We start from the raw sequence: 72,089 nt of genomic DNA on the forward strand, positions 1-72,089 counted from the left end.
CAAGGCAGCTTGAGAACTCGCATCTGAAGAACGCTTCCGCTCCTCAGCCAATTGAGAAAGAAGCGAAGTCTCAATGCCGGCAAGTCGGAGAATCTCCGCCCCGGCATCCTCCGACGACTTCTCCGCCTTCTCCTTTGCAGTCTTGGCCGTCTCAAGCTCCTCCTTTAACTTGGTCGCATCAGCCTGAGCCTGCCGAAGCTTCTTCTCCAACAAACCCACTTGGGCCATCATAGGCTCAGCCTTCCGAACAACCACAGCAGAACGGAGAAGGGCACGGTAAACCGACTTAGCCTGGCCAGCAACGTTGATGAGCGGATAATTTATACACTTTTTGGCATTGTTTTTAGTATGATTTTGGTAGTTTTAGTTTAGTTTTTATTATATTTTTATTAGTTTTTAGTTAAAATTCACTTTTCTGGACTTTACTATGAGTTTGTGTGTTTTTCTGTGATTTCAGGTATTTTCTGGCTGAAATTGAGGGACCTGAGCAAAAATCTGATTCAGAGACTGAAAAGGACTGCAGATGCTGTTGGATTCTGACCTCCCTGCACTCGAAGTGGATTTTCTGGAGCTACAGAAGCCCAATTGGCGCGCTCTCAACGGCTTTGGAAAGTATACATCCTGGGCTTTCCAGCAATATATGATAGTCCATACTTTGCCCAAGATTTGATGGCCCAAACCGGCGTTCAAAGTCACCTACAGAAATCCCAGCGTTAAACGCCGGAACTGGCACCTAAATGGGAGTTAAACGCCAAGAAGAGTCTCTACACGAAAATTACTTCATTGCTCAGCCCAAGCACACACCAAGTGGGCCCGGAAGTGGATTTTTATGTCATTTACTTATCTTTGTAAACCTTAGGCTACTAGTTTTCTATAAGTAGGACCTTTTACTATTGTATTTTCATCTTCGGACATCTAGTTCTTAGATCATTGGGAGGCTGGCCTCACGGCCATGCCTAGACCTTGTTCTTATGTATTTTCAACGGTGGAGTTTCTACACACCATAGATTAAGGTGTGGAGCTCTGCTGTACCTCGAGTATTAATGCAATTACTATTGTTCTTCTATTCAATTCCGCTTGTTCTTTGTCCAAGATATCACTTGTTCTTCAACATGATGAAGGTGATGATTGACGCCCATCACCATTCTCACCCATGAACAAGGTGACTGACAACCATTCTTGCTCTACAAGCATCTGAGGCTTAGTGAATATCTCTTGGATTCCTGATTGCACGATGCATGGTTGATCGCCTGACAACCGAGTGCTCGCCTGACAAACGAGCCAACCATTCCGTGAGATCAGAGTCTTCGTGGTATAGGCAGGACCTGATGGCGGCATTCAAGAGAATCCGGAAGGTCTAAACCTTGTCTGTGGTATTCTGAGTAGGATTCAATGACTGAATGACTGCGACGTGCTTCAAACTCCTGAGGGCGGGGCGTTAGTGACAGACGCCAAAAGAATCAATGGATTCTATTCCGGTCTGATTGAGAACCGACAGATGAATTCCGCTATGCTGTGACGGAGCATATGCAATCGCTTTCACTGAGAGGATGGGAGGTAGCTGCTGACAACAGTGAAACCCTACACGAGCTTGCCATGGAAAGGAGTAAGAAGGATTGGATGAAGACAGTAGGAAAGCAGAGAGACGGAAGGGAAGGCATCTTCATACGCTTGTCTGAAGCTCTTACACCAATGATATACATAAGTATCTCTATCTTTATCTTTTATGTTATTTTCGTTCATCACCATATCCATTCGAGTCTGCCTGACTGAGATTTACAAGGTGACCATAGCTTGCTTCATACCACCAATCTCCGTGGGATCGACCCTTACTCGCGTAAGGTTTATTACTTGGACGACCCAGTGCACTTGCTGGTTAGTTGTGCGAAGTTGTGTAATGCCATGGAATTGAACCACCAAGTTTTTGGAGTTCATTACCGGGGATTATGAGAGTTGTGAAAAGTATTGTTCACAATTTCGCGCACCAAGTTTTTGGCGCCGTTGCCGGGGATTGTTCTTGTGTATGGACAACTGACGGTTCATCTTGTTGCTTAGATTAGGTATTTATTTTTTTCAGAGTTCTTGAGAATGAATTCTAGTGTTTCAAGGTGATGTTCTTATCATCACCAAAGCTGATTGATCATCATCAATTTAGCTCTTGAATGCAATGTCTTGCTGAAGCTTAGCTAGCTATGTCTAATTCCTTTAGACTAAAGCTTTAGACTAACATTGCATGATTCCTGGAATTCTCATTAAGAATTTTGATACCTTTATTTTCTTTTCCACTTTATTTTCGAAAAAGCACAAAAAAATTACAAAATCATAAAAACCAAAAATATTTTATGTTTCTTGTTTGAGTCTAGAGTCTCATGTTAAGTTTGGTGTCAATTGCATGTTTCTGTTCTTCTTGCATTTTTCGAATTTATGCATGTGTCTTCATTAATCTTCAAGTTGTTCTTGATGATTTCCTTGTTTTGATCTTTGAATTCTATTGACTTGAGTGTTTTGTTGTTTCTCATATGCATTCTCATCTTGTTAGTGTCAGTAGTATACAAACTGCTAAGTTTGGTGTCTTTCATGCATTGATTTTTTTTTATTGCATTTTTGATTATTCCTCATTATTAAAAATCCAAAAATATTTTTAATTTGTGTCTTTTCAAGTCAATAATACAGAGAATTGAAGATTCAGAACATACTGCAGAGGAATCACACAGAAAAAGCTGGGCATTCAAAAATGCCCAGTGAAGAAGACAGACTGGCGTTTAAACGCCAGCCAGGGTGCCTGGCTGGGCGTTTAACGCCCAAAAGGGTATAGTTTTGGGCGTTAAACGCCAGAATGTGCACCATTCTGGGCGTTTAACGCCAGGATGGCAAAGGGGGAAGATTTTGTTTTCAAAATCAATTTTTTTCAAGTTTTCAAAGTTTTTCAAAATCAAATCTTTTTCAAATCATATCTTTTCAATCAAATGTTTTCAAAATCAATTTCTTTCCTTTTTCAAAGATACTTACTAACAATTAATGATTTGATTGAACATTTTTTGCCTTTTCTGTTGAGGAAGGTTTTATGTTTGAATCATATCTTTTCTTGTTAGGCAAGTCATTAATTTTTAAAATTAAATCTTTTTTTTTATTGTTTTCAAATCATACCTTTTTAAAATTGTTTTCAAATCATATCTTTTCAATCACATCTTTTTAAAACCAATCATATCTTCTTAACCACATCTATTTCAAAATAGTTTTCAATCAAATCTTTTTGATTTCTAATTTCAAAATCTTTTTCAAAAAATCACTTGATTTCTTTTCCACTTCTATTTTCGAAAATCAATTAGTGTTTTTCAAAAATGTTTTCAAAATCTTTTACTTAATTTTCGAAAACTACTTCCCTTCTTCTCACATCCTTCTATTTCTGAACTAACTCTACTCCTTAATGCAAAATTCGAACTCCATCTTCTTTGATAAGTTCGAATTTTCTACCTCTGTCTTCCATCTTTCTTCCTCTGACACCTCAAGGAATCTCTATACTGTGACATAGAGGATTCCACATTCTCTTGTTCTTTTCTCTTTCATATGAGCAGGAACAAAGACAAAGGCATTCTTGTTGAAGCTGACCCTGAACCTGAGAGGACCTTGAAGCGAAAGCTAAGAGAAGCTAAGGCACAACTCTCTGAAGAAGACCTGACCGAATTCTTCAAAGAAGAAGACATGGCAGCCGAAAACAACAACAATGCCAACAATGCAAGGAAGGTGCTGGGTGACTTTACTGCACCTACTCCTGATTTCTATGGGAGAAGCATCTCTATCCCTGCCATTGGAGCAAACAACTTTGAGCTTAAGCCTCAATTAGTTTCTCTAATGCAACAGAATTGCAAGTTTCATGGACTTCCAATGGAAGATCCTCATCAGTTCTTAGCTGAATTCTTGCAAATCTGTGACACAGTCAAGACTAATGGGGTTGACCCTGAGGTCTATAGACTGATGCTATTCCCTTTTGCTGTAAGAGACAGAGCTAGAATATGGTTGGACTCTCAACCTAAAGAAAGCCTGGATTCTTGGGAAAAGCTAGTCAATGCCTTCTTGGCAAAATTCTTTCCACCACAAAGATGGAGTAAGCTTAGAGTGGAAGTCCAAACCTTCAGACAGAAGGATGGTGAATCCCTCTATGAAGCTTGGGAAAGATACAAACAATTGATCAGAAAATGTCCTTCTGACATGCTTTCTGAATGGAGCATCATAGGTATCTTCTATGATGGTCTCTCTGAACTGTCCAAGATGTCTTTGGATAGCTCTGCTGGAGGATCTCTTCATCTGAAGAAGACGCCTACAGAGGCTCAAGAGCTAATTGAGATGGTTGCAAATAACCAATTCATGTACACTTCTGAAAGGAATCCTGTGAACAATGGGACTAGTCAGAAGAAAGGAGTTCTTGAGATTGACACTCTGAACGCCATTTTGGCTCAGAATAAAATATTGACTCAACAAGTCAATTTGATTTCTCAAAGTCTGTCTGGAATGCAAAATGCACCAAACAGTACTAAGGAGGCTTCATCTGAGGAAGAAGCCTATGATCCTGAGAACCCTTCAATGGAAGAGGTGAATTACCTAGGAGAACCCTATGGTAACACCTATAATTCTTCATGGAGAAATCACCCAAATCTCTCATGGAAGAATCAAGAGAGACCTCAACAAGGTTTCAATAATAATGGTGGAAGAAACAGGTTTAGCAATGGCAAACCTTATCCATCATCTTCTCAGCAACAGACAGAGAATCCTAAGCAGAACCCCTCTGACTTAGCAACCATGGTCTCTGATCTAATCAAAACCACTCAAAGTTTCATGACTGAAACAAGGTCCTCCATTAGAAATTTGGAAGGACAAGTGGGACAGCTGAGCAAGAAAGTTACTGAGCTCCCTCCTAGTACTCTCCCAAGTAATACAGAAGAAAATCCAAAAGGAGAGTGCAAAGCCATAACCATGGCCGAATATGGAGAGGAAAGAGAGGAGGTGGACGCCACTGAGGAAGACCTCAATGGGCGTGCACCAACCTCCTTTGAGTTTCCCAATGAGGAACCATGGGAATCTGAGGCTCAAACTGAGACCATAGAGATCCCATTGGATTTACTTCTGCCTTTCATGAGCTCTGATGAGTATTCTTCCTCTGAAGAGGATGAGTATGTCACTGAAGAGCAAGTTGCTAAATACCTTGGAGCAATCATGAAGCTAAATGACAAGTTGTTTGGAAATGAGACTTGGGAGGATGAACCTCCTTTGCTCACCAAAGAGCTGGATGACTTGTCTAGGCAGAAATTACCTCAAAAGAGACAAGATCCTGGGAAGTTTTCTATACCTTGTACCATAGGCACCATGACCTTCAAGAAAGCTCTGTGTGACTTAGGGTCAAGTGTAAACCTCATGCCTCTCTCAGTAATGGAGAAGCTAAGGATCTTTGAGGTACAAGCTGCAAAAATCTCACTAGAGATGGCAGACAACTCAAGAAAACAAGCTCATGGACTTGTAGAGAATGTTTTGGTAAAGGTTGAAGACCATTACATTCCTACTGATTTCATAGTCCTAGAGACTGGGAAGTGCATGGATGAATCCATCATCCTTGGCAGACCCTTCCTAGCCACAGCAAAGGCTGTGATTGATGTTGATGGAGGTGAACTAATCATTCAAGTGAATGAAGAATCCTTTGTGTTTAAGGCTCAAGGATATCCCTCTGTCACCATGGAGATGAAGCTTGAAGAGCTTCTCTCAAATCAGAGTCAAGAAGAGCCCCCACATTCAAACTCTAAGTTTGGTGTTGGGAGGCCACAACCAAACTCTAAGTTTGGTGTTGAACCCCCACATTCAAACTCTAAGTTTGGTGTTGGGAGGCCCCAACATTGCTCTGAGTATCTGTGAGGCTCCATGAGAGCCCTCTGTCAAGCTACTGACATTAAAAAAGCGCTTGTTGGGAGGCAACCCAATGATTATATTTTATATATTTTCTTTTGTCATTTTATGTTTTTTGTAGGTTGATGATCATAAGAAGTCACAAAATCCATTGAAAAAGCAAAAACAGAATGAAAAACAGGAAGAAAATCAGCACACCCTGGAGGAAGAAGTCACTGGCGTTTAAACGCCAGTGAGGGTAGCAGTTGGGCGTTTAACGCCCAGTCTGGCACCATTCTGGGCGTTTAACGCCAGAAAGGGGCACCAGACTGGCGTTAAACGCCAGGAAAGGGCTAGAACCTGGCGTTAAACGCCAGAAATGGGCACCAGCCCGGCGTTTAACGCCAGAATTGGCTCAAAACGTGTTTTTGAGCCCCATTTGGTGCAGGGATGACTTTTCCTTGACACCTAAGGATCTGTGGACCCCACAGGATCCCCACAAACCCCTCACCTATCAAATCCCATCTTTCTCTTCACCACTCACCTCCATAAAACCCCACTTACCTCACCATCCAAATTCAAACCACTACTTCTTCCCCTTTTGGCCGAACCACAAGGCCATCTCCCTCTCCTCCATTTCTTCTTCTTCTACTCTCTTCCTTCTTCTTTTGCTCGAGGACGAGCAAACCTTTTAAGTTTGGTGTGGTAAAAGCATTGCTTTTTGTTTTTCCATAACCATTTATGGCATCCAAAGCCGGTTCAACTGAGAAGGCATGACCTCAAGCCCATCACTAAGAAGAAGATGGAGCAAACAAGAGACCCCTCTCATCATGAGATCCCTGAGATACCTCAAGGGATGCACTTTCCTCCACAAAGACTATTGGGAGCAACTGAACACCTCCCTAGGAGAATTGAGTTCCAACATGGGACAACTAAGGGTGGAGCACCAAGAACATGCCATCCTCCTCCATGAAATTAGAAGAAGATCAAAGAATCATGAGAGATGAGCAACAAAGACAAGGAAGAGACATTGAGGAGCTCAAGAACTCCATAAGACCTTCAAAGAGGAAGAACAAGCCGCCATCACTAAGGTGGACCCGTTCTTTAATCTCCTTGTTCTTTATTTTCTGTTTTTCGAAATTTTCATGCTTATGTTATCTATGTTTGTGTCTTATGATCATTAGTGTCTTAGTGTCTATGCCTTAAAGTTATGAATATCCTATGAAATCCATCACCTTTCTTAAAAGAAAACTGTTTTTATTACAAAAGAACAAGAAGTACAGGATTTCGAATTCATCTTTAAAACTAGCTTAATTAGTTTGATGTGGTGGCAATACTTTTTGTTTTCTGAATGTATGCTTGAACAGTGCATATGTATTTTTGAATTTGTGGTTCATGAATGTTAAAATTGTTGGCTCTTGAAAGATTGATGAAAAAGGAGACATGTTACTGAGGATCTGAAAAATCATAAAAATGATTCTTGAAGCAAGAAAAAGCAGTGAATACAAAAAAAAAAGAAGGAGAAAAACGAAAAAAAAAGGAAAAAGAAAGAAAAAGAAAAGAAAAAGAAAGAAATAAAGTTGTGATCCAAGGCAATAAGAGTGTGCTTAAGAACCCTGGACACCTCTAATTGGGGACTTTAGCAAAGCTGAGTCACAATCTGAAAAGGTTCACCCAATTATGTGTCTGTGGCATGTATGTATCCGGTGGTAATACTGGAAGACAGAGTGCTTTGGGCCACGGCCAAGACTCAATAAGTAGCTGTGTTCAAGAATCATCATACTTAACTAGGAGAATCAATAACACTATCTGGATTCTGAGTTCCTAAAGAAGCCAATCATTCTGAACCTCAGAGGATAAAGTGAGATGCCAAAACTGTTTGGAGGCAAAAAGCTACTAGTCCCGCTCATCTAATTTGGAGCTACGTTTCATTGATAGTTTGGAGTCTATAGTATATTCTCTTCTTTTTATCTTATTTGATTTTCAGTTGCTTGAGGACAAGCAACAATTTAAGTTTGGTGTTGTGATGAGCGGATAATTTATACACTTTTTGGCATTGTTTTTAGTATGATTTTGGTAGTTTTAGTTTAGTTTTTATTATATTTTTATTAGTTTTTAGTTAAAATTCACTTTTCTGGACTTTACTATGAGTTTGTGTGTTTTTCTGTGATTTCTGGTATTTTCTGGCTGAAATTGAGGGACCTGAGCAAAAATCTGATTCAGAGACTGAAAAGGACTGCAGATGCTGTTGGATTCTGACCTCCCTGCACTCGAAGTGGATTTTCTGGAGCTACAGAAGCCCAATTGGCGCGCTCTCAACGGCTTTGGAAAGTAGACATCCTGGGCTTTCCAGCAATATATGATAGTCCATACTTTGCCCAAGATTTGATGGCCCAAACCGGCGTTCAAAGTCACCTACAGAAATCCCAGCGTTAAACGCCGGAACTGGCACCTAAATGGGAGTTAAACGCCAAGAAGAGTCTCTACACGAAAATTACTTCATTGCTCAGCCCAAGCACACACCAAGTGGGCCCGGAAGTGGATTTTTATGTCATTTACTTATCTTTGTAAACCTTAGGCTACTAGTTTTCTATAAGTAGGACCTTTTACTATTGTATTTTCATCTTCGGACATCTAGTTCTTAGATCATTGGGAGGCTGGCCTCACGGCCATGCCTAGACCTTGTTCTTATGTATTTTCAACGGTGGAGTTTCTACACACCATAGATTAAGGTGTGGAGCTCTGCTGTACCTCGAGTATTAATGCAATTACTATTGTTCTTCTATTCAATTCCGCTTGTTCTTTGTCCAAGATATCACTTGTTCTTCAACATGATGAAGGTGATGATTGACGCCCATCACCATTCTCACCCATGAACAAGGTGACTGACAACCATTCTTGTTCTACAAGCATCTGAGGCTTAGTGAATATCTCTTGGATTCCTGATTGCACGATGCATGGTTGATCGCCTGACAACCGAGTGCTCGCCTGACAAACGAGCCAACCTTTCCGTGAGATCAGAGTCTTCGTGGTATAGGCAGGACCTGATGGCGGCATTCAAGAGAATCCGGAAGGTCTAAACCTTGTCTGTGGTATTCTGAGTAGGATTCAATGACTGAATGACTGCGACGTGCTTCAAACTCCTGAGGGCGGGGCGTTAGTGACAGACGCCAAAAGAATCAATGGATTCTATTCCGGTCTGATTGAGAACCGACAGATGAATTCCGCTATGCTGTGACGGAGCATATGCAATCGCTTTCACTGAGAGGATGGGAGGTAGCTGCTGACAACAGTGAAACCCTACACGAGCTTGCCATGGAAAGGAGTAAGAAGGATTGGATGAAGACAGTAGGAAAGCAGAGAGACGGAAGGGAAGGCATCTTCATACGCTTGTCTGAAGCTCTTACACCAATGATATACATAAGTATCTCTATCTTTATCTTTTATGTTATTTTCGTTCATCACCATATCCATTTGAGTCTGCCTGACTGAGATTTACAAGGTGACCATAGCTTGCTTCATACCACCAATCTCCGTGGGATCGACCCTTACTCGCGTAAGGTTTATTACTTGGACGACCCAGTGCACTTGCTGGTTAGTTGTGCGAAGTTGTGTAATGCCATGGAATTGAACCACCAAGTTTTTGGAGTTCATTACCGGGGATTATGAGAGTTGTGAAAAGTATTGTTCACAATTTCGCGCACCAAACGTCACAACCATCAAAGAACGACTCTGTCCCAGCCATTAAGTGCTGATCAATAAAGCCCGTAGCGTCGAAACGACGGTCCATCACACTAGGAACCAAGCCCTCCTCCTCAAAGGTCTCACTACCCAGCTCCTCAGTCCTACTCCTCTTCCGAGAAGCCTCGGCAGCCGACATCATGACAACCTCAGGCGAGCCGGGAGGAACCTCAACGCCAGTAGGCGCCCCCGAAGGGACTACCTCCTGAGGAATAGCCTGAGAATCCACGGCCGGGCCCGAAACAGGAGTCGAAGGAGACGACGACCCTTCCTCCCGAACCAACGCGGCCTTCAACCTCGCCAAAGTAGTTAGCCCGCCCGCCATCTCAACTGAAAGAAAAAATAAGAGGAGTCAAAAAAAAAAAAAAGAGGATACACACCAATATATGTCCGACAAGCCTCGGGATCCCCCATAACGTCTCGAGGATTCAACGGACGTTCGCCAAACAAGCGCCACAAAACGCTGGCGACATCCTTATCCTCCCGAGACAAATCGTCATAAGAAACTTTAGTCAGAACCGACGGCCCGGCGCCAAAATTCCAGTACGTCGGAAACCGGCGCTCGCCTTCCAGGGTAAGCCAAAACGGGCGGTGCCCCTCAACAGGAAGCACCTTAAAATACTCCCACTTAAACCCGTGAAAGGAATCCTCAAACAACCCAAAAATCCGACGATGAGGCTGAGCCCGGAAAGACATATACCCTTTCTTATGCTTCCCCTCCTTAGTCGGAAGAGTGCACAAGAAAAGGAAAAGAAAAACGGGAACCGAAGCCGGAAGATCGAGATACTGGCACACCAACTCAAAACACCGAACGGCTACCCAGCTATTCGGGTGAAGCTGAGACGGTGCCACGGAATACCAACTAAGTAAACCCTGAACAAACGAAGAGAAGGGGAACCGCACCCCGAGCCGAGTAAACATGGATTCGTAGACCCACATCCAGTCTGGCACGGTGGGAGAACGGAGGTTTAGATAGCAGACGCGCTCATCCGCATCAGGGAGCACGAGCTCGTATCGCCCCTCCTCTTCACCGCCACCACAAATTGCCCCTTGATCGCGGAGCCGTTGGAGATCACCCTCCGTCATCCGCGACGGAACGCTCCACACATCGCTGGTCACCCAACCATAGCGATTGGGAACGCCCCTGGAAGGGGCAATGGGGGCACCCACACCCTCATTTCTCCGACGCTGCATACCTAAAATAGGGAGGAGCACCACCATCAGCCTACCAACTCGACACAATTACGAAAAACAAAAAACCTAAACACCACTACAAAGCAAAGCAGAAAAAATGGCGGTGCTCAGCCCCTTCCCCAAACTCAAACACCAAACACAGCAAAACAAAAAGGGAAGCAGGCAGAACAAAACATGGCAAAAACAGAAACAGGCACACAAACAAACGCATGGAAGAAATAGCAGAAAAGAAAAAACCAACCTGGTAAAGATAGAAGAAAACTTGAAGAAATACAGGGAAATGAGGAGAAGCAGAAACAACACCAGAAAGCAAAATCCACTAAGCAGTTTTTCTCTCAGGAAATGAAGAAGTTCTCTTTCAAAAGAAAAAAATGGACGAGGGAAATAAAAGCCAAAACGAAACGGTTTCAAAAAGACGAAAGGACACAACTGACCCTGGACGTAATAAAAACTGGTGGGGGCAAAAAAGAGAAAACACCTCCTCAATAAATGCCCCCCTCGGAAAAGCAAACTAATCAATTACACCTCAAAAGACGCGACGGGTGCAGCAGGCACGGAAGGGTCACGTCAAAAGACCCAAAATACGGTCAAGACGAGTCCTTTACCAAACGAGACCGACAAACCGACTTCCCCATCACAAACAAAACGATCGACCCGACACCGGATGCACGACAGGAAACGCCTTAAAAACTTCTAGCGACAAACCGACCACAGTCGCTCTCCCGCTACGGGGGGCAACTGTTACGGACCCAACTCATGGGCCCCGGGTCCGCAACCGACCCCGAATCCGGGCAAAGCGGGCCAACCCGACTCGCTAACTAACTTTCAAATTCAAACATCACCCTTATCTTAGCCAGATAAGATAAAGATAAGATAAATCACCAGACACCTATAAATAAAGGACCCAAGTCCTTCCAGGTATTCATTCATTCCTCACACCTTATACCTCTTAGATCCATTCTGACTTGAGCGTCGGAGTGTCTTTGCAGGTACCTCCCCTCCTCTCCATCCGGACGATTCAACACCCGACTCAACCCGCAGGTTCCCGATCCTCCTCCTAGATCGTACTAGAGACATTCTGTACAACCACCAAAATAACAAATACCTGAGTCCAATATGAAGAAGGGACTAAAAAGAAAACAGAGCCATCTCCAATTAAGCTCTTATACCCCATCTAAATGGTGAAATTTTATTGGACTAAATATCTATAATAGTCTTTGAGATTCACGATTTTTACATTTTAATCCTTTAAATTTGACACCATATTGATTCTTGGACTTTTTTCAGCATTGGGTTAATGAACAAAATAATGTGCTAATTTTGACTTGCCTTGATAAACACATGGCTAAATGACATTGTTTCGTTTTAGAACATAAACAAGACAAAAATGCGGTCATTTTGGAGAATACTAAGAAATAAAACGGTTCGTACATTATATAAACTCTTCTTCGTCTTCTTGTTTTTGCTTTATTTAAGTCACAAAATGAAATGATGTCGCTCAGCCATGTGTTTAGCGTGGCAAGTTAGAGTTGATTCAATACTTTATTTGCCAACTCAGTACTAAAAAGAGTCCAAAGATCAATATGGAGCTCAGAGCTAAACCTCAAAGACCAATATAGTAAATTTTAAATTTGAGTAAGTAAACTGGTAAAATCTATAAAGAGTCAAGGCATCTCACTAGGGTTCTAAATACTGAACTAATAATCAAACCAATACAACTAGAAGTTTAAAAATTTAAAGATTCAATCGGTATTAAACCGGATATAATGAAATAATATTTATATATAAAATATATAATTTTTTAGAAAAATTAACTTTTTTGTATTTTGTTATTTTAAATTAGTTAATTGATGAAAAAAAAACAAATCGGTTCAACCAATTAACTAATTGTTTGACCAGTTTATTATGGATAGGTTTTTACCATGAATCGAACCAATTTGATGGCCAATTTTAGATTAATATAGTCAAACCGGCCAATTCAGTCCGGTTCTTAGAACAGTGCACTCAAGAAAATGATAGATCCTCTTAATCAATCCTGCTAAACATCATCCTAATTTCTAAACAAGAGAATGTTTTCTATATATTGAATGCATTTGAATTCTTACTCTATTTTGGAATTTTGGGGATTGTTGGGCATGCTATTAAAAACCTTCTCACTAATACTCACTCAATACTGGCTCAAAACCATTAAATGATTGCAGTGGACTTCTCTTGCCTAACACATGAGAAAACCAGAAGATAGCAAAGCTCTAATTTCTAATTCTGTTAGACATGTGCTTCTAATCATTTCATCCACAACCACACTATTCCACTTACAATCATCTACCAAACCATGTTTTGGAATTCGCCTTTAAGTAAACTTATAATATTCTGAGAACCTTCTTTCCAAAATTCTCCATTTTCAGATTCCACCCTGTCTATCTCTTCGTCACTTTACCAGCAACTCGCAGCAATGATCAAAATTCACTCTCTTTAGAAAAAACCCCAAAAAGAAGTGATAAATAAATGGCTCTACAATAATCACCAATCTGGTTAACAGTGTATAGCATAAGCGAAAAAAAATACAATCAGAACTAACAGAAATACCTACAACTTTCTTCTGAATGAGGTCGATAGTTACATGGAAAGCAATACATTCCGAGAACAGATATGCAGTATGCCACTAAAAATTTATGTGAAAATATACTTACTGTATTCCAGTAAACAGATGAAATGTAAATTGGTGCAGTAATTGGTACACCTAAATGGTAAATTCATGTAACTATGGAATGAACTTCAATGACAAAGTAGATTGAAAAGATAACCCCCTAAATCATCGAAACGAGTTTATATCCTTGCTTTCGAGCTCTAATTGAACACAGAAAAAGAACTAGGATTTTGCCGAAAAAATATTAAAAATAAAATAAAATAAAATTGAACAAGTAAAATAATAGATAAATCATTCATTGAAATTTTCAATGGAGCTTTTCTGTTAATCACTACAGACACCGCCATTAACAACATCCCTACTTTCCATCCTTATTGAACAAAAGATTCAAGGTGGTAGCATGAAACTACTGTAGTTCAGTTAAAAGTATGTTAAAAATAGTTAATTAACTAAACAACACACAGAATATCTTGAAATTTCAGAAATTCTCACACTTGAATTTTTTTTCAATTGTAACCTCTCCTCTATTGAAACCAATCATTTTACCTTACAATATTCAGGGAAGAAATAAATAAAAAAAAAGGGGGGGGGGGGGGGGAAGAAAATCAAACTTTGAGGACTCAATTGCAATCAAATTCTGGTATAACCCGTTCTGAGATGCTGTTGGGTACCAACGACAGAGAGCAACCCGCCTGCTGCCGCATTCTCTTCGTCAAGAAACAAATCCTCAGTAACCCTAAACGCCGCGTGGATCCCAACCACCACAACCACAACAATGAGCGCCACCAACACGTTGGTCCCAACGTGAGTGGACACAAGCATCACAACCGTCACAAGCGCGAGGGTGCAGAGAACTGTTGTATCGTCAAGAACGGTGCCGAGTACAGAGAGCGGTCTGTCACGAGAGAAGTAGAGGAAGTACCAGGCGACAAGGAGGAGGAGAAGGACGATCATGGAGAAAGGGTGCCATAGGAGGCTGAGGAAGAGAACCAGGAGCATCACTGCGGTGTAGTTGACGCGGAAGTGGGAGAGGTTGCGACGAACGCGGAGCATCGCGTCGGAGTAAGAGTAAGGTCGGGAGAGTGCGGAAGGGTCTAGAAGCTCCCGCCATGGGCGCGTCGTTGCGGCGGTGTTGGAGATTGTCGCTGTCGCGGCGGCGGCGGTGGCGAGGGTTGGGTTTATGGTGGTGGCTTCCTTGGCGCGTGAAATGAACGTGAGGTTGGAGGGACCGGAGGAGGGTTGAGTAGGAGTGAGTGTGGTTGTAGCACCGTAACTGGCGGTGGTTTTGAAAGACATTTATGGGATTGTTTTATAGATCTGAACTCCGAAGGAGTGATAATTGGGAATGTCGGATTTTGTGTAATGTAGGGTTCCAACTTTAGAAAGAGGGGATTTTTATTGTTTTTTTTTTTTGTAGGAAAAAAAAAAGTGAGGTAATAGTTTAATATTCAATTTGGTCTCTAAATTTGTACATGAGTTTAATTAGTCTATAGAATTTTAATTGTCTTTATTTAATTTTCAAACTTTACAAATTTGATTGATGTTAGTAGGACAATTTTCAAACGTTACAACAACAACAACAAAGTCTTCTTCCACTAGGTGGGGTTGGCTACATGAATCAAACGATGGCATTGTGCTCTGTCATGTATTATGTCTACAGAGAGATCGTTTATATGCAGATCTCGTTTGACCACCTTATGGATGGTCTTCTTAGGTCTTCCTCTGCCTTTCGCTCATTGTTCATCTTCTATCTCATCCACCCTCCTGACTGGGTGTTCTATCGATCTTCTTCTCACATGTCCAAACCACTTGAGATGCGATTCAACCATCTTTTCCACAATGGGTGCTACTCCAACTCTCTCCCTTATATCTTCGTTTCTTATTTTATCCAGTCGCGTATGACCCCTCATCCATCTCAACATCTTCATCTCTGCCACACTCAGCTTGTTCGTACTCCCCTTTAGCCGTCCAACACTCCGTATCATAAAGCATAGCCAGTCTTATAGCGGTGCGATAAAATTTATCTTTAAGTTTTAAAGGCACTTTTTTGTTGCATATAAAACCAGATGCACTTCACCATTTTAACCAACCTGCTTGGATCCTACAATTTACATCCTATTCAATCTCTCCATTATCTTGTATGATGCACCCAAGATACTTAAAACTTTCAACTTCTCGTAGGATGTTTTCTCCAATCATCACCTCTATATTAGGGTTTTTCCTTCTCAGACTGAACTTACATTCCATATATTCCGTCTTGCTACGGCTTATGTGCAAACTATACCCTTCTAGAGCTTCTCTCCATAAGTTCAACTTCTTATTTAGGTATTCCCTTGACTCTCCCCAAAAGGACGATATCATCGGCAAAAAGCATGCACCATGTCACAGGCTCTTGGATGTACTTTGTGAGTACTTCCAAGACTAATGTGAAAAGGTATGGACTTAAGGATGATCCCTAATATAATCCTATACCAATAGAAAATTCATCTGTCACACCACCTTGAGTCTTCACACTAGTTGTGGCCCCATCATACATGTCATTAATTGCATGAATATATGCGCTCCTTACTCTCCTCTTTTCTAAAACCTTCCATAAGACCTCCCTTGACACCCTATCATATGCTTTTTCCAAATCAATAAACACCATATGTAGATCCCATTTATTACTACGATACCTCTCCATCATCCTTCTTAATAGGTATATCGCTTCAGTGGTAGATCTGCCTGGCATAAATCCAAATTGGTTCTCTGTTACTTGTGTCTCTTTTCTCAACCTCCGTTCTATCACCCTTTCCCATAACTTCTGGTATTACTCGTGAGCTTGATCCCTCTATAATTTCTGCAACTTTGTATATCCCCTTTATTCTTGTAGACCAAAGTGCTCTTTCTCCACTCATCAGGCATCTTCTTTGACCTTAAAATCTCATTAAAAAGCTTGGTTAACTAGTTGATGTCTTTTTCTCCAAGGCCCTTCCAGACCTCAATCGAGATATTATAAGGTCCTACTGCCCTGCCATTTTTCATCTGCTTTAGAGCCTCTTTTACCTTGAAGTCACGAATCCTTCGATAATAGTCAAAGTTTTGATCTTCTTCCCTTGTGAATAACCAACCAAGGCTCGGAAGAGTCTTCTGTCCCTCATTAAATAACTCGTAGAAATAGCTCTTCCACCTTTCATTAATCTTCTCCTCTTGAGCTAACACCTTTCCATCCTTATCCTTTATGCACTTAACCTGATCCAAATCTCTCGTTCTTCTTTCATGGCTTTTTGCGATTCTATATATACCTATTGCACTTAACAATTTTCAAACGTTAATATAAGCAATAAGATGCCATGCCAAAATTTGTAAAACGACGCTGTTTCGGATTTGACACTCAAATAGCAAAAACACAATGCCATATCACTTGCTTTGGGAGGAAAAGTTTTAATAAAAACAACTTATAATTGTTTGGTTATTTGAGTGCCAAAATCAAAAATGATATCTTTTACAAAGTTAGTGTGGCATTCAGATTTCCACTGGTGCTTGAAACTGGCTCCGCACGTTTCGCACAGATAGATCGGCAAGTATATCGAGTCGTCCAAGTAATTTATCAGGTGAGTGGAGGTCGATCCCATGGAGATTATTGGTTTGAGCAAGCAGTGGTTACCTTACAGATCTTAGTTAGGCAGATAGAAATTATAGTTTCTCACGGAAAACGCATAAAACAAAATAAATAAATAAATAAAACGTTACTAGATAGATGAGAAATCAATGGTGATAGAACGGTTAAGGCTTCGGAGATGCTTTGTCTTTCCGGATTAACTTTCTTACTGTCTACTTCAATAACTTTTTGATTCCTTCAATGGCAGCCTGGTGGACGAAACTGTGATCCATATTCTTTTGCATTTGTATGAAATCATTATTATGGCACCAGTTGAATTCACAACTCCGTTCAACTAACCAGCAAGTGTACTGGGTCGTCCAAGTAATAAACCTTACGTGAGTAAGGGTCGATCCCACAGAGATTGTTGGTATGAAGCAAGCTATAGTCACCTTGTAAATCTCAGTTAGGCAGATTAAATAGTTTTGGTTTTCGAAAATTAATAATAAAAAGAAAATAAAAGGGATAGAGATACTTATGTAGATTAATAGTGGGAATTTCAGATAAGTGTATGGAGATGCTGTGCTCCTCTTGAAACTCTACTTCACTACTCTCTCTTCCAATCCTTCTTACTCCTTTCCATGGCAAGCTGTATGTAGGGCTTCACTATCATCAATGGCTACTTTCAATCCTCTCGGGAAAATGGTCCTATGCGCTGTCACTGCACGGCTAATCGTCTGGAGGCATCACCCTTGGTTGATAGCTACATCCCATCCTCTCAGTGAAAACGTTCCAAATGCTCTGTCACAGCACGGCTAATCATCTGTCGGTTCTCAATCAGGTTGGAATAGAATCCATTGATTCTTTTGCGTCTGTCACTAACGCCCAGCCTTCAGAAGTTTGAAGCTCGTCACAGTCATTCAATACCGGAATCCTACTCGGAATACCACAGACAAGGTAGACTTTCCAGATTCCCAGGATCCTACTCGGAATACCACAGACAAGGTTAGACTTTCCGGATCCTCATGAATGCCGCCATCCATCTAGCTTATACCACGAAGATTCTGTTGGGGAATCTAAGAGATATGCGCCCGGCCTAAGGTAGAACGGAAGTGGTTGTCAATCACGCGCGTTCATAAGTGAGAATGATAATGAGTGTCACGGATCATCACATTCATCAAAGTTAAGTGCAATGTATATCTTGGAATAAGAATAAAAGAGAATTGAATAGAAAGGAATAGTAATTGTATTGAAACTTGAGGTACAGCAGAGCTCCACACCCTTAATCTATGGTGTGCAGAAACTCCACCGTTGAAAATACATAAGTAAAAGGTTCAGGCATGGCCGAATGGCCAGCCCCCAAAACGTGATCACAGGATTCAAAATACAATCCAGGATGAGATTATGATAGTAAAAAGTTCTATTTATAATAAACTAGCTCCTAGGGTTTACATGAGTAAGTAATTGATGCATAAATCCACTTTTGGGGCCCACTTGGTGTATGCTTGGGATGAGCTTGATCTATCCACGAGCTGAGGCTTCTCTTGGAGTTGAACTCCAAGTTATGACGTGTTTTGGGCGTTCAACTCCGGATTATGACGTTTTTCTGGCGTTTAACTCTAGACAGCAGCATGTACTTGGCGTTCAACGCCAAGTTACGTCGTCAATTTCCGAATAAAGTATGGACTATTATATATTGCTGGAAAGCTCTGGATGTCTACTTTCCAACGCCGTTGAGAGCGCGCCAATTGGAGTTCTGTAGCTCCAGAAAATCCATTTTGAGTGCAGGGAGGTCAGATTCCAACAGCATCAGCAGTCCTTTTGTCAGCCTTTTTCAGAGTTTTGCTCAAGTCCCTCAATTTCAGCCAGAATTTACCTGAAATCACAGAAAAACACACAAACTCATAGTAAAGCCCAGAAATGTGAATTTAACATAAAAACTAATGAAAACATCCCTAAAAGTAGCTTGAACTTACTAAAAACTACCTAAAAACAATGCCAAAAAGCGTATAAATTATCCGCTCATCACAACACCAAACTTAAATTGTTGCTTGTCCCCAAGCAACCAAAAATCAAGTAGGATAAAAAGAAGAGAATATACTATAAATTCCAGAACATCAATGAATATTAATTATAATTAGATGAGCGGGACTTGTAGCTTTTTGCTTCTGAACAGTTTTGGCATCTCACTTTTTCCTTTGAAGTTCAGAATGATTGGCTTCTCTAGGAACTTAGAATTTCGGATAGTGTTATTGATTCTCCTAGTTAAGTATGTTGATTCTTGAATACAGCTACTTATGAGTCTTGGCCGTGGCCCTAAGCACTTTATTTTCCAGTATTACCACCGGATACATAAATGCCACAGGCACATAACTGGGTGAACCTTTTCAGATTGTGACTCAGCTTTGCTAGAGTCCCCAGTTAACCACTCAGTCTTAAGCACACTCTTTTTGTGTAGGAGGCATGTGTGTAGTCGGCTTTAACCCCTTCTTAAGCACACTCTTTTTGCTTTGGATCATGACTTTAACCACTCAGTCTCAAGCTTTTCACTTGGACCTTCATGACACAAGCACATGGTTAGGGACAGCTTGATTTAGCCGCTTAGGCCTGGATTTTGTTTCCTTGGGCCCTCCTATCCATTGATGCTCAAAGCCTTGGATCCTTTTTACCCTTGCCTTTTGGTTTTAAGGGCTATTGGCTTTTTCTACTGCTCCTTCTCTTTTTTTTTTTCGCAAGCTTTTGCTATTCACTGCTTTTTCTTGCTTCAAGAATCAATTTCATGATTTTTCAGATCATCAATAACATTTCTCTTTGTTCATCATTCTTTCAAGAGCCAACAATTTTAACATTCATAAACAACAAGATCAAAAGACATATGCACTGTTTAAGCATTCATTCAAAAAACAAAAAGTATTGTCACCACATCAATATAATTAAACTAAATTCAAGGATAAATTCGAAATTCATGTACTTCTTGTTCTTTTGAATTAAAACATTTTTCATTTAAGAGAGGTGAAGGATTAATGGAATTCATTCATAGCTTTAAGGCATAGTTACTACAAACTAATGATCATGAAGTAAAGACACAAAACATAGATAAACACAACATTAAAAACCGAAAAGCAGAAAGAAATAAGAACAAGGAATGAATCCACCTGAGTGAGGGTGGCGCCTTCTTGAAGGTCCAATGGTGCTCTTTGAGCTCCTCTATGTCTCTTCCTTGCTTCTGTTGAATGATTCCTAATAATTTTGGTGTTCCTACCCTTAGTTGCTTCCAATATTTGTGTGGAGGACAACTTATCCCCTGAGGTATCTCAGGGATCTCTTGATTTGCAGCCACATGTTCTACCACTGAGCTATGACGGCTTTATATGAGTCTTTCCATCTCCCATGACTCAGAGGTGGAAGCTTTTGTCTTCCCCTTCTTTTTTTTTTTTTGGATGTCTCTGGCCTTAGGTGCCATTAATGGTTATGAAAAAGCAAAAAGCTATGCTTTTACCACACCAAACTTAGAAAATTGCTCGCCCTCGAGCAAGAGAAAAAAGAAGAGATGAAGAAGAAAAAGAAGATATGGAGGAGATGGAGGCATGTGTGTAGTCGGCTATATGGGTGGGTTTGGGTGGGAAAGAGTTTTGAATTTGAGGGTGGGTGGGGTTTATGGGGAAGAGTGGATAGAAGTGAGTGGTGAATGAAAAACAGAAGGGATGACCATGAATGGAGAGAGAGAGGGCGAGGTAGGTGGATCCTGTGAGGTCCACAGATCCTGAGGTGTCAAAGAATTCCATCCCTGCACCAAATAGGCATGTAAAATGCCTTTGCACACCATTCTGGCGTTTAAACGCCCATTGGTGCACATTCTGGGCGTTCAACGCCCATGTAAAGCATGTTTCTGGCGTTGAACGCCAGTTTCATGCTTGTTACTGGCGTTCAGCGCCAGCTTTTCTTCTCTGGGCACATTCCTGGCGTTCAGCGCCAGAATGTTGCTTGTTTCTGGCGTTCAGCGCCAGAATGGTGCTTTGTTCTGGCGTTGAATGCCGGCCAGATACACCTTACTGGCGTTGAACGCCAACCTGTGCGTCCTCCAGGGTGCGAATTTTTTCTTCTGCTGTTTTTGATTCTGTTTTTAATTTTTATGATTTTTTCGTGACTCCTCATGATCATGTACCTAATAAAACACAAAATAACAATAAAATAGAATAAAATAAAAATTAGATAAATAAAATTGGGTTGCCTCCCAACAAGCGCTTCTTTAATGTCAATAGCTTGACAGTGGCTCTCATGGAGCCACAAGGTGATCAAGTCAATATTGTATAGTTGCCCACACCAAACTTAGAGTTTGGATATGGGATCTTAACACCAAACTTAGAGTTTAGTTGTGGCCTCCCAACACCAAACTTAGAGTTTGACTGTGGGGGCTCTTCTTGACTCTGAACTGAGAGAAGCTCTTCATGCTTACTCTCTTTTGTCACAGAGGGATGGCCATGTGCCTTAAACACAAGGTAGTCCCCATTCAATTGAAGGACTAATTCTCCTCTGTTGACATCTATCACAGCTTCTGCTGTGGCTAGGAAAGGTCTTCCAAGGATGATGCATTCATCCTCTTCCTTCCTAGTGTCTAAGATTATGAAATCAGCAGGGATGTAAAGGTCTTCAACCTTTACTAACACGTCCTCTACTATTCCATAAGCTTGTCTCAATGACTTGTCTGCCAATTGTAATGAGAACAAGGCAGGTTGTACCTCAATGATCCCCAGCTTCTCCATTACAGAGAGTGGCATAAGATTTATCCCTGACCCTAGATCACACAGAGCTTTTGCAAAGGTCATGGTGCCTATGGTACAAGGTATTAAGAACTTGCCAGGATCTTGTTTCTTTTGAGGTAGAATTTTCTGAATCCAGGTATCCAGTTCACTAATGAGTAAGGGAGGTTCACTTTCCCAGGTCTCATTACCAAACAACTTGGCATTCAGCTTCATGATAGCTCCTAAGTATTAAGCAACTTGCTCTCTAGTCACATCTTCATCCTCTTCAGAGGAAGAATAGTCTTCAGAGCTCATGAATGGCAGAAGGAGATTTAATGGAATCTCTATGGTCTCTATATGAGCCTCAGATTCCTGTGGATCCTTAATAGGAAACTCCTTCTTGCTTGAGGGACGTCCCAGGAGGTCTTCCTCACTAGGATTTTTGTCCTCCTCCTCCCTTGTGCATTCGGCCATGTTGATCAAATCAATGGCCTTGCACTCTCCTTTTGGATTCTCTTCTGTGTTGCTTGGGAGAATACTGGGAGGAGTTTCAATGACTTTCTTACTCAGCTGGCCCACTTGTGCCTCCAAATTTCTAATGGAGGATCTTGTTTCATTCATGAAACTGAAAGTGGCCTTTGACAGATCAGAGACTATATTGGCTAAATTAGAAGTGTTTTGTTCAGAGTTCTTTGTCTGTTGCTGAGAAGGTGATGGATATGGCTTGCTATTGCCCAGCTTATTGCGTCCACCATTATTAAAGCCTTGTTGAGGCTTTTGTTGATCCTTCCATGAGAAATTTAGATGATTTCTCCATGATGAGTTATAGGTGTTTCCATAAGGTTCACCCATGTAATTAACCTCTGCCATGGCAGGGTCCTCAGGATCATAAGCTTCTTCAGAAGCTGCCTCTCTAGTACTGTTGGATGCATGTTGCCATCCATTCAGATTTTGAGAGATCATGTTGACCTGTTGAGTCAACACTTTGTTCTGAGCCAATATGGCATTCAGAGCATCAATTTCAAGAACTCCTTTCTTCTGAGGTATCCCATTATTCACGGAATTCCTCTCAGAAATGTACATGAACTGGTTATTTGCAACCATGTCAATGAGTCCTTGAGCCTCTTCAGGCGTTTTCTTTAGGTGAATAGATCCACCTGCAGAATGGTCCAATGACATTTTCGAAAATTCAGAGAGGCCATAATAGAATATATCTAATATGGTCCATTCTGAAAACATGTCAGATGGACATCTTTTGGTCAGCTGCTTGTATCTTTCCCAAGCTTCATAGAGGGATTCACCATCTTTTTGTTTGAAGGTTTGAACATCCACTCTCAGCTTGCTCAGCTTTTGAGGAGGAAAGAATTTATCCAAGAAGGCTGTGACCAGCTTATCCCAGGAGTCCAGGCTATCCTTAGGTTGTGAATCCAACCATATTCTAGCTCTGTCTCTTACAGCAAAAGGGAAAAGCACGAGTCTGTAGACTTCAGGATCAACTCCATTTGTCTTTACAGTCTCACAGATATGCAAGAACTCAGTTAAAAATTGATAAGGATCTTCAGATGGAAGTCCATAAAACTTGCAGTTTTGTTGCATTAAGGCAACTAGTTGAGGTTTAAGCTCAAAGTTATTGGCTCCAATGGCAGGAATGGAGATGCTTCTTCCATCAAACTTGGACGTTGGCTTTGTGAAGTCACCAAGCATTCTCCTTGCATTATTATTATTATTTTCGGCTACCATCCTCTTCTCTTGTTCGAAAATTTCTGAAAGGTTGTTTCTGGATTGTTGTAATTTAGTTTCTCTTAATTTTCTCTTCAGAGTCCTTTCAGGTTCTGGATTAATTTCAACAAGAGTGTCTTTTTCCCTGTTCCTGCTCATATGAAAGAGAAGAAAACAAGAAAAGAAAGAGGAATCCGCTATGTCATAGTATAGAGATTCCTTTATGTTAGTAGAAGAAGAAAGGGGAGAAGAGTGAAGAAGAATGGTTCGGATTTTTAGATGAAGAGAAGTGAAGAGAAGTGTTAGTAATTAAATAATTAAATAGAAGAAGAAAAGAGAAGGGAAATTTCGAAAATAATTTTGAAAAAAGGTTAGTAATTTTCGAAAATTAGAAATAAAATGTAATTAAAATTTAAAACATGAAACAATTAGTTAATTAAAAAGAACTTTTGAACAAGGGGTGAGATATTTTCGAAAATTAGAGAGGGAAAAGTAGTTAGGTGGTTTTGAAAAGGATAAGAAACAAACAAAAAGTTAGTTAGTTGATTGAAAAAGATTTGAAATCAAATTTGAAAAAGATAAGAAGATAAAAAGTTAGATAAGATATTTTGAAATCAAATTTTGAAAAAGATAAAATTTTTGGAAAAGATAAGATAAAAGATAAAAAGATTTAATTCAAAAATTTTGAAATTATTTACTTCACTAACAAGAAACTACAAGATAAGATTCTAGAACTTAAAGATTGAACCTTTCTTAACAAGAAAGTAACAAACTTCAAATTTTTGAACCAATCACATTAATTATTAGTGAATTTTCGAAAATATGATGTAAAGATAAGGAAAAGATTTTGAAAATAATTTGAAAAATGTTTTTGAAATTTTCGAAAAAATAGAAAAAAAAAATGAAAAAGATATGATTTTTGAAAAAGATTTTAAAAAGATAAGATTTTTAAAATTGAAATTTTGACTTGACTTGTAAGAAACAACTAATTTTTAAAAATTTTTGACCAAGTCAACCCAAAATTTCGAAAATTTAGAGGGAAATAAGGAAAAGATATTTTTTTATTTTTTGAATTTTTAATTATGAGAGAGAAAAACAACAAAAATACTCAATGCATGAAATTTTTAAATCAAAACAATGAATGCATGCAAGAATGCTATGAATGTCAAGATGAACACCAAGAACACTTTGAAGATCATGATGAACATCAAGAACATAATTTTGAAAAATTTTTGATGCAAAGAAAACATGCAAGACACCAAACTTAGAAATCTTTAATGCATGGACTCTAACAAACAAAAAATGCATATGAAAAACAACAAACAACACAAAACAAGAAAACATCAAGATCAAACAAGAGGACTTATCAAGAACAACTTGAAGATCATGAAGAACACTATGAATGCATGAATTTTCGAAAAATGCAAGAAAAATATTTTTTTAAGCATGCAATTGACACCAAACTTAAAAATTAACACAAGACTCAAACAAGAAACACAAAATATTTTTGATTTTTATGATTTTCTAATTTTTTTGGATTTTTATTAATTTTTTTCGAAAAACATTATTAGAAAAACGAAAAATAAAAAGAAAAATTTTGAAAAAGATTTTTGAAAAGAAAATTACCTAATCTGAGCAACAAGATGAACCGTCAGTTGTCCATACTCGAACAATCCCCGGCAACGGCGCCAAAAACTTGGTGGACGAAATTGTGATCCATATTCTTTTGCATTTGTATGAAATCATTATTATGGCACCAGTTGAATTCACAACTCCGTTCAACTAACCAGCAAGTGTACTGGGTCATCCAAGTAATAAACCTTACGTGAGTAAGGGTCGATCCCACAGAGATTGTTGGTATGAAGCAAGCTATGGTCACCTTGTAAATCTCAGTTAGGCAGATTAAATAGTTATGGTTTTCGAAAATTAATAATAAAAAGAAAATAAAAGGGATAGAGATACTTATGTAGATTAATAGTGGGAATTTCAGATAAGTGTATGGAGATGCTGTGCTCCTCTTGAAACTCTACTTCACTACTCTCTCTTCCAATCCTTCTTACTCCTTTCCATGGCAAGCTGTATGTAGGGCTTCACTATCATCAATGGCTACTTTCAATCCTCTCGGGAAAATGGTCCTATGCGCTGTCACTGCACGGCTAATCGTCTGGAGGCATCACCCTTGGTTGATAGCTACATCCCATCCTCTCAGTGAAAATGTTCCAAATGCTCTGTCACAGCACGGCTAATCATCTGTCGGTTCTTAATCAGGTTGGAATAGAATCCATTGATTCTTTTGCGTCTGTCACTAACGCCCAGCCTTCAGGAGTTTGAAGCTTGTTACAGTCATTCAATACCGGAATCCTACTCGGAATACCACAGACAAGGTAGACTTTCCAGATTCCCAGGATCCTACTCGGAATACCACAGACAAGGTTAGACTTTCTGGATCCTCATGAATGCCGCCATCCATCTAGCTTATACCACGAAGATTCTGTTGGGGAATCTAAGAGATATGCGCCCGGCCTAAGGTAGAACGGAAGTGGTTGTCAATCATGCGCGTTCATAAGTGAGAATGATAATGAGTGTCACGGATCATCACATTCATCAAAGTTAAGTGCAACGTATATCTTGGAATAAGAATAAAAGAGAATTGAATAGAAAGGAATAGTAATTGTATTGAAACTTGAGGTACAGCAGAGCTCCACACCCTTAATCTATGGTGTGCAGAAACTCCACCGTTGAAAATACATAAGTAAAAGGTTCAGGCATGGCCGAATGGCCAGCCCCCAAAACGTGATCACAGGATTCAAAATACAATCCAGGATGAGATTATGATAGTAAAAAGTTCTATTTATAATAAACTAGCTCCTAGGGTTTATATGAGTAAGTAATTGATGCATAAATCCACTTCCGGGGCCCACTTGGTGTATGCTTGGGCTGAGCTTGATCTATCCACGAGCTGAGGCTTCTCTTGGAGTTGAACTCTAAGTTATGACGTGTTTTGGGCGTTCAACTCCGGATCATGACGTTTTTCTGGCGTTTAACTCCAGACAGCAGCATGTACTTGGCATTCAACGCTAAGTTACGTCGTCAATTTCCGAATAAAGTATGGACTATTATATATTTCTGGAAAGCTCTAGATGTCTACTTTCCAACGCCATTGAGAGCGCGCCAATTGGAGTTCTGTAGCTCCATAAAATCCATTTTTAGTGCAGGGAGGTCAGATTCCAACAGCATCAGTAGTCCTTTTGTCAGCCTTTTTCAGAGTTTTGCTCAAGTCCCTCAATTTCAGCCAGAATTTACCTGAAATCACAGAAAAACACATAAACTCATAGTAAAGCCCAGAAATGTGAATTTAACATAAAAAATAATGAAAATATCCCTAAAAGTAGCTTGAACTTACTAAAAACTACCTAAAAACAATGCCAAAAAGCGTATAAATTATCCGCTCATCACAGCCGTAAGTGATTAACTTATGTCCTCTCATCATGTTTACCTCCTCCACTACAGCAATCTACCACTTTGAGATGACTCATGTCCTCTCATCAAGCCACCTCTAGGTTTCTCACTGTAGCAGAAGATGAAGCTCTAAGCAATCCACTGCCCTTCACGATCCTACTTAAGGTGCCATAGATAAGGCAGATCTTTCGGATCAGAAAGTGCTGCTTCTCTGACTCTAGCCTTAACGCCACAAAGACCTCACTTACCCACGAATGAGATTGATAAACCACTATTTTATGGTTTATCTTGTGCTCAATTGAGTGGATTTTATCAACCTTTCATACACTTATTCATACTAATTGCATGAGTTTATGTTTTCCTTCCGGGTTTTGTGATATGATTGAAAACATGCTTCTTTGGCCATATATTCGCTAATATTAATCCTCTCTTATTACCATTAGATGCCGTGATATGTGTGTTAAGTGATTTCAGGGATTACATGGCATGAATGGCTTAGAGGATGGAAAGGAAGCATGCAAAAGTGGAAGGAATACAAGAAGTTGAAGAAATTGCTAAGCTGTCTAGCTGATAAACCCCATTTGTAGGGCTTATCTTATGCTTGATTTAGGGGATTTTATCACCTTTTACCCACATTTATTCAATGAAATTGCATGGTTTCATAACTTCTCCCTTAATTGTGCTTAAGAGTGAAAACATGCTTTTTAGGTCTTAAAATAAATAAATTTAATTCACCTTGATTTCATTAGATGCCTTGATATGTTTGTTAAGTGATTTAGGGTGTGTTTGGCAAACCCGTTTGAGAGGATAAAAGTGCGTTGAAGTTCTTTGAACGCTGTATTTTAATGTTTGGCAATCTTTTTCTTCTAAACGCAGAAGTGATTTTACAGCTTAAAAGCACGTTTACTAAAAGTAAAAAATTGTTGCTTCTGCGTTCACTTCAACGTGAGTTCACATTTTATTATTATTATTATTATTGGTGTTTTCCAAAAGAGTTTTCATATTTGTTTCATTATTGGTGTTTTTCAAAAGAGTTTTCATATTTGTTTCAAGTCATTTCAAATATTTTAAAATTTTTTTCAATTTTTAGTTTTTTTTTATATTTTAGTTGTTTTATTAATTTTGTTATTTTAATTCTATTATAATATGAATTATTGATCTTATTAAAAATGATAAAGTAAATAAAAAACTAATCATACATAACAATGGAATCATAAGTAATAATTAATAATAAATAAAAGAATACTAAGATTACTAATAAAATTATAGAATATTTTTTTGTTTGACATTGTAAAATTTATTATTATAATTTTTGTTCATTGTTTATTATTCTAATATGTTATAATATGTATTATTTTTCCTATTGAAAATGATAAATTAAATAAAAAATTAATTATAAATAATAATAAAAACATAATTAATAAAAAATTAGAATCTAAAATAGTAAACAAAATAAAATTACTGAGAGTACTCATAAAAAGTACTAAAATATATTATTTTATATCTTATTTTTAATTTAATAAATAAATATTAATTTTTATTAAAAAATTATAATAAACTAAAATAAAATTTTATAAAAAATATTATATAAAAAATATACTAAAAAAAGTATAAAAAAGGATTAAATATATTAAAAAATAATATTATAATTTAATATTATATTTTTTTAGTAATTAACTAATTATCTATCTAAAAGTGATTTTAACTAATATTATCCAAACAATTTCATTTTATCAAAATCAATTTTAGTATAAAATTGCCAAACAAAAATCATGTTGGCACAAACTCACTTTTATCCAAAATCAATTTTACAAAATCACTTTTATTCAAACTCCAGTTTGGCCAACTCTAATCCAAACACACACTTAAGGTTTAGGAGGCAAAGATTGGATCAAGGGAATGAAAAAAGAAAGCATGAAAAGTTGGAGAACTCATGAAGAAATGAAAGAACCGGAAAGCTGTCAAGCCGACCTCTTCGCACTTAAACGACCATAACTTGAGCTACAGAGGTCCAAATGATGCGGTTCTAGTTGGGTTAAAAAGCTAACATCTGGGGCTTCGAAACGATATAAGATTTGCTATGGTTGAACTGCGCATGGTGACGTGTACGCGCATAGTACGCGCACGCGCCGTTGCTGCCACCTGGTTCACTTAAAGCAAAACGTGGCCAACGAATTCTAAAGCCTTGTGGGCCCAATCCAACTCATTTCTGATGCTATTTAAGCCAAGGATTGAAGGGGGAATGAACATACTTTACATACTTTTGACCATTAGTTTAGTTAGCATAGTTTAGTTTTAGAAGTAGTTTCTAGAGAGAGAAGCTCTCACTTCTCTCTAGGATTAGGATTAGTTTTTAGATCTAGGTTTTAATCTTTGCTTTCTTCTACTTCTACCTTTCAATTCTTTGTTATTACATTCATTCTTCTTCCATTCTTTTGTTGTAATTTCCTTTATGTTGTTCTTATGTTTTATTGTAGATCTACTATTGTTCCTTCCATTTTCTTTCAATTCAATAAGAGGTAATTCATAATAATTGTGTTCATTTGATTTTTTGTTGTTTAATTCCTTGCAATTGAGTAGTGTAGATTTACTTTTCTTGCAATTTTACTATGCTTTTCTTTTGTGCCTTCCAAGTATTTGATGAAATGCTTGGTTGGATTTTAGAGTAGAGTTTTATGTTCTTGGCTTGGAAAGGTAACTTAGGAACTCTTGAGTTACTAATGTCCAAGTGATTGATGATTGGGAGCCATTGACTCTAGTTCTCACTAATTGAATTAGTGGAGAGTTAGGACTTATGGACTAGGATTGATATAGCTCATTTGACTTTCCTTTACTACTAGTTAGAGGATGATTTAATGAGATTAATCCTTGCCAATTCTCATATTGTGGTTAGTGATTAGGATAGAGATCCTTGACCACCAACCCTTGCCAAAACCTTTTTAGGCCTTAGTTTACTTTCTTGCCATTTATCTTTCATGCTTCTTATCAAAACCCCAAAAATAACTCACAACCAATAACAAGACACTTTATTGTAAATCCTAGGGAGAACGACCCGAGGTTTAAATACTTCGGTTTATAGATTTTAGGGGTTTGTACTTGTGACAAACAAATTTTTGCACGAGAGGATTATTGTTGGTTTAGAGACTATACTTTAATGAGATTTCATTTGTGAAATTCTAAACCGTCAAGAATCTAATCATCACCAGCCTGACCTCTTCACACTCAAACGGTCATAACTTGAGTTACAAAGGTCTAAATGAGATGGTTTTAGTTGCGTTGGAAAGCTAACATCTGGGGCTTCACAACAATATATAATTTGCTATAGCTACCCCGAAGTTAGGTGACGCGAACGCGTGGATGACGTGCCCGCGTCGCATCTGCAAATTTCAATCCACGCAAACGTGTGGACGACTCCTCCGTGTTACTTTGTCGTGACCTGTACGAACCATATTTCACAATCAGCGATTTCTGGGCTATTTTTGACCCAGTTCTCGGCCCAGAAAACACAGATTAGAGGCTATAAAGTGGGGAAATCCATTCATTCATCACACACATTCATTCATAAGTTACACCTTTTATAATTTAGATGCAGTTTTTAGAGAGAGAGGCTCTCTCCTCTCTCTTAGGATTAGGATTAGGATTTTTAGAAATTAGGAATATTACTTCTTCACCTTAGGTTCAATGTCTTTCTGTTTATTTTTCCTTTTATTTGTTTAATGACCATTCATGTTATGATTTTCTTATTTAAATATAAATTGAGGTATTTCAGACTCATGATTGCTTTTTCCTATTTTTAATTTAGATTATTTACTATTGGTTTTGGTTGATTAATTGGTAACTCTTGAGTTGTCAAACTCATCGTGATTGATAATTATTGTTCTTGCTGATTGATTTAGATTCCTATAACTCTAGTCTTTCCTTAAGGAGTTGACTAGGACTTTAGGTATTAAATTAATTTGTCCACTTAACTGACCTTCATAGTTAGAGGTTGACTTAGTGGTAGCAGAATTATAATTCTCATCACTATTGATAAGGATAACTAGGATATAACTTTCATTTTTCACACCTTGCCAAGAGTTTTATTAGTGATTAATTTATTAATTCTTGCAATCTATTTTCTTTTATTCACAACCGTTTTCAAAACCCAAAACACTGTTTTCCATAACCAATAATAAAACACACTTTCCTGCAATTCCTTGAGAAGACGACCCGAGGTTTGAATACTTCAGTTTATAAATTTTATTGGGTTTGTTACTTGTGACAACCAAACGTTTGTACGAAAGAATTTTCTGTTAGTTTAGAAGCTATACTTACAACGCGATTATATTTCTATATTTCTTTACCGATAGAAAATCCTAACGTCAGGGATTATATGTCACGTATCCAAAGTTATCCAGGTACTCTATTGGAATCCGCAATGCAATCTCTAGCTTTGGTTCAACACTATTTGAGTCAGGACTCGCACGAAACCCATGTAGAACAAGGATGATTGTCACGGGTCACCCTCAATTCATGAGATGAAGAACAAGAATGCATAAGAGAATAGAATCAGACGTATTCAACTAGAACGGTAATATTATTAATCCATAAAACTCAGCAGAGCTCATAACCTTAACTTTAGGAGTTTAGTGACTCATACTGACAGAAAAATACAATAAAAGACGTAAAAGTGGGCAAGAGTCTTTTAACAAGGGTGAACTCTTGTATATATCTACTAATCTGTTAACTAAGAGTTACAGAAATAAGATAAACTAGTCTTGTAGTACGAAAATCCACTTCTAGGGCCCACTTGGTAAGTGTTTGGGCTGAGCTTGAATGTCTCCCACGAGCTACTACCCCTTAGGGATGTTGAACGCTGGCTTGGGACACCCTTTTGGGCGTTGGACGCCAACTGCTCCCCTATGGGTGTTGGATGCCAGGAATGGGGCTAGTGGCTGGCATTGAACGCTAGTTTTGGGCCTTTATTTCCAAAGCAAAGTATGGACTATTATATATTTCTGGAAAGCCTTGGATGTTAGCATTCCATAGCCTTTAAGAGCGCGCCATTTGGACTTTTGTAGCTCCAGAAACGCTCCTTCTTGTGAATGCTAGATGCAAAGGCGCATAATAGATTGATATGAACATGATGAGCTGTCCTGTAATAAACCCAGCTGTCGCTAATAGTATCTTCTCAGTCCCTTCTTGCATAATCCGAGCTCGAAGAAGGAAGAGATAAGAGGTCCCTATGGAGAATGTGCTCAGAAATCCATAATAGAGTCTGACTACAATGACCGAATTCATTATCTTCATGCATAAGTATGGAGGTCAGATCCTAACAGCATCTGTAGTCCTTTTTCTGTCTCTGAATCAGACTTTTGCTCAAGGTCCTCAATTTCAACAAGAAAATACCTGAAATCACCATAAAACACATAAACTCAAAGTGGAATCCAAAAATGTGAATTTTGCACTAAAACCTATGAAAACATAATAAAACTTAAACAAAACATAATGAAAACTATATGAAAATGATGCCAAAAAGTGTTTAAAATATCCACTCATCAGAACACCAAACTTAAATTGTTGCTTGTCCCCAAGCAAGCAAAAACAAAGTAGGATAAAAAGAAATAAAATGATGCAATAAATCTCACGGTTTCCAATGAAGCTCAATTTTAATTAGATGAGCGGGACTAGTAGCTTTTTGCTTCTGAATAATCTTGGCATCTCACTTTCCATTGAAGCTCGAAATAGTTGGTATCTTTAGGAACTTAGAATCCGGATGATATTATTGACTCTCTTAGTTTAGTTATTTTTTATTCTTAAACACAGCTTCTTTAGAGTCTTAGCTGTGACCTGATAAATGGATCTTTGTGTGGTCTAGAATTTCACAATAAGTTCTCGTTGCAAGTATAGTTTCTTATCCAACAATAATCCTTTCATACAAAAATTTGGTTGTGACTAAAACAAACCCCTAAAAATATAAACCGAAGTATTCAAACCTCAAGTCGTTCTCCCAAGAAATTGCAATAAAGAGTTCTTGTTATTTGTTATGAAGTATGTTTGGGGTTTTTGAGATAATAGGAAAGAATTGTAAATGGCAAAGGAGATAGACTAACAACTAAGAAAGCTCTTGGAAAGGTATGAGAACTAGAAGTTCCATCCTAGCTATCCTTATCAATTGTGATGAGAATTGTTCATTGCTCCCACTTGGTTAACCTCTAACCATGGAGGAAAGTCAAGTGGATGAATTAACTTGATTCCACAAGTCCTAGCCAACTCCTAAGGAAAGACTAGCTTAGTGGCATTCAAGTCAATTAGCAATCTCTAATTATCAATCAACAAGAGAGTTTGGTAACTCAAGAATCACTAATTACTCTACCTAAGCCAATAGGAGAAAATTCTACTCTAGCATCCTTTCAAGCATTTAATCAAACACTTGGAAGGCATAAAAGAAAAGTAAGATAAAATTGCAAGAAAAGTAAATCTACAATTACTAATAACAAGAGATTAACAATCAACAAATCAAATCAACAATAAAGGAACATGAATCATAAAATTGCATTAAAAGAGAAATAGAAGAAACAAGAGTGCATCAACATAGAAGTAAAGAATTACAAGGAGTAAAGTACAAAGCTAGAGAGAGGAGAAGTAGAGGAACAATAAATTGTAAAGGAAAAGTAAATCAAAGCATGAATTAAACCTAGATCTAGAGAAGAATTAAACCTAATTCTAATCCTAATTCTAGAGAGAAGAGAGAGCTTCTCTCTCTAGAAACTAACTCTAAACTAAAACTAAACTAATTAGTAACTAACTAGTTCATTCCCCTTCAATCCTTGAGTTAAATAGCATCAGAAATGAGTTGGATTGGGCCCAAAAGGCTTTAAAAATCGATGGCCACGAGTTGCCTTTATTGAGTCACGTGCGAGCATCGACGCGTATGCGTACATCACGCGTACGTGTCTCTAAACGCCAGGAAAATATGGCAAATCTTATATCATTTTGAAGCCCTAGATGTTAGCTTTCCAACGCAACTAAAACCGTCTCATTTGGACTTCTGTAGCTCAAGTTATGATCGATTAACTGCGAAGAGGTCAGGATTGACAGCCTTGCGATTCCTTCATTTCTTCATGAGTTCTCCATTTCTACATGCTTTTTCTTCATTCCCTCAATTCCAATCTTTGCCTCCTAAACCTGAAATCACTTAACAAACATATTAAGGCATATAATAGAATCAAGGTGAATTAAATTTAGCTATTTTAAGGCCTAAAAAGCATGTTTTCACTCTTAAGCACAATTAAAGGAGAATAACAAAAACCATGCTATTTCATTCGATAAATGTGAGAAAAGGTGATAAAATCCTCTAAATTCAACACAAGATAAATCCTAAAAATAGGATTTATCATGACCCTAAACGCTTTGTTTTCCAGTATTACCACCGGATACATAAACGCCACAGACACTTAATTGGGTGAACCCTTTCGGATTGTGATTCAGCTTTGCTAGAATCCACAACCAGTGGTTCCAGAGCTCTTAAGCACACTCTTTGCATTGGATCATGACTTTAACTGCTCAGTCTCAATCTTTTCACTTGACGCCTTCACACCACACGCATATAGTTGGGAAAGCAGCTCATTTGAACTGTTTAGGCTAAGATATTTCTTTTAAGCCCTCCTAACCATTGATTCTCAAAGCCTTGGATCCTTGCTCTTGCCTTTTGGTTTAAAGAGCTATTGGCTTTTTCTGCTTTTTATTTCTTTTTTTGCTTGCTTTTTTTCTCTTTTTTTCGCCTATTTTTTTTCTTTTATTGCTTTTTGCTGCTTTTTCTTACTTCAAGAATCAATCTTTGGATTTTTCAGATCACCAATAATACTTCACTTTTATCCTCATTCTTTCAAGAGCCAACATTCTTTAACTCCAACATCAACTATGCACTATTTATTCATACATTCAGAAAACAAAAGCAATGGCACCACATCAAATAATTGAACTATTCTTAATATATGACTTGAAATTCATGCATCTTACTTTTCTTTTTCAAATAAAATTTTCTTTTAAGTAAGGTGAGAGATGCATGGAATATTTCATAGCTTTAAGACATAAAGACAGATGATCATGTGCCAGAAACATACAATAAAACAAAATACATGGAAAACAAAACAAAAAAATAACATAAGCAACAGGAGAGTAAAGGAAACAAATCCACCTTAGTGATGGCGGCTACTACTCCTCTATGTCACGCCCTTGCCTTTGTTGTTCTTCCCTCATGATTCTTTGTTTTTCCCTCATTGCTCTTTGATCTTCTCTTATGTCATGGAGGATAGTGGAGTGCTCTTGAGTCCCATCCTTAGTTGATCCATGCTGGAGCTTAATTCTCCTAGAGAAGTGTGCAATTAGTCCCAATAGCCTTGGGGAGGAAAATGCATCCCTTGAGGCATCTCAGAAATTTCTTATTGAGGCAGCTCCACATGCTCTTGCTGTGGTCCATGTGCTGGCTCTCTAGTTTGATCCATCCTCCTCTTGGTGATGGGCTTGTCCTCCTCAATAGGAATGTCTCCTTCTATGACAATTCCAAATGAATTGCATAGGTGACAGATAATGTGGGGGAAGGCCAACCTTGCTAAGGGGGAAGGCTTTTCAGCTTTCTTGTACAACTCTGGAGGTATTACTTCATGTACCTCCACCTCATTTCCAATCATGATGCAATGAATCATGATGGCTCTGTCAATGGTCACTTCTGACCGATTGCTAGTAGGGATGATAAAGTGTTGGATAAATTCCAACCATCCTCTAGCTACGGGCTTGAGGTCAAGCCTTCTCAGTTGGATAGGCTTGCCTTGAGCATCCCTCTTCTACTGAGCTCCTTTCACACAAATGTCTGAAAGGACTTGGTCCAGTCTCTGGTCAAAATTGACTCTCCTAGTATAAGGATATGAATCTCCTTGCATCATTGGCAAATGGAGCGCCAACCTTACACTCTCTGGGCTGAAATCCAAGAGACGCCCTCGGACCATGTATGCCAATTTTTGGGACTTGGGTTCACGCTTGTATAATGATTTTTCATGACCCATGTATTGGCATAGAACTCTTGTACCATCAAGATCCCAACTTCTGGGATAGGATTGGTTAGTACTTCCCAACCTCTCCTCTGGATTTCTCTTCGGATCTCTGGGTATTCATTCTTTTTAACCTAAAAGGGACTTCAAGAATCACCTTCTTCCTTGCCACAATGATGAGCGGATAATTTGTATACTTTTTGGCATTGTTTTTAGTATGTTTTTGATATCTTTTAGTTAGATTTTAGTATATTTTTATTAGTTTTTATTTAAAATTCACTTTTCTGGACTTTACTATGAGTTTGTGTGTTTTTCTGTGATTTCAGGTATTTTCTGGCTGAAATTGAGGGACCTGAGCAAAAATCTGATCCAGAGACCAAAAAGGACTGCAGATGCTGTTGGATTCTGACCTCCCTGCACTCGAAGTGGATTTTCTGGAGCTACAGAAGCCCAATTGGCGCGCTCTCAACGGCGTTGGAAAGTAGACATCCAGGGCTTTCCAGCAATATATAATAGTCCATACTTTATCCAAGATTTGATGGCCCAAACCCGCGAAGCAATCCGGCCTCAGAAATTCCAGCGTTAAACGCCGGAACAGGAATAAAAGTTGGAGTTAAACGCCCAAACTGGCATGAGAGCTGGCGTTTAACTCCAGAAAGGGTCTCTACACGAATTTCCTTGATTGCTCAGCCCAAGCACACACCAAGTGGGCCCGGAAGTGGATTTTTATGTCATTTACTCATCTATGTAATAGTTTTCTATAAGTAGGACCTTCTACTATTGTATGACAGAGAGTCAGAGAGTCGGAGAGACGACATCTGAGTAGCTATCTTTGTTTTATGCTATCTTAGACCTTTGGGAGGCTGGCCATTCGGCCATGCCTAACCTTTGTTCTTATGTATTTTCAACGGTGGAGTTTCTACACACCATAGATTAAGGGTGTGGAGCTCTGCTGTACCTCGAGTATTAATGCAATTACTATTGTTCTTCCATTCAACTCCGCTTGTTCTTTATCTAAGATATCACTTGTTCTTCAACCTATGAACAAGATGACTGACAACCATTCTTGTTCTACAAGCATTCAAGGCTTTAGTGAATATCTCTTGGATTTCTGATTGCATGATGCATGGTTGATCGCCTGACAACCGAGTGCTCGTCTGACAAACGAGCCAGCCATTCCATGAGATCAGAGTCTTCGTGGTATAGGCAAGAACTGATGGCGGCATTCAAGAGAATCCGGAAGGTCTAACCTTGTCTGTGGTGTTCTGAGTAGGATTCAATGACTGAATGACTGTGACGTGCTTCAAACCTGTAACCTACTGGGCGTTAGTGACAGACGCAAAAGAGTGATTCTATTCCGGTAGGGGAGGGAACCAAACCGGTGATTGGCGGCACTGTGACAGAGTGCTCTGCATTAGCTTTCACTGCGCGGATGGGAGGTAGCTGCTGACAACAGTGAGACCCTACACAAGTTTGCCATGGAAAGGAGTAAGAAGGATTGGATGAAGACTGTAGGAAAGCAGAGAGACGGAAGGGAAGGCATCTTCATACACTTGTCTGAAGCTCATACACCAATGATATACATAAGTATCTCTATCTTTACCTTTTCTGTTATTTTCGTTTATCATCATCATATACATTTGAGTCTGCCTGACTAAGATTTACAAGATGACCATAGCTTGCTTCAATACTAACAATCTCCGTGGGATCGACCCTTACTCACGTAAGGTTTATTACTTGGACGACCCAGTACACTTGCTGGTTAGTTGTGCGAAGTTGTGTAATGCCATGGTATTAGGCGCACCAAGTTCTTGGAGCCATTACCGGGGATTATTTGAGTTGTGAAAAAGTATTGTTCACAATTTCGCGCACCAAGTTTTTGGCGCCGTTGCCGGGGAATTAAATGTCCTAACTACAGTTTCGCATTTGTTCCCTGCAATAACAGTGCCATATTTTGATCCGGCAACAACACCAAGTTTTTGGCGCCGTTGCCGGGGATTGTTCATGTTTTGAGCAAGCTTGTGGTAACATCAGATGCCAAGATCCGGCAACAACATCAAGTTCTTGGTGTTATTGCCCGGGATTGTTTAGGCTGGACAACTGACGGTTCATCTTGTTGCTTAGATTAGGTATTTTTTTTTTTCGAAATTCTTGAAGGTGAATTCTAGAGTTTCATGATGATTTGTTGAAATCTGGCTGGCTGAGAAGCCATGTCTAATCTGATTGGACCGAGGTTTCAACTTATCACCACAAGAGCTTGTTGATTTCGTATCAATCTTGCTCTTGGAGCAGTGATTTGCTAAGATTTGGCTGACCTTTGGTCATGTCTAGTGTTTTGGACCGAAGCTTTCCTTGGAAGCTTGGCTGGCTGTGAAGCCATGTCTAATTCCTGGACCGGAGTCTTAGACTAGCATTGCACTGATTCCTGGAATTCTCATTAAGAATTTTGATGCCTTTTTCCACTTAATTTTCGAAAAACACAAAAAAAAAAATTTATAAAACCATAAAAAGACCAAAAAGATTTTATGTTTCTTGTTTGAGTCTAGAGTCTCATCTTAAGTTTAGTGTCAAATGCATGTTTTTGTTATAATTTTCGAATTCATGCGTATATTTCTTGTTTTGATCTTTGAATTCTATTGACTTGAAGTATTTTGTGTGTCTCATATGCATTCTCATATTGTTAGTGTCAGTAGTGCACAAACTGCTAAGTTTGGTGTCTTGCATGCATTGTTATTTGATTCTGTTGCATTTTGATTAATAGAAAAATCCAAAAATATTTTTAATTTGAGTCTTTTCAAGTCAATGATACAAGGAATTGAAGATTCAGAACCAACTGCAGAGGAATTATACAGAAAAAGCTGAGCATTCAAAAATGCCCAGTGAAGAAGGCAGACTGGCGTTTAAACGCCAGCCAGGGCACCTGGTTGGGCGTTTAACGCCCAAAAGGGGTGCATTTTGGGCGTTAAACGCCAGAATGTATACCATTCTGGGCGTTTAACGCCAGGATGGTGCCAGGGGGAAGATTTTGTTTTCAAATCAATTTTTCTTAGTTTTTCAAATCAAATCTTTTTCAAATCAAATCTTCTCAATCAAATGTTTTCAAATTCAATTTCTTTCCTTTTAAAAAGATACTTACCAACAATTAATGATTTGATTGAACATCACAAGATTGTTGCCTTTTCTGTTGAGAAAGGTTTAAATGTTTCAATCATATCTTTTCTTGTTAGGCAAGTCATCAATTTTCAAAATCATATCTTTTCAAAATGTTTTCAAATCATATCTTCTCAATCACATCTTTTTAAACCCATAACTTTTCAATTAAATCTTTTTAACCACATCTTTTTCAAAATAGTTCTCAATCAAATCTTTTTAATTTCTAATTTCAAAATCTTTTTCAAAAATCACTTTATCTCTTTTCCACTTTGATTTTCGAAAATCAATTAACATTTTCAAATGTTTTCAAATTTTTTAATTGAATTTTCGAAAATTCTCTTCCCTCCTTCCCACATCCTTCTATTTATGGAGTACTACTCCTTCTAAATGCACAATTCGAATTTTATCTATTAAAATTCGAATTCTCCTTCTCCTTCTTCTTACTATTTCTCTTTTCCTCTGACATTTCAAGGAATCTCTATACTGTGACATAGAGGATTCCACATTCTCTTCTTCTTTTTCTATTTCTTATGAGCAGAAGCAGAGACAAAGGCATTCTTGTTGAAGCTGATCCTGAACCTGAAAGGACCTTGAAGAGAAAGCTAAGAGAAGCCAAAGCACAACTCTCTTTAGAGGGCTTGACCGAATTCTTCAAGGGAGAAGACATGGCAGCCGAAAACAACAACAATGCCAACAATGCAAGGAAGGTGCTTGGTGACTTTACTGCACCTACTCCTGATTTCTATGGGAGAAGCATCTCAATCCCTGCCATTGGAGCAAACAACTTTGAGCTTAAGCCTCAATTAGTTTCTCTAATGCAACAGAATTGCAAGTTTCATGGACTTCCAATGGAAGATCCTCATCAGTTTTTAGCTGAGTTCTTGCAAATCTGTGACACAGTCAAGACTAATGGGGTTAACCCTGAGGTCTATAGACTGATGCTATTCCCTTTTGCTGTGAGAGACAGAGCTAGAATATGGTTGGACTCTCAACCTAAAGAAAGCCTGGACTCTTGGGAAAAGCTAGTCAATGCCTTCTTGGCAAAGTTCTTTCCTCCAAAGATGGAGTAAGCTTAGAGTGGAAGTCCAAACCTTCAGACAGAAGGATGGAGAATCCCTCTATGAAGCTTGGGAAAGATACAAACAATTAATCAGAAGATGTCCATCTGACATGCTTTCTGAATGGAGCATCATAGGTATTTTCTATGATGGTCTCTCTGAACTATCCAAGATGTCTTTGGATAGCTCTGCAGGAGGATCTCTTCATTTGAAGAAGACGCCTGCAGAAGCTCAAGAACTGATTGAAATGGTTGCAAATAACCAATTCATGTACACTTCTGAGAGGAATCCTGTGAACAATGGGACTGGTCAGAAGAAAGGAGTTCTTGAGATTGATGCTCTGAATGCCATATTGGCTCAGAACAAAATATTGACTCAACAAGTCAATTTGATTTCTCAAAGTCTGTCTGGAATGCAAAATGCACCAAACAGTACTAAGGATGCTTCATCTGAGGAAGAAGCCTATGATCCTGAGAACCCTTCCATGGAAGAGGTGAATTACCTAGGAGAACCCTATGGTAATACCTATGATTCTTCATGGAGAAATCACCCAAACCTCTCATGGAAGAATCAAGAGAGACCTCAACAAGGTTTCAATAATAATGGTGGAAGAAACAGGCTTAGCAATAGCAAGCCTTTTCCATCATCTTCTCAGCAACAGACAGAGAGTTCTAAGCAGAATAATTCTGACTTAGCAACCATGGTCTCTGATCTAATAAAGACCACTCAAAGTTTCATGAATGAAACAAGATCCTCCATTAGAAACTTGGAAGGACAAGTGGGTCAGCTGAGCAAGAAAATTACTGAACTTCCTCCAAGCACTCTCCCAAGTAACACTGAAGAAAATCCAAAAGGAGAGTGCAAAGCCATCAATATGGCCGAATTCTGGGAGGAAGAAGAGGCAGTGAACGCCACTAAGGAAGACCTCAATGGGCGTGCACTGGCCTCCAGTGAGTTCCCCAATGAGGAACCTTGGGAATCTGAGGCTCAAATTGAGACCATAGAGATTCCCTTGGACTTACTACTGCCTTTCATGAGCTCTGATGAGTATTCTTCCTCTGAAGAGGATGAGTATGTCACTGAAGAGCAAGTTGCTAAATACCTTGGAGCAATCATGGAGCTAAATGACAAGTTATTTGGAAATGAGACTTGGGAAGATGAACCTCCCTTGCTCACCAAAGAACTGGATAACTTGTCTAGGCAGAAACTGCCTCAAAAGAGGCAGGATCCTGGGAAGTTTTCTATACCTTGTACCATAGGCACCATGACCTTCAAGAAGGCCTTGTGTGACTTAGGGTCAAGTGTGAACCTCATGCCCCTCTCTGTAATGGAGAAATTAGGGATCTTGAGGTGCAAGCTGCAAAAATCTCACTAGAGATGGCAGACAACTCAAGAAAACAAGCCTATGGACTTGTAGAGGATGTTCTGGTTAAGGTTGAAGACCATTACATCCCTACTGATTTCATAGTCCTAGAGACTGGGAAGTGCATGGATGAATCCATCATCCTTGGCAGACCATTCCTAGCCACAGCAAAGGCTGTGATTGATGTTGATGGAGGAGAGTTGATCATTCAAGTGAATGAAGAATCCATGGTGTTTAAGGCCCAAGGATATCCCTCTATCATCATGGAGAAGAAGCATGAAGAGCTTCTCTCAAAACAGAGCCAAGCAGAGCCCCCACAGTCAAACTCTAAGTTTGGTGTTGGGAGGCCACAACCAAACTCTAAGTTTGGTGTTGAACCCCCACATTCAAACTCTAAGTTTGGTGTTGGGAAGGTCCAACACGGTTCTGAGCATTTCTGAGGCTCCATGAGAGACCTCTGTCAAGCTAGTGACAGTAAAGAAGCGCTTGTTGGGAGGCAACCCAATGATTTATAATTAATTATTTTCTTTTGTTATTTTATCTTTTTGTAGGTTGATGATCATAAGAAGTCATAAAAATAATGAAAAAAGCAAAAACAGAATGAAAAACAGGAAGAAAAACAGCACACCCTGGAGGAAGATGCTGCTGGCGTTCAAACGCCAGTCAGCCTAGCAGATGGGCGTTTAACGCCCAGTCTGGCACCTTTCTGGGCGTTTAACGCCAGAAAGGGGCACCAAACTGGCGTTAAACGCCAGTAAAGGTATAAAACCTGGCGTTAAACGCCAGGAATGGGCACCAGCCCGGCGTTTAACGCCAGAATTGGCCCAAAACGTGGATTTTGGTGCCAATTGGTGCAGGGATGCCTTTTCCTTGACACTACAGGATCTGTGGACCCCACAGGACCCTACTACAGGATCTGTGGACCCCACAGGACCCTACAATCACTCTCTCTTCTTCCCCCATTCACCAATCACCTCAACACCTCTTCCCCAAAAACCCCTCACCTATCAAATCCCATCTTTCTCTTCACCACTCACATCCATCCTTCATAAAACCCCACCAACCTCACACTTCAAACTCAAACCACTTTCCCTCCCAAACCCACCCTCAAATGACCGAACTTTCATCCCCCTCTCTCCTATATAAACCCCTCTTTACACCCTTCATTTCCACACAACCTAAACACCACTTCTTCCCCCTTTGGCCGAATACACCTCCATCTCCCTCTTCCTCATTTCTTCTTCTTCTACTCCTTCTTTCTTCTTTTGCTCGAGGACGAGCAAACATTTTAAGTTTGGTGTGGTAAAAGCGTTGCTTTTTCGTTTTTCCATAACCATTATGGCACCAAAGGCCGGAGAAACCTCTAAAAAGAGGAAAGGGAAGGCAAAGGCTTCCACCTCCGAGTCATGGGAGATGGATAGATTCCTCTCAAAGGTGCATCAAGACCACTTCTATGAAGTTGTGGCCTTGAAGAAGGTGATCCCCGAAGTCCCTTTTTCACTCAAAAAGGGTGAATATCCGGAGATCCGCCATGAGATCCGAAGAAGAGGTTGGGAAGTACTTACCAACCCCATTCAACAAGTCGGAATCTTGATGGTTCAAGAGTTCTATGCCAATGCATGGATCACCAAGAACCATGACCAAAGTGTGAACCCGAATCCAAAGAATTATCTTACTATGGTTCAGGGGAAATACTTGGATTTCAGTCCGGAGAGTGTGAGGATGGCGTTCAACTTGCCCATGATGCAAGGAGATGAGCATCCTTACACTAGAAGGGTCAACTTTGATCAAAGGTTGGACCAAGTCCTCACAGTCATATGTGAAGAGGGCGCACAATGGAGGCAAGACTCAAGAGGAAAGCCGGTTCAATTAAGAAGGCATGACCTCAAGCCTGTAGCTAGAGGATGGTTAGAGTTCATACAACGCTCAATCATTCCCACTAGCAACCGGTCCGAAGTGACCATAGACCGGGCCATCATGATCCATAGTATCATGATTAGAGAAGAAATAGAAGTTCATGAGGTTATAGCTCAAGAACTCTATAAAGTGGCGGACAAGACCTCCACTTTGGCAAGATTAGCCTTTCCTCACCTCATTTGTCACCTCTGTTATTCAGTTGGAGTTGACATAGAGGGAGACACCCCATTGATGAGGACAAGCCCATCACTAAACAAAGGATGGAGTACACAAGGGAGCCCTCTCATCATGAGATCCCTGAGACACCTCAAGGGATGCATTTTCCTCCATACAACTATTGGGAGCAACTGAACACCTCCCTAGGAGAATTGAGTTCCAACATGGGACAACTAAGGGCGGAGCACCAAGAACACTCCATCATCCTTCATGAGATTAGAGAAGATCAAAGAATCATGAGGGAGGAACAACAAAGACAAGGAAGAGACATTGAGGAGCTCAAGCACTCCATAGGACCTTCAAAAGCAAGGAAGAGCCGCCATCACTAAGGTGGACCCATTCCTTGATTTCCTTGTTCTTTATCTCTCTGTTTTTCGAATTCTATGCTTTATGTTATCCATGTTTGTGTCTTATGATCATTAGTGTCTTAGTGTCTATGCCTTAAAGTTATGAATGTCCTATGAATCCATCACCTTTCTTGAATAAAAATGTGCTTAATTGAAAAAGGAAGAATTGCATGAATTTTGAATTTTATAATAGTTTAATTATTTTGATGTGGTGGCAATATTTTTGTTCTCTGAATGTATGCTTAAACAGTGCATATGTATCTTGAATTTGTGGTTCATGAATGTTGGCTCTTGAAAGAATGATGAAAAAGGAGACATGTTACTGAGGATCTGAAAAATCAATAAAATGATTCTTGAAGCAAGAAAAAGCTATTCAAAAAAAAAAAAAAAAAAAAAAGAAAAAAAAAAATCGAAAAAAGAAAGAAAAAGAAAGAAAAAGAAAGAATAAGAGTTGTGATCCAAGGTAAATAAGAGTGTGCTTAAGAACCCTGGACACCTCTAATTGGGGACTTTAGCAAAGCTGAGTCACAATCTGAAAAGGTTCACCCAATTATGTGTCTGTGGCATGTATGTATCCGGTGGTAATACTGGAAGACAGAGTGCTTTGGGCCACAGCCAAGACTCAATAAATAGCTATGTTCAAGAATCATCATACTTCACTAGGAGAATCATTAACACTATCTGGACTCTGAGTTCCTAAGAAGCCAACCATTCTGGATTTCAAAGGAGAGATTGAGATGCCAAAACTGTTCAGAAGCAAAAAGTTAAAAGCCCCGCTCATCTAATTAATACTGATCTTCACAGATGTTTTTGGAATTCATTGCATATTCTCTTCTTTTTATCTTATTTGATTTTCAGTTGCTTGAGGACAAGCAACAATTTAAGTTTGGTGTTGTGATGAGCGGATAATTTGTATACTTTTTGGCATTGTTTTTAGTATGTTTTTGATATCTTTTAGTTAGATTTTAGTATATTTTTATTAGTTTTTATTTAAAATTCACTTTTCTGGACTTTACTATGAGTTTGTGTGTTTTTCTGTGATTTCAGGTATTTTCTGGCTGAAATTGAGGGACCTGAGCAAAAATCTGATCCAGAGACCAAAAAGGACTGCAGATGCTGTTGGATTCTGACCTCCCTGCACTCGAAGTGGATTTTCTGGAGCTACAGAAGCCCAATTGGCGCGCTCTCAACGGCGTTGGAAAGTAGACATCCAGGGCTTTCCAGCAATATATAATAGTCCATACTTTATCCAAGATTTGATGGCCCAAACCCGCGAAGCAATCCGGCCTCAGAAATTCCAGCGTTAAACGCCGGAACAGGAATAAAAGTTGGAGTTAAACGCCCAAACTGGCATGAGAGCTGGCGTTTAACTCCAGAAAGGGTCTCTACACGAATTTCCTTGATTGCTCAGCCCAAGCACACACCAAGTGGGCCCGGAAGTGGATTTTTATGTCATTTACTCATCTATGTAATAGTTTTCTATAAGTAGGACCTTCTACTATTGTATGACAGAGAGTCAGAGAGTCGGAGAGACGACATCTGAGTAGCTATCTTTGTTTTATGCTATCTTAGACCTTTGGAAGGCTGGCCATTCGGCCATGCCTAACCTTTGTTCTTATGTATTTTCAACGGTGGAGTTTCTACACACCATAGATTAAGGGTGTGGAGCTCTGCTGTACCTCGAGTATTAATGCAATTACTATTGTTCTTCCATTCAACTCCGCTTGTTCTTTATCTAAGATATCACTTGTTCTTCAACCTATGAACAAGATGACTGACAACCATTCTTGTTCTACAAGCATTCAAGGCTTTAGTGAATATCTCTTGGATTTCTGATTGCATGATGCATGGTTGATCGCCTGACAACCGAGTGCTCGTCTGACAAACGAGCCAGCCATTCCATGAGATCAGAGTCTTCGTGGTATAGGCAAGAACTGATGGCGGCATTCAAGAGAATCCGGAAGGTCTAACCTTGTCTGTGGTGTTCTGAGTAGGATTCAATGACTGAATGACTGTGACGTGCTTCAAACCTGTAACCTACTGGGCGTTAGTGACAGACGCAAAAGAGTGATTCTATTCCGGTAGGGGAGGGAACCAAACCGGTGATTGGCGGCACTGTGACAGAGTGCTCTGCATTAGCTTTCACTGCGCGGATGGGAGGTAGCTGCTGACAACAGTGAGACCCTACACAAGTTTGCCATGGAAAGGAGTAAGAAGGATTGGATGAAGACTGTAGGAAAGCAGAGAGACGGAAGGGAAGGCATCTTCATACACTTGTCTGAAGCTCATACACCAATGATATACATAAGTATCTCTATCTTTACCTTTTCTGTTATTTTCGTTTATCATCATCATATACATTTGAGTCTGCCTGACTAAGATTTACAAGATGACCATAGCTTGCTTCAATACTAACAATCTCCGTGGGATCGACCCTTACTCACGTAAGGTTTTATTACTTGGACGACCCAGTACACTTGCTGGTTAGTTGTGCGAAGTTGTGTAATGCCATGGTATTAGGCGCACCAAGTTCTTGGAGCCATTACCGGGGATTATTTGAGTTGTGAAAAAGTATTGTTCACAATTTCGCGCACCACACAACTTTATAAAAGTGGTCTTGATGAACTTTGGTGATGAATCTTTCCATCTCCTAAGATTCAGAGGTGGAAACAACTACTTTTCCTTTCCTCTTTCTAGAGGATTCTCCGACTTTGGGTGCCATAAGTGTGAATGGAAAGCAAAAAGCAAGGCTTTTCCAGCACCAAACCTAAAAGCTTTGCTCGTCCTCAAGCAAAATAACAAGAAAAGAGTAGAAGAAGAAGAGAATAGAGGAGATGGAGGGAGAGAAGAGAATTCGGCCAAGTGGGGCTTTAATGTATGAATGGAGTATGTATGAAGGGTAGGAAGAAAGGGTTTTTATAGGAGTGAGAAAGGTTGGGTTCGAATGAATGGGTGGGAATTGGGTGGGAAATTTTGAATTTGAAGTTGGTGGGAGTTGGTGCTAGTTATGATGGTTTTGGGAAGTGATATGGATGTGATTGGGTTAGGGATTATAGGAAAGAGTATGTGGGGAAGAGTGAAAGTAAGAGAGAGAAGAAGATGGGGTAGGTAGAGATTCTGTGGGACCCACTGATCCTAAGAGGCTAGGAAATTCGAGTTCCTTACCCCCTTGTAGGCATTGAACGCCCAGTTCTTGCTCCTGGCTGGCGTTCAACGCTAGGTCTGTGCCTCTGTTGGGGCGTTGAACGCCCAAGTTCTGCCCCATAACTGGCGTTCAACGCCAACTTCAATCTCCCTGGCTGGAATTTAATACCAGTAATATGCTCCTTGGCTGGCGTTCTAGCTGTTTCCAGTTCCAGGGTGTTCTGTTTCCAGGGTTCTGTTTCCAGCTCTGACTGTTTTTGTTTTTGTTCTAACTGCTGCACATGATCATAAACTTAAACAAATATGATAATTAAACTGATATAACTGAAATAAACTTAATGAAAAACATGAATAACTTTAATTATGGTTGGGTTGTCTTCCAACAAGCGCTTCTTTAACGTCACTAGCTGGATGGTTAGCTCCTTACGGAGATGGATAGGGGCTTAGAATTTTGCCCCTTATAGTGAACTTCTTGCCTGTGCTCTCATGGATAAGTTTCACATGTTCCAGGGACAGGATCCTGTTCACAGTGTGTGGAATGATTGGATTTTCATTGAAGATGACTTCATGCTAGGTGAGAGGCCTTCAATGGGATTTTCTTATCCCTTCAACCCTTAGGCACTTTCTTACTGCCATTTGATGAGCGAGAATTTATGTCAGTTTAGAATTGATCAAAATAAGAATCACTTCGTTAGTAGCATAGTCCAAACCAACAACGAACTCTCACAATCAAATTTAGTTCAAAAGGGTAGTCACAATCAAAACAAAATAACCGGGAGTTTGAAGTCCCGGGTCGTCTCCCAAGGAAGCACTTAAGAAGCAATGAGTGTGCAAATTCCGGTTGTAGCAATCAAGGGGTTTTCAATGAAGAAATAAACATATAAAGCAATAAAAGAACATGCAAAATTGTAATGATTGAACTAATAAAGAAATTAATGAACCGACTATGTAATATGAACAAGTAAAGTATAAAAGTGATTAACATGGCAATGTATGAAAGGTTAAAAACTTAAAAAGAGGTCTTGGCTTGTGTTCCGAGGGTTACCTGAAACTGTAGGTCGATCTTGGATGAGATCGTCTGTGCTGGTCGGAACCGACGTGTCCGGCAGGTGGGTATCGGCCGGAGCTGGTGTGTCCGACTTGTTGGACTTGGTGGTGGTGCTAATCCTTCGTCCCCGGAGGGTGGGGGGTACCTGCAAGAGACTCCGATGCTTAAGTTAGCAAGGGTATTAAGCAGGTATTAAGTAGAATCAGAGTATGAGTTATACCTGGGTGCTCCAGTGTATTTATAATGGTGAGATGTGGCCTCTTGCGGATAAGATAAGTTAGTTATCTTATCTTATCTTTATCTTTATCTTTCAGTGAGGTCATCTTTAAGGGAACCGCCTTTATCTCTATGGGCTTGGGCTGCCCTTGGATTTGGGGCGCGTTCCTCTATTTGGGCCCTTCGTTTGGGCTTTCCTGTGACTTGGCCGAGCTCTTTGAGGAGAGGTCGGGTTGTCCTGACCTGAAGAGGTCGGTCGCTTTGTCTGTCGAACATCCCGGGTCGGACAGCTCGACCCAGGGTATGAACAGTGCCCCTGCTTGAGCTCGGTCTTTCTGTTGAGGTCAAGTTTTTGACTTCGGTCCTTTCATGACGAAGCCGAACTCAAGCATTTTGTCGATTTCTTCTTTTTGTAGAATCTTTTGAATGTAGAACGTTTTCCTCTAAAGGCGCGCGTTTTTATATCAGCTCTTTGCTTTGGGAATGTAAAAGGGTTTAGTACCTTCATTAATTGGTATTAATTGCCCCGTTTTCTCCTAGCTTTTATTTTGAATTTTCTCAAAAAACGGTTTCTCTTCTTCGCTTTTCTTCGTAACTTCTCCCTTTACTCTCTCATTTTCTGTTTCTTTCATAACTTCTTCCTGCAACGTCTGTTCTGTCATTGCTCTCTGTGGAAGAGGGGTGATTACCAGATTTTCTCCTTCTATCTTTGCGGTTTTTCGCTTCGAGGAGTGGCTTTGTTGCTTCTGTTCTTCGGCTCTCCTTTCGAGATTTTTCTTCTATTTCTCCAGGTTTGATTTTTCTTCCTCTGTTCTTTTATATGTCGGTAGAAAGTTTGAATTTTGCTCAGAGAAAGTTGGGATCTTTCTGTTTTTACCATGCCTGATTGTTTGCGTGTTCTGGATTTTCTTCGTTTTTTGGTGCGAGTCTTTTGCTTTTCTCGTTGCTTGAATCTTTTCTTAGGGCTTTTGCATGTTGTCGCCGCTTCTGGTTGCGCCTTTGATGATGATTTTTGCTTGATTCTGAAAAAGTTTCCGTCTTTGGTGATTTTTTGCTTGGCATTTTTGATGTTTGATAATGTTGAAAATGCTTTTTGATGATAGACTGTAGAAAGGTGGTGACTTTGTGTTTCCTTTGTTTGCTTTAAGACTTTATTTTCTTTCTGATGAGTGCCGGGGCGTAAGCTATAGAAATTTCTTGAATCCTTGCTTTGTTATTGCCTCCAAAGGATGCCCCAGGACTTTGGTTTGAGTCTTGGGGTTTTCCTTTTCGTGGTTTCATCATCTGAGAAGTATTGACCGAGTTGTTTTCTCCCTATCCGAGATATTTGTAGTAACCCCTATCTTTTTTCTTACTTGTAGGATTTAGTTGGCCTCATGTCTTCTCGCAATAACATTGTAGAGATGTCTTCCAGAGTTCCCGAGGGGATGTCCGATTGGCTGGACTCCCTTGTTTTGTTGTGTGTTTCCGTTGTGGATGCTGAATTTTGCACAGAGCTGAGGAAGCGTCATAGGATTTGTGGTGACAATGCTCGCGAGGGGGATTACGAGCTTGTTGCTCCTGATTCTGATGAGAGGGTTTGCTTTCCGACTTCCATTGAGAGGGAGCGTCCTTTCTTCTATGCCTATGAATACTTTTTCAGCCAGTTGAATGTTACTTTTCCTTTTACTGCTTTTGAAACCGACCTGTTGTGGTCGTGTAATATAGCTCCATCCCAGCTTCACCCCAATTCCTGGGGTTTTATTAAAATTTTTCAACTTCTCTGTCGTGAACTAGATGTAACACCTTCCCAGACTCTGTTTCTTTACTTGTTTGTTTCTGCCAAGCCTGGCGGTTCTTCAAAAAAGAAGGCTTCTTGGGTTTCTTTCCGGTCCGCCCAGGGCCATAAAGTGTTTGCGATGTATGACGAGTCCTTTAAGGACTTCAAGAACTACTTCTTTAAAGTTCGAGCTGTCGAGGGGGCCCGCCCCTTTTTTCTTTGATGAAAATGACGAGCCTGCTTTTCCTCTAGAGTGGCAAAAGAATGTAAGAGTGCCACGTTACACATGGGAAATGCTTAGTGAGGTTGAGCGGGCCTTTGTAGTTGTTCTTGAAGATTTGTGGGGGAAGCCTCCCCATCTGGATATGAAGAGATTTTTGAGTGATCCATCTTTGGTTCGGGCTGCTTTGGGTACTGTCTGCTTTATTTTATACTTGCTTTCCGAGCTTTTTTCTTCTTCTATGTTGTAATTTGTCTTTTGTGGTTAATTTTGTGTTCTTCAGAGATGTCGAAAAATAATGACTCTATGAAGGCCTTCAAGAAGGCGAAGAAGGCAACTGCTGCTTTAAACATTTCGGCCAAGGCGGCCGGAGAGGGATCTTCCCAGGTTCTAGTTAAACCTCCTGTACCTAGTTCTCCCGGGCCTAGGAAAGCAATTCCTATTCCTCGGGTTCGCTTGGTCGATCCTCCGCAATCTTCTGCTGCAGCTCCTGGTGCCCCTCCTTGTAAGAAGCAAAAGTCATCCGAGCCCTTTAACCTGGATGCCCCAGATTTTGATGCTATCGAGTTTATCAACCAGCAAATTGCCCCTATGGTGGGCTTTCTATGGACGATGTTTCTCTTCTTCAGCATCTGGATTTTATCACTAAAAGTAGTGTGAAGATGGCCCATATGGGTGCCGCTATATTCCGAACAATTCAGGGGATTCTGATTCATGCCACAAAATCTTTTATGGAAGAGGCCAAGTCGGAATTTGATCGAATCAAGGGTCTGAAGGAGGAGTTGGAGGTGAAGTTGGCGAAGGTGGAGAAAGAGCTAGAGGGTGAGAAGGCCAGCTCTATTGCCCTTGCTGCTTCTTTGAAGCTGGCCGAAGACATGGCATTGAAACATAAGGATAGCTATGTCTCGGCTTATAGGGAATTGATGCATCTTCGAGAAGATTTGGAAACAGCTCGGGTTAATTATGGTGAGCTTCAAGGTCACCTTGTGGGTAGCGTAACTACTGCCTCCGAGAACCTGATGGAGCAGTTCCGGGTTGTTGCTCCTGATGCCGACTTGACTCTCATCAGCCTGGACAATGTCGTGAGGGATGGTAAGATTGTCCCTGATGACCAGGATGATGATGAGGCTGATCCTCCCCCAGTGCCTTCTCTTAAGGTGTCGACCTCCTCTGTTCCTCCCGTTACATCTGATCCGGATTGCCAGATTCTGAACCGGGATGATGGAACCGTAGATGCCGTGCCTCTTTAGACTCGTCCTCCTTCCCCTTGTCCTGACGCTACCAAGAAGGCTCCAGATGTTTGCTGATCTCTTTCTGGATGTATAGTTGGCCCGGCTTGTGGGCTTTTAAAACTTTTCATTGACATTTCCTAGTTGCTTGTTTAGCAACTTTTTATTTTGAAAAACAAAAGGTAGCTTGCTTTCCCTTCACGGTAGGTTTTGGTGGCCTTTCGGGCCTTATAACTTTTGTGGAGTAACAGAGGTAGTTTTTTGACTTGGTATCTTTTCAGTTTTCTACTGATGTTTGAAATCTTGTATTTCGACCTCTTCGAATTGCTTTGTTTTATTGTTTGTAGCTTGGATCCTTTGAGGTTTGTGACTTATGGGTCCAACTTGTTTCTTGGTGGTTCTTTTGCGTTGGTCCCCCTTTAAGTTATTTCTGTAATCCTCTTTTTTGGACCTTTATCAGATCTCTTTCAGGGACTACTTGTATAACTTTTTTAGTGATAGGAGTCCGACTTGGTTATGTCGGTCTCCTTTAAGTTATTTCTGTAATCCTCTTTTTTGGACCTTTGTCAGGTCTCTTCCAGGGATTACTTTGATAACTTTTTAATGGTAGGAGTCTGACTTGGTTATATCGGTCTCCTTTAAGTTATTTTTCGTAGTCCTCTTTCTTGGATCTTTGTCAGATCTCTTTCAGGGACTACTTGTATAACTTTTTTAGTGATAGGAGTCCGACTTGGTTATGTCGGTCTCCTTTAAGTTATTTCTGTAATCCTCTTTTTTGGACCTTTGTCAGGTCTCTTCCAGGGATTACTTTGATAACTTTTTAATGGTAGGAGTCCGACTTGGTTATATCGGTCTCCTTTAAGTTATTTTTTGTAGTCCTCTTTCTTGGATCTTTGTCAGATCTCTTTCAGGGACTACTTGTATAACTTTTTTAGTGATAGGAGTCCGACTTAGTTATGTCGGTCTCCTTTAAGTTATTTCTATAATCCTCTTTTTTGGACCTTTGTCAGGTCTCTTCCAGGGATTACTTTGATAACTTTTTAATGGTAGGAGTCCGACTTGGTTATATCGGTCTCCTTTAAGTTATTTTTTGTAGTCCTCTTTCTTGGATCTTTGTCAGATCTCTTTCAGGGACTACTTGTATAACTTTTTAGTTTTGGGCTGACTTTGTTATGTCAGGCCCTTCTAAGTTAAAGTAATCCTCTTTAATAGGGTTGGCCAAACCTCTTTCCAGGGTTTACTTATAACTTGGGTTGACTTGGTCCGACTTCTGAACATCGGCCAGTCTTTAAGTTATTATATTAGCTATCTGTAAGACCTCGTCAGGTTCTTTTTTTGGATTGCTTTCGATAACTTCTTACATTATTTTGTGTTCATCTTTGCCGATTTGTAGAAAATGGTTGGCGTCTTTAGATCGTCCTTTGGGTGAATCGCGTTTTCACCTTTATCGGACGATTGTCTTTATCGTGGTCGCGCAGTGAATTTGTTTTTCACTTTCTACCGACCTGTTGCTTTATAATCGGACGATGAATACTTCAGATTAATGCATCTTGGAATCTTGTAGAATATCTAAATAAACTTTATTCAAAGAAAAAATGCAAATATATACATGTGGGAATTTCCTTGTTCCTTTAAGTCGGGTATGATCTAGGTCTCGACATGGTGCCTCATTAAAAAACCTTTTCAGGAAAAAGAGCGCATCCATTTAGTGAGATCCTTTACCTTTTCTAACTGTAGTACCTTCTTAGGTTGCAGGCGTGCCGTGATCGAGGAAGCTCTCGTCCATGAAGCTCGGACAGTCTGTAGTAGCCCTTCCCCAGTACTTCAATGACTTGGTAGGGTCCTTTCCAGTTTGCTGCCAGCTTTCCTTCTCCGGGTCGAGTTGTTCCAATGTCATTTCTGATTAGGATGAGATCATTCTCTGCAAAACTTCTCGGCACTACCTTTTGATTATATCTAGAAGCCATTCGTCGCTTTAGAGCTTCTTCCCTGATCCGAGCTCTTTCTTGGATTTCGGGTAGCAAGTCGAGCTCTTCTCTCTGAAGTTGGGAGTTTGCTCGTTCATTGTAGTGGACTACTCGATGAGATCCTTCTTCGATTTCTATTGGAATCATTGCCTCCGCTCCGTATGCTAGTCGGAATGGTGATTCGTTTGTAGTAGAATGGGGGGTTGTTCGATACGCCCATAGGACTTGTGGAAGTTCCTCGGCCTAGGCTCCCTTTGCTTCTTGTAGCCTCCGCTTTAGTCCGGCCAATATGACTTTGTTGGCCGCTTCGGCTTGTCCATTGGCTTGGGGATGTTCGACGGAGGTGAACTGGTGTTTTATGTTCAAGTCGGCCACCAATTTTCTGAAGCCTGCCTCTGTAAATTGGGTACCATTGTCCGTGGTGATGGAGTATGGTACCCCGAACCTCGTAATAATGTTCTTATATAGGAATTTTCGACTTCTTTGAGCGGTGGCGTTGGCCAGGGGTTCTGCCTCGATCCATTTTGTGAAATAGTCTACTCCTACTATGAGGAATTTTACTTGTCCTGATCCCTGTGGGAAGGGTTCGAGAAGGTCGAGTCCCCATTTCGCAAATGGCCAGGGTGAGGTCACGTTGATGAGCTTTTCTGGCGGGGCAATGTGAAAGTTGGCATGCTTCTGGCATGGTGGACATGTCCTTACAAATTCTGTAGCCTCCTTTTGTAGAGTTGGCCAATAGAATCCCGTCTGGAGTATCTTTTTGGTGAGAGCTTGCGCTCCGAGATGATTTCCACAAATGCCGCTGTGTACTTCCTCCAAGACTTCCTTTGTGTTGGAAGTTGGTACGCATTTTAGTAAAGGTGTTGATATCCCTCTTTTGTACAGCGTGTTGTTTATGATAGTGTAGTACTGTGCCTCCCTTTTCAGCCTCCTTGCCTCCTTTTCATCTGTAGGGAGTTCTTCTGTTTTGAGGTAGTTTATTATGGGGGTCATCCATCCTTGATCCCGACCTATTATGGCTAGAATTCTTTCTTCTTCCGCTATTGACGGGTTCTGTAATACCTCCTGGATGAGGCTTCTGTTGTTGCCCCCTGGTTTGGTGCTGGCTAATTTTGAAAGGGCGTCAGCTTGGGCATTTTGCTCACGAGGTATGTGGTGGATCCTATATTCCCCGAGTTGTCCGAGCTGTTCTTTGGTTTTATCCAAATATTTTTCATGGTCGGATCTTTGGCTTGGTAGCTTCCTGTTATTTGTGAGGTGATGACTTGTGAGTCACTGTAGATGTTGAGTTTCCGAGCTCCAACCTCCCTAGCCAGCTTCAGACCAGCTAATAGTGCTTCGTATTCTGCCTGGTTGTTTGAGGCCGGGAATCCGAATTTAAGGGAGAGCTCAAGTTGAGTTCCTTGGTTGCTCTCAATTATCACACCCGCACCGCTTCCTATTTTATTCGAGGATCCGTCTACGTATATGTTCCATTCTATGGGGATTTCTGGGATGTCTGTAAATTCTGCGATGAAGTCGGCCAGGTGTTGCGATTTGATTGCTGTACGCGCCTCGTATTGGAGGTCGAATTCTGACAACTCGATTGCCCATTGTAGGATTCTTCCTGCTAGATCTATTTTCTGCAATATCCCTTTTATGGGTTGGTTGGTTCGAACTTTAATGGTATGCGCTTGGAAATATGGGCGAAGCCGCCGGGATGTGAGGATCAGAGCGTAGGCAAACTTTTTTATTTTCTGGTAGTTCAGCTCGGATCCCTGTAGTGCTTTGCTAATGAAGTAGATGGGTTTTTGCCCATGTTCGTCTTCTCTGACTAGTGCTGAGGCTATTGCCCGGCTCCCTACTACGAGATATAATATGAGCGGCTCTCCTTCTCGTGGCCGAGATAGGATAGGTGGCCGCCCTAAGAACTCCTTGAAGTCTAGGAAGGCTTGCTCACATTCTGTCGTCCATTCGAACTGTTTTCCCTTTCTTAAAGTAGCATAGAAGGGAAGAGATCTTATCGCAGCTCCTGCTAATAATCGGGATAGAGCGGCCAACTTTCCGTTGAGTTGTTGTACTTCTTTGATACAGGTTGGGCTCTTCATGTTGAGTATGGCTCGACACTTGTCTGGATTTGCTTCAATCCCTCTTTGTGTGAGCATGAAGCCCAAGAATTTGCCGGCTTCTACTGCGAAGGTGCATTTTGCAGGATTGAGCCGTATGTTGTGTTTCCTGATAGTGTAAAACACTTGAGTCAGGTCGGATAACAATGTATCTTCGCTTTGTGTCTTTATCAACATATCGTCTACATAAACTTCCATGATTTTTCCGATGTGATCTGAGAAAACTTTATTCATTAGCCTTTGATAAGTAGCTCCTGCGTTCTTGAGACCAAAAGGCATCACAATGTAACAGTAGTTTGCTTTCGGTGTTAGGAACGAGGTTTTTTCTTGATCTGGTGGATACATGGGGATTTGGTTGTACCCTGAATATACGTCCATGAATGAGAGATACTTATATCCTGATGAAACATCCACTAGAGCGTCGATGCTTGGGAGTGGGTAGGGGTCTTTTGGGCAGGCTTTGTTGAGGTCGGTGTAGTCGGTGCACATTCGCCACTTCCCATTTGACTTTTTCACCAAGATGACGTTTGCTAGCCATAGTGGATATTTGACTTCCCTTATGAACCCGGCCTCAAGTAGCGCTTGTACTTGTTCTTCTACAGCCTGAGCTCGTTCTGGTCCAAGTTTTCTTCGTCTTTGTTGTACTGGCCGGGATTCCGGATAGACTGCCAATTTGTGGCTCATTAGTTCGGGATCAATACCTGGCATGTCGGCAGCTTTCCATGCGAAGAGATCAACATTATCTCGTAGGAACCGTATTAGTGATTCCTTTATGTCTCCTTTCAAGATCGTGCCAATATTAGTTGTTTTATCCGAGGTGTCTCCGATCTGGATTCTTTCTACTTCTCCTTCGGGTTGTGGTCAGAATTCTTCTCGCCTCTAAACTCCACCGAGCTCGATTGTGTGGAACTCTCCTCCTTCACCTCGGAGGTTTAGGCTTTCGTTATAACAGCGACGTGCCATTTTTTGATCTGCCTTTATCGTAGCTATCCCTTCCGCAGTTGGGAATTTCATACATAGATGTGGGGTTGAAACTATTGCGCCGAGTTGATTTAACATTGTCCGACCTATTAAGGCATTGTAGGCTGAGCTTACGTCGACCACGATGTAGTCTATCTTGAGTGTTCTGGATTGGTTCCCCTTTCCGAAGGTTGTATGCAGCGATACATATCCCAGCGGTTGAACTGGGGCATCTCCTAGTCCGAACAGGCTGTTCGGGTATGCTCTTAGCTCTTTTTCATCTAGACCGAGTTTGTCGAAGGCAGTTTTGAATAAGATGTCGGCAGAGCTTCCCTGGTCAATTAATGTACGGTAAAGGTTGGCGTTTGCTAGTATGATCGTAATGACCATGGGGTCGTCGTGTCCCGAGATGATTCCGGATGCGTCTTCCTTGGTAAACGTGATTGCTGGGATGTCTGGGGCTTTCTTTTTTCCTTCGACGTGGTATACTTCTTTGAGGTGTCGCTTTCGGGATGATTTGGAGATTCCTCCTCCGGCAAATCCGCCGTGTATTACGTGAACGTGTCTTTCCGGTGTGCGAGGTGATCGTTCAGATCGTCCAACATCCTCATCCCTTCTTCTTTTTCTTGGTTCGTCATCCCGATTAGCCAAAAACCGATCTAGCTTTCCTTCTCTTACTAGTTTTTCTATGACGTTTTTCAAGTCAAAACATTCGTTGTTGGAATGCCCTCGAAGTCGGTGATACTTACAGTATTCATTCCGATTTCCTCCTCCTCTTTTGCCTTTAAGTGGCCGAGCTGGAGGGATTTTCTCTGTATGGCAGACTTCTTTGTAAACATCTACCAAGGATACCCTAAGAGGAGTATAGTTATGATATTTTTTGATTTTCTCTCCGGAGCGATCTTCCTTTTTCTTGGATTCTTTATCTCGGTAGGCAGAGCCGAACCTTGAGGTTTCGCCAAGTTGAGAGTTTTCCTCCATGTTGATGTATTTTTGTGCCCGTTCTTGTACTTCGTCTAAGGATGTAGGGTATCTCTTTGATATAGATTGGCTAAATGGTCCTTCTCGTAGGCCATTTATAAGGCCCATAATGGCAGCCTCTGTTGGTAGACTTTGTATGTCCATGCATGTTTTGTTGAATCTTTCCATGTAGTTGCGAAGGCTCTCTCGATCTCCTTGCTTGATCCCTAGTAGGCTAGGTGCGTGTTTGGCTTTGTCCTTTTGTATGGAGAATCGGGCCAGGAACTTCTTGGCCAGATCGTCGAAACTTGAGATGGATTTTAGAGGTAGGTTGTCAAACCATTTAATGGCTGTCTTGGTGAGAGTTGTTGGAAAGGCTTTGCAGCAGACTGCATCTGAGGCATCTGTGAGGTACATTCTACTTCTGAAGTTGCTGAGATGATGGTTGGGGTCCGAGGTGCCGTTATATAGAGTCATATCCAGAAGCTTGAAATCTTTTGGAATTTTGGTCTTCATAATTTCTCTGGTGAATGGATCTTGATCTTTCTGAGAGCTATCTTCTGCGGATGATCGAGTAGCTTTAGTTTTAAGATCGGCTTCGAGTTTTACAAGCTTATCTTCTAGTTCTCTGCGCCGCCTTATCTCCCGGCGTAGATCTTCTTCCTTTTCACGTCGATGTTGGGCTTCTTTCTCGAGTTGCTCCAATCGATTTTGAAGTGCTTCTATTACTCATGGATTTGATGAATTTTTGTCTCCATTGGTTTCTGGAGTATCTTTGAGTATTGTGTCCGCGTTTTTATGCGGCGTTCTGTCTTCCAAACCTGAATCGTGGTCGTTGTCATGGTCATCTGCCATGTCAATGGGATGACTTCCAGGTTCCCCGGCAACGGCGCCAATGTTCCGAGGGTTACCTGAAACTATAGGTCGATCTTGGATGAGATCGTCTGTGCTGGTCAGAACCGACGTGTCCGGCAGGTGGGTATCGGCCGGAGCTGGTGTGTCCGACTTGTTGGACTTGGTGGTGGTGCTGATCCTTCGTCCCCGGAGGGTAGGGGGTACCTGCAAGAGTCTCCGATGCTTAAGTTAGCAAGGGTATTAAGCAGGTATTAAGTAGAATCAGAGTATGAGTTATACCTGGGTGCTCCAGTGTATTTATAATGGTGAGATGTGGCCTCTTGCGGATAAGATAAGTTAGTTATCTTATCTTATCTTTATCTTTATCTTTCAGTGAGGTCATCTTTAAGGGAACCGCCTTTATCTCTATGGGCTTGGGCTGCCCTTGGATTTGGGGCGCGTTCCTCTATTTGGGCCCTTCGTTTGGGCTTTCCTGTGACTTGGCCGAGCTCTTTGAGGAGAGGTCGGGTTGTCCTGACCTGAAGAGGTCGGTCGCTTTGTCTGTCGAACATCCCAGGTCGGACAGCTCGACCCAGGGTATGAACAGCTTGGAATGAGCTAAGGATCCTTTCCTTGTTGGAACCACAACTATGACAATTGTGTTGGATTAGTCTCACTTGATCAACCCTCACATCAGAAGGTAAGTTAAATGAGCATAAGTGTTCTTAACCCACAAATCCTAAATTGCTTGCTGATTGCCTTAGCAACACATTAGCGTTAGTGGGAACAAGAACAATTAACAACCCAAGAAATGACACTAAATGTTGGACATTTCAACTCTAGGAACCCAATTGCTCACTTCACCCAAGCCAAGAAGCAAAAATTTAGCCGAAAACTATGTTTGATATTTTGTCAAACACTTGGTGGGAAAAAAGCTTAATCATGAGAAAAATAAGAAAAGACTTGGAATTAAAAGCAACAATTAATCTCAATCAACAATAATAACATAAAAAATCATGAAATAAACATTAAACATCAGACTCATCAACAAGAAAGTGGAATTGCAAAAGAGAAACAAAATTTGACTATATCTTGTATGAGAAGAAAGAGTAATGATAATATAACCATAAAAACTATTAACAAGAGAATACTTACAATGAGATTAGCAATATCCAATGATAAAAAATGGAAATGGCACTTGGAATATAAAACCCTAATAAAACCCTAATGGAGAAGATGAGAAAACTTAGAGAAAACTAAACTAAAAAAAACCTTCTATTCTACCCCTAAAACTATACTAATGCCATGCTATGTTATTTCCTTCATTTCCCCTCTAATATGAGCTCTAAGACTTTAGAAATAGGCCCCCAAAGCCCTCAAATCACGAGGCACGTGCTTTTCTAATGAGGTCATGCGCGGACACCTATGCGGACGCACAGGCGTGCGCGTCCGCACACTTTGCAAAAATTTCCTCCTGTGCGTACGCACAAGAGGCTGTACGCACGCACACTAGGCGATGCTAGGCAGGACGCGCAACGCGCTCGAACTGATCTACGCGCTCTGCTTGGGCTCCTGTGTGGGTGCACAGAAGGCTGTGAGCACGCACACGTCTCTGAACTCTTCTCCTTTGATTCTTCATGCTTCCTTCATTTTGCAAGCTCTTCTTCCATTTTCTCCAACCCATTCTTACCTTATAAACTTGAATTCACTCACAAACAACATCAAGGCATCGAATGTAAGGAAAATGGAATAAAAAGTAGATCAAATTAAGCATAAAAGAGCATGTTTTTAATATCAAGCACAATTTGGGAGGAAAGTTCAAAAGCATGCTATTCAAGGGAATAAGTGCAAGTTTATGTGATGAAATCCATTTAATTCTAACCGAAAAATCATCATCAAATATGGATTCATCACCATTCCACTTAGAGCTTGATGATGGTTGCCTAACACCAAACTTAGAGTTGGTTTTTGGGGGCTCTGTTAGGCTCTGTACTGAGATGAGTGGTTGAAGCACTCCATGTTTATGAATGGTGCTTCCTTAAGTTGAGGTAGAATGAGGTTTATGAACCTTGAACACAAGATAGTCCTCATCTAATTACAGGATTAGTTCTCCTCTATCTACATCAATCACAAGCTTGGCTGTAGCTAGGAAGGGTCTTCCAAGGATGATGGATTCATCCTCTTCCTCCCCAGTATCTAGGATTATGAAGTTAGCAGGGATGTAAAGGTCTTCAACCTTCACCAACACATCCTCTACCAGTCCATAAGCCTTTTTCATGGACTTGTTTGCCATCTTTAATGAGATTCTTGTAGCTTGTACCTCAAAGTTTCCTAGCTTCTTCATTATAGAGAGATGCATGAGGTTTATGCTTGACCCTAGGTCACACAGAGCCTTATCAAAGGTCATGGTACCTATGGTGCAAGGAATTAAGAAATGTCCAGGATCCAGCTTCTTTTGAGGTAACTTCTGATGAACCAAGGCATTGAGTTCCTTGGTGAGCACGGGAGGTTCTTCCTGTAGTGGCTCTGTGCCAAATAGCTTGGCAATCAACTTCATCTGAATTCCTAGGTACTGAGCAACTTCGTAACACCCTAATTAGCCTAAGCTTTACCTCGCGTCAAAAAGCAAAGGTTAATCAAAGGTTACGACAGTTCTAAGCTCATACATATAATATATAGAAGAAATAATAAGATAATCTAGAAGCCCGATAAAGGATATAGCTCAAAAACAGGATTTAAAAAGCGCAAAACGTGCAAACAAAGCTTCTAACTTAAAGCACAAGATATAGATATAATGTAACAAAAGATAAGAGAATAATAGTATAAGAATCTAGCCACGGCTCGCGGAGTTTAAGTCGGCTAGTTATAAACAGACAAAACAGAACCAGACAGTAAAATCAGCTTATACAAACTTGTCTCTCTCAAATACAAGCCTCTAAGCAAAAATAAAATACAAAAGTGAGAGATATATATAAACAAAACAAATAAAAAAGACTTCAAGAGTAATAGGATCCTTTGCTTCTGTCACCATCCAAGCAGCTCACCGAGGTGGGTTGCGACCTGCATCTGAAAAACAACAACAGAATATGGTGTGAGAAATGGAGGTTCTCAGTATGGTAACAGTGCCAAGTGATGTAGGATATAAGATGCCGGGACGCCAAAGGCAATCCTAGACTTCATATCCATCACAAGATTCAATCTTAAGGCATAACTAAAACAGTAAAGCAATATTTAAACCATAATACAATAAAAAGGTAATCTATCTTAGTGGATTTTCTATTCTAACCAACACCACTGCCCTACAGCCTTGACCAAACTATCCTCCATGCGATCCCATTACCACCGCCTTCCGAACCTCCTCAATCCCAGTAGAAAGCACAATTATATACAATGCAAGTAAAGAACAAGTATTGGCATGTAAGGCAAGTAATTCAAGTAGCAATTAGACATGTTATATAATTAGGCAAGCAATTACAAGTCGCAAAGCAAACAAACAGATAGACGATGCACATGATGAATGCCTGTCCTACTGGCTATGATATCACATTGTCGGTTCAACTGCCAACCTGACACACCTCCATGGAGATGTCGCCCTTCGGAATCATCATTGGGAACCCCGAGATATGATGCTCGGATCACTGTTCAGGATTTTATGCCTACACACTCTATTGATCCGAAGGGATGCGAGCGGGATACTTGATGAGCGGATAATTTGTATACTTTTTGGCATTGTTTTTAGTATGTTTTTAGTATCTTTTAGTTAGTTTTTAGTATATTTTTATTAATTTTTAATTAAAATTCACTTTTCTGGACTTTACTATGAGTTTGTGTGTTTTTCTGTGATTTCAGGTATTTTCTGACTGAAATTGGAGGTTCTGAGCAAAAATCTGATCCAGAGACTGAAAAGGACTGCAGATGCTGTTGGATTCTGACCTCCCTGCACTCGAAGTGGATTTTCTGGAGCTACAGAAGCCCAATTGGCGCGCTCTCAACGGCATTGGAAAGTAGACATCCAGGGCTTTCCAGCAATATATAATAGTCCATACTTTGTCCAAGATTTGATGGCCCAAACCCGCGTAGCAATCCGGCCTCAGAAATTCCAGCGTTAAACGCCGGAACTGGATTAAAAGTTGGAGTTAAACGCCCAAACTGGCACCAAAGCTGGCGTTTAACTCCAGAAAAGGTCTCTACACGAATTTCCTTGATTGCTCAGCCCAAGCACACACCAAGTGGGCCAGGAAGAGGATTTTTCTGTCATTTACTCATTTCTGTAAACCTTAGGAGACTAGTTTACTACATATAGGACCTTTTTACATTGTAATCAGTACCGAATGCTACTCTAAGACATTGTACACGTTTCTTCCACAGTATGAGTCTCTAAACCCCATGGTTGGGGGTGAGGAGCTCTGCTGTGTCTTGATGGATTAATGCAATTACTACTGTTTCTTATTCAATCATGCTTGCTTCCATTCTAAGATAACACTTGTTCTTAATCCGGATGAATGTGATGATCCGTGACAATCATCATCATTCTCAACCATGAACACGTGCCTGACAAGCACCTCTGTTCTATCTTAGATTGAGTAGTTATCTCTTGGATTCTTCTGAGTCTTCGTGGTATAGGCAGGACCTGATGGCAGCATTCAAGAGAATCCGGAAGGTCTAAACCTTGTCTGTGGTATTCTGAGTAGGATTCAATGATTGAATGACTGTGACATGCTTCAAACCTGTAATCTACTGGGCGTTAGTGACAGACGCAAAAGAGTGATTCTATTCCGGTAGAGGAGGGAACCAAACCGGTGATTGGCGGCACTGTGACAGAGTGCTCTGCATTAGCTTTCACTGCGCGGATGGGAGGTAGCTGCTGACAACAGTGAGACCCTACACGAGCTTGCCATGGAAGGAGACATGCGTGTTTGATGAAGAAGACAGTAGGAAAGCAGAGATTCGGAAGATGGAGCATCTCCAAACCTCAACCCATTCTCCATTACTGCAGTACAAGTAACTATTACATGTTCTTTTGCTTCTTACAATCAATCCTGATACTTTCTAATCTCCTGACTAAGATTTACAAGATAACCATAGCTTGCTTCAAGCCGACAATCTCCGTGGGATCGACCCTTGCTCACGCAAGGTATTACTTGGACGACCCAGTGCACTTGCTGGTTAGTTGTGCGGGATTGCAAAAGTGTTATTGCAATTTCGTGCACCAAGTTTTTGGCGCCGTTGCCGGGGATTGTTCGAGTTTGGACAACTAACGGTTTATTTTGTTGCTTAGATTAGGACTGTTTTCTTTTTGGTGGTTTAGAGTCTTTTAGTTGAGTCTAGTTCATATTCTAAGTTTGGTGTCAATTGCATGCTTTTGTTTTTCTTTTAAATTTTCGAAATTTTCTTGTTCTTAGTCCCTTTTTGATTCTTAAAAGTTCTAAGTTTGGTGTCCTCTTTGTGTTTTTCTCTCTAAAATTTTCGAAAAAAATTGTGTTTGATCTTCTAAAATTTTAAGTTTGGTGTTCTTTTGTGTTTTTCTCTTTCCTCTTTTTAAAAATCAAATCTTTTTCATAAAAATTTTTCAATCATATCTTCTTAATTGCTGTTTTCAAAATCTTTCTCTTTACTAATTGATTCAGTTCTCAATTTGCTTTGATCTTATTTTACTTTTCATTTTCGAAATTTTATTTTATTTTCCTGTTGATTTTCGAATTTTTTTAGAAAAATCTCTTTTTGTTTTTAATTTTTTTTCGGTTATTTCAAAAAAAAAAAATATAATAATAATAACAATAAATAAATAAACAAAATTCATCTCTTTGCAATTATTCTCATTTCCCTTTTGTCTATTATGGACTCAAGTGGAATTAACCAGTCCAAAAGGACTCTGGGGTCCTATGCCAACCCCAGTACAGCTGCATATGGGAGTAGCATCTGTATACCTCCCATCAAAGCAAGCAGCTTTGAGCTAAACCCTCAACTCATTATCATAGTGCAGCAAAATTGCCAGTATTCCGGTCTTCCAGAGGAAGAACCTACTGAGTTTCTGGCACAGTTCTTACAAATTGCTGACACAATACATGATAAAGAGGTAGATCAGGATGTCTACAGACTGTTACTGTTTCCATTTGCTGTAAAGGATCAAGCAAAAAGGTGGTTAAATAACCAACCTACAGCAAGCATAAAGACATGGAAACAGTTATCAGAAAAATTCCTGAATCATTTTTACCCTCCAAAAAGGATGACACAGCTAAGGCTGGACATCCAAGGCTTTAAACAAGAGGATAATGAATCCCTTTATGATGCCTGGGAGAGGTATAGAGGTATGCTAAGAAAATGTCCCTCTGAAATGTTTTCAGAGTGGGTACAGTTAGACATTTTCTACTATGGGCTTACAGACAGAGCTCAGATGTCTTTAGACCACTCAGCTGGTGGCTCTATACACATGAGAAAAACAATTGAAGAAGCTCAAGAGCTTATAGACACTGTTGCTAGAAACCAATACTTGTATTCTAGCAATGAGCTCGTTCCAAAGGAGGAGGTCATGGCATTAGTCACTGATCCTAATCCTCAGGAACAGATGAATGAGCTCAGTCAACAATTGCTCCTGATGACAGAACAGTTAGCAGAATTTAAAGAAATGCTCCATGATACTAAGGTTGCTAACAAGAGCATAGAACTGCAGTTGAATCAAGCAAAACAGCAAATATCTAAACAAATAACAGAAGAATGTCAAGCAGTTCAACTGAGGAGTGGGAAAACACTGAAAGCCACTGCTCAAAAGAGCAAGAAGTCAATTAAGGAACAGTTGACAGAGGATGACCAAGCCACTGTTCAAAATCCCTCTGAGGACATTGAGAGCCCAGAGAGGAATATTGGCGTTCAAACGCCAGAAAGGGAAGGGAACTTGGCGTTAAACGCCCATTCCTTGCCCAGTTCTGGCGTTCAAACGCCAGAAAAGGGGGAAAAGCTGGCGTTTAACGCCCAAATTCCTCCCAATCCTGGCGTTCAAACGCCCAAGGAGAATCAGGCACCTGAGGGTCCTGATGATTACTCCCCTAACAAGGCTTCTTCAACCATTTCTGTAAGGAATAAACCTGCAGCATCTAAGGTTGAAGAATATCAAGCCAAGATGCCTTATCCTCAGAAACTCCGCAAAGCGGAACAGGATAAGCAATTTGCCCGCTTTGCAGACTATTTAAGGACTCTTGAAATAAAGATTCCTTTTGCAGAGGCACTTGAGCAAATACCTTCTTATGCTAAGTTCATGAAAGAGATCTTAAGTCATAAGAAGGATTGGAGAGAAACTGAAAAAGTGTTTCTCACTGAAGAATGCAGTGCAGTCATTCTAAAAAGCTTACCAGAAAAGCTTCAAGATCCTGGAAGCTTTCTGATACCATGCACATTGGAAGGCACTTACACCAGGGTGGCCTTATGTGATCTTGGAGCAAGTATTAATTTAATACCTGCATCCACTATCAGAAAGCTTGGGTTGATTGGAGAAGTCAAACCAACCAGGATATGCCTCCAACTTGCTGATGGTTCCATTAAACACCCATCAGGCATAATAGAGGACATGATTGTCAAGGTTGGACCATTTGCCTTTCCAACTGACTTTGTGGTGCTGGAAATGGAGGAGCATAAAAATGCAACTCTCATTCTAGGAAGACCTTTCCTAGCAACTGGACGAACTCTCATTGATGTACAAAAGGGAGAAGTAACCTTGAGAGTCAATAAGGATGAGTTCAAGTTGAATGCTGTAAAAGCAATGCAGCATCCAGACACACCAGAGGACTGCATGGGCGCTGACATTATTGACTCTCTGGTAGAAGAGATCAATATGGCTGAAAGCCTAGAATCAGAGCTTGAGGACATCTTCAAAGATGCTCAAACTGATCAGGAAGCGCCAGAGGAGGCAATGGAATTTTCGAAAATTCCTCAGGAGGAAGATAAGCCTCCTAAGCCTGAACTCAAACCATTACCATCATCCCTGAAATATGCATTTCTGGGAGAGGGTGACACTTTTCCAGTGATTATAAGCTCTGCCTTAAATTCACAGGAAGAGGAAGCACTAATTAAAGTGCTAAGGACACACAAAACAGCTCTTGGGTGGTCCATAAGTGATCTTAAGGGCATTAGCCCAGCCAGATGCATGCACAAGATCCTATTGGAGGATAATGCCAAACCAGTGGTTCAACCACAAAGGAGGCTAAATCCTGCCATGAAGGAGGTGGTGCAGAAAGAGGTCACTAAATTACTAGAGGCTGGGATTATTTATCCTATCTCTGATAGCCCCTGGGTGAGCCCTGTCCAAGTTGTTTCCAAAAAGGGAGGCATGACAGTGGTTCATAATGAAAAAAATGAACTGGTTCCTACAAGGACAGTCACAGGGTGGCGCATGTGTATTGACTACAGAAGACTCAATACAGCCACCAGAAAGGATCATTTTCCTTTACCATTCATAGACCAAATGCTAGAAAGACTAGCTGGTCATGATTACTACTGCTTTTTGGATGGCTATTCAGGCTACAACCAAATTGCAGTAGACCCTCAGGACCAAGAGAAAACAGCATTCACCTGCCCTTCAGGCGTGTTTGCCTACAGGAGAATGCCTTTTGGTCTGTGCAATGCACCTGCAACCTTTCAGAGGTGCATGCTCTCTATCTTCTCAGATATGGTAGAGAAATTTCTGGAAGTCTTCATGGATGACTTTTCAGTATATGGAGACTCATTTAGCTCCTGTCTTAACCACTTATCACTTGTCCTGAAAAGATGCCAAGAGACTAACCTGGTTTTAAACTGGGAGAAATGTCACTTTATGGTGACTGAAGGAATTGTCCTTGGGCACAAAATTTCAAGCAGGGGAATAGAGGTGGATAAGGCAAAGGTAGAGGTAATTGAAAAATTACCACCACCTGCCAATGTTAAGGCAATCAGAAGCTTTCTGGGGCATGCAGGATTCTACAGAAGGTTTATTAAGGATTTTTCGAAAATTGCTAAACCTCTGAGTAACCTGTTAGCTGCTGACACACCATTTGTGTTTGATACACAGTGTCTGCAGGCATTTGAGACCCTGAAAGCTAAGTTGGTCACAGCACCAGTTATCTCTGCACCAGACTGGGCATTACCATTTGAATTAATGTGTGATGCCAGTGATCATGCCATTGGTGCAGTGTTGGGACAAAGGCATAACAAACTTCTGCATGTCATTTACTATGCTAGCCGTGTTCTAAATGATGCACAGAAAAATTACACAACCACAGAAAAAGAGTTGCTTGCAGTGGTTTATGCCATTGACAAGTTTAGATCCTACTTGGTGGGATCAAAGGTGATTGTGTACACTGACCATGCTGCTCTTAAATACTTACTCACAAAGCAGGATTCAAAACCCAGGCTTATCAGATGGGTATTGCTTCTGCAAGAGTTTGATATAGAAATAAGAGACAGAAAAGGGACAGAAAATCAAGTGGCTGATCATCTGTCCAGGATAGAGCCAGTAGCTGGGGCGTCCCTCCCTTCTACTGAAATCTCTGAGACTTTCCCAGATGAGCAACTCTTTGCTATCCAGGAAGCTCCATGGTTTGCAGACATTGCAAACTATAAAGCTGTGAGGTTCATACCCAAAGAGTACAGTCATGTGCAGAGAAAGAAACTAATTTCAGATGCCAAGTACTACCTTTGGGATGAGCCATATCTCTTTAAGAGATGTGCTGACGGAGTGATCCGCAGGTGTATACCCAGAGAGGAAGCACGAAAGATCCTATGGCACTGCCATGGATCACAGTATGGAGGACATTTTGGAAGTGAGCGAACAGCCACTAAAGTTCTCCAGTGCGGCTTCTACTGGCCTACTCTCTATAAAGATTCCCGAGAGTTTGTGCGTAACTGTGACAGTTGCCAAAGAGCTGGTAACCTGCCTCACGGATATGCCATGCCTCAACAAGGGATATTAGAGATAGAGCTGTTTGATGTATGGGGAATTGACTTCATGGGGCCATTCCCACCATCATACTCAAACACTTACATTCTGGTGGCAGTGGACTATGTATCCAAGTGGGTAGAAGCAATTGCTACACCCACTAATGATACCAAGACTGTGCTGAAATTCCTCCAGAAAAACATTTTCAGCAGGTTTGGCGTCCCCAGAGTGCTAATCAGTGATGGAGGCACTCATTTCATCAATAAACAGCTATACTCTGCTATGGTTAGATATGGAATCAGCCATAAAGTGGCAACTCCGTATCATCCACAGACAAATGGGCAAGCTGAAGTCTCTAACAGAGAGCTAAAAAGAATCCTGGAACGGACTGTGATGTCCCGAAGAAAGGATTGGGCAAGGAGCTTGGATGATGCTCTGTGGGCATACAGAACAGCATTCAAGACCCCTATAGGCACCTCTCCATACCAATTGGTGTATGGGAAGGCCTGCCATTTGCCTGTGGAACTGGAACATAAAGCCTACTGGGCAACCAGATTCCTAAACATGGATGCACAGTTAGCTGGTGAGAAAAGACTGCTCCAGCTAAATGAGCTAGAGGAGTTCAGACTCAATGCCTTTGAAAATGCTAAAATCTATAAGGAAAAGGCAAAGAAATGGCATGACAAGAGATTGTCAAACAGAGTCTTTGAGCCAGGACAAAAAGTTCTGCTCTTCAACTCTAGGCTCAGACTGTTTCCAGGAAAACTCAAATCCCGTTGGAGGGGTCCATATGTGATTACAAAAGTATCACCATATGGATATGTTGAGCTTCAGGATATTGATTCTGACAGTAAGTTCATTGTTAATGGACAGAGGATCAAGCACTATCTTGAAGGAAATTTTGAGCAGGAATGCTCAACACTGAGACTTGAGTGATTCTCAGTGAAAGTCCAGCTAAAGACAGTAAAGAAGCGCTTGCTGGGAGGCAACCCAGTCATAAGAAAGGTGTATGAATTGTTCTTACAGAGGCAAGTATCAAAAATGAAGGAATTCACAGAGTTACAGAAGGATTCAGCTCAAAAAGCAGAGAAAATGAGCTTACTGGCGAAAAAACGCCAGTAAGGGGCATTTTGGGCGTTAAACGCCAGAATGGGCACCATTCTGGGCGTTTAACGCCAGGAATGGTACCTTTCTGGGCGTTAAACGCCAGAATGGGCACCATTCTGGGCGTTTAACGCCAGGTGTGCAGCATCACTGGGCGTTCAGAAAAACGCCCAGTGAGGAAGGTTTTCTGGCGTTTAACGCCAGCCAGGGTACCTGGCTGGGCGTTAAACGCCCAAAGAGGGTAACAATTGGGCGTTAAACGCCAGAATGGGTGCCATTCTGGGCGTTTAACGCCAGCTTGGTGGGAGGACCAATTTTTCGTTTTCAACTCAATTTTTTTAAACTTTCCTTTTCTTACCCAATCTTTTCTACATAAATGCACTTCAACCTTTCATCATTCACTTTCAAATCTCCACAAATCAAAACCATTCTTCAAATCTATTTCAAAATAATCTCAAATTTTCTTCAAAAACTCACCCTTTTCTCAAACTTTTTCAAAATCTTTTCAAATTTCCTTTCAAATCTCTTTTTTTTTCGAAAATCTCTTCCCCCACTCTATAAAGGAACGTCCCTCACCCCTCCTTCCTCACACCATTCGAATTTTCTCTCTCTCTCTCTCTTCTCTTCTTTCTTTTCTTTTTGCTTGAGGACAAGCAAAACCTCTAAGTTTGGTGTGTTTTTCCGTGATCACTAAGCCAAGATCATGGCTCCTAAGGGAAAACAAACCAACTCAAGAGGAAAGAAAGAGACTAATCCAAAGAATATTTGGAATGAAGAGAAGTTCTTAACCAAAGAACATGAAGACCATTATCACAAAATAATGGGTCTGAGATCAGTGATCCCGGAAGTTAAATTTGATCTGAAAGAAGATGAATATCCGGAGATCCAAGAGCAAATTCGAAACAGGGGTTGGGAAGTTCTGACCAATCCTGAGACAAAGGTTGGAAGGAACATGGTTCAGGAATTCTACTCAAATCTGTGGCTGACAGATAAGCAAAGAATGACTGGAACCGCTTACCATACCCACAAAACCATGGTCAGAGGGAAAGTTATGTACTTCCATCTGGACCAAATAAGAGAAATCTTCAAACTACCTCAACTACAAGATGATCCTGACTCCTTCAAAAGGAGGATGGTGAGAGTAGATAAAGGGTTGGATCAAATCCTAGAGGACATATGCCTCCCTGGGACTAAGTGGATAACCAATTCAAAGGGTGTCCCAAACCAACTCAAGAGGGGAGACCTCAAGCCAATTGCAAGAGGTTGGCTAGATTTTATTGGGCGTTCCATATTGCCCACTAGCAACCGTTCTGAGGTCACCATCAAAAGAGCAGTGATGATTCATTGCATCATGCTTGGAAAAGAAGTGGAGGTTCATCATGTGATTGCTTGTGAGATCTACACAATAGCAAATAAAAACTCCACTGAAGCCAAACTAGCTTACCCAAGCTTGATTTCCAAGCTCTGTAAAGAGGCTGGGGTGAAGATGGGGGTAGATGAGTTCATACCCATTGAACACCCAATCACCAAGAAGTCAATGGAAGGACAAGTGCAAGACAACTCCATCAAGAGGAGGGCGCAGGAATTCCTCCCTGAATTCCCAAGAATTGACTACTGGTCCAGCCTAGAAGCATCTATTAATAAGCTGCAAGAGACTATGGAGCAACTGAAGGAAGAACAGCAGAATCAGAACTGCATGCTCTGCAAATTGCTGAAGGAACAAGAGAAGCAGGGGCGTGAGATTCAAGAGATGAAACGCCAAAAGCTCTCCTCTCAAGTTGAGGGAGCATCCACTTCTCAAAATCAAGGTTGTTGAGTCCTAACTCTGTGAACACCTCTATCATTAGGAGCCTATTTTTGCGTTTTTCTTGTTTTGTTTTCCATTCCTATTTTTTTATTTTTTATATCTATATTTGAGTCTTGATCTTAGTTAATAATTAATAAAATTTGAGTTTATGCCTTAAAGTTATGAATGTCCTATGAATCCATCACCTCTCTTAAAAGAAAAATGCTTTAATCACAAAAGAACAAGAAGTACAGGATTTCAAAATTTATCTCTGAAGCTAGTTGAATTAGTTTGATGTGGTGACAATACTTTTTGTTTTCTGAATGAATGCTTGAACAGTGCATATGTCTTTTGAATTTGTTGTTTTAAGAATGTTAAATTTGTTGGCTCTTGAAAGAATGAGGAGAAAGAGAACTGTTATTGAGGATCTGAAAAATCATCAATTTGATTCTTGAAGCAAGAAAAAGCAGTGAAAAAAAAAAAAAAAAAAATTTCGAAAAAAAAAAAAAAAAAAAGAGAGAAAGAACAAAAAAAGAAAAGGAATAAAGTGGTGATCCAAGGCAATAAGAGTGTGCTTAAGAGCCCTGGACACCTCTAATTGGGGACTTTAGCAAAGCTGAGTCACAACCCAAAAAGGTTCACCTAATTATGTGTCTGTGGCATGTATGTATCCGGTGGTAATACTGGAAGACAGAGTGCTTTGGGCCACAGCCAAGACTCATACACTGGCTATGTTCAAGAATCAATATACTTAACTAGGAGAATCAATAACATTATCTGAGTTCTGAGTTCTTATAGATGCTAATCATTCTGAACT

General features: G+C 40.4%; 1 protein-coding gene and 2 non-coding genes across 3 annotated transcripts; all 3 read right to left on the bottom strand.

Moving 5' to 3' along the window:
- Window positions 1-4,107: 4,107 nt before the first annotated feature.
- LOC130953010 (small nucleolar RNA R71) lies at window positions 4,108-4,215 on the bottom strand. The gene has a single exon (XR_009075183.1). It is a non-coding gene; the product is annotated as a small nucleolar RNA R71 (small nucleolar RNA).
- A 9,362-nt stretch (window positions 4,216-13,577) lies between these two features.
- Window positions 13,578-14,804, bottom strand: LOC130951382 (PRA1 family protein F2-like). The gene has a single exon (XM_057880031.1). It carries the CDS (start codon window positions 14,747-14,749, stop codon window positions 14,084-14,086), a length of 666 nt encoding a protein of 221 aa, XP_057736014.1. The 5' UTR covers window positions 14,750-14,804; the 3' UTR covers window positions 13,578-14,083.
- Window positions 14,805-40,203: 25,399 nt separating this feature from the next.
- On the bottom strand, window positions 40,204-40,307 carry LOC130952857 (small nucleolar RNA R71). The gene has a single exon (XR_009075032.1). It is a non-coding gene; the product is annotated as a small nucleolar RNA R71 (small nucleolar RNA).
- Between the last annotated feature and the right edge of the window lie 31,782 nt (window positions 40,308-72,089).

The sequence above is a fragment of the Arachis stenosperma genome, chromosome 9, assembly GCF_014773155.1.
Source record: "Arachis stenosperma cultivar V10309 chromosome 9, arast.V10309.gnm1.PFL2, whole genome shotgun sequence".
NCBI lineage: Eukaryota > Viridiplantae > Streptophyta > Magnoliopsida > Fabales > Fabaceae > Arachis > Arachis stenosperma.

Excerpts from the sequence above, each read along its gene's own strand:
- LOC130951382 (XM_057880031.1), bottom strand. The coding sequence starts at position 14,749 with ATGTCTTTCAAAACCACCGCCAGTTACGGTGCTACAACCACACTCACT.